The sequence below is a fragment of the Harpia harpyja genome, chromosome 8, assembly GCF_026419915.1.
Source record: "Harpia harpyja isolate bHarHar1 chromosome 8, bHarHar1 primary haplotype, whole genome shotgun sequence".
In the NCBI taxonomy this organism is placed as follows: Eukaryota; Metazoa; Chordata; class Aves; order Accipitriformes; family Accipitridae; genus Harpia; species Harpia harpyja.
The window spans coordinates 41,434,196-41,501,485 of record NC_068947.1 but is presented as its reverse complement, the minus strand read 5'-3'; the positions used below and the strand labels follow the sequence as shown (position 1 = coordinate 41,501,485).

General features: G+C 40.1%; 1 protein-coding gene across 2 annotated transcripts; it reads right to left on the bottom strand.

Moving 5' to 3' along the window:
* Positions 1–16,789: 16,789 nt before the first annotated feature.
* GUCA1C (guanylate cyclase activator 1C) lies at positions 16,790–54,066 on the bottom strand. Of its 2 annotated transcripts, none has more exons than XM_052794033.1 (4): positions 53,763–54,066; positions 25,463–25,612; positions 22,060–22,147; positions 16,790–18,984 (listed from the first exon to the last, which is right to left on the bottom strand). In XM_052794033.1, exons 1-4 carry the CDS (start codon positions 53,964–53,966, stop codon positions 18,854–18,856), a joined length of 573 nt encoding a protein of 190 aa, XP_052649993.1. In that variant the 5' UTR covers positions 53,967–54,066; the 3' UTR covers positions 16,790–18,853. The 2 variants fall into 2 exon arrangements, with proteins under 2 accessions (XP_052649993.1, XP_052649994.1); XM_052794034.1 differs by lacking the exon at positions 53,763–54,066 and adding an exon at positions 47,747–48,030.
* Positions 54,067–67,290: the final 13,224 nt, after the last annotated feature.

Genomic DNA, 67,290 nt, shown 5'->3' with positions numbered 1-67,290 from the left:
AGCATTATCTGTCCACCGGCACTGATACTTTGGATATCATCCCATTCCTCTCTAATGTTCTTCAAGAAACCTTTCCTCTTCTATAAATAAAGATTAAAAAAAAAATACCCAAAATGCTATCAGCACATCAAGTTTCGATGAACCTCCCATTACAAAAACATCTGCCATTTTGCCAATGTAAAGACAGATGCATTTTTCATAATGGCTTCTTGTCTAAAGCTGATTTGTATTTACCTACTTACTGTTTATTAGTTCAGTTGTAAGAAATCTTACGTTTTAAATGGCAGAACTACAGAAAAATACATCTTTTCATCCATTTTTAAGCATTCTTACTATTATGTGGTTGAGAAGTTTCCACAACCGACAAGTTCTGCATTAAGGCCTTACCCTGTTTCTAGCACATCTTACCCTTTTTCTGGTTCTGCATTAATGCTTTACCCTTCTTCAAGGTATGATTTTTCTGCCACCACTGCATGAAACCCTGTGCTCCGCAGTTAAATCACATATGTGTGGTGAGCAAGCCATTTACAAGAGTAGCAAAGCGCTAATTTCGGTTAGCAGGAAGAGAAAGGATGAGTGTGGTAATTCAGAGCTGACAAACTAGATCCCACTCCTACATTTTTCTCTCTCCTCCCACTGGGATGAATGCAGGACAAACTGTCTAAAAAACCAGAATCTCACTGATGATCACCTAACTGCATATTCTTTATTTTCTTGATACCCACTTGGGAGTGTATTTGCAGAAGCTCTCAGCACTTTCTCTTGCTATTCACTTTGATGGAAGCTATGCTTTGAATACATAAAAGCTTATATAACGTTCCTAAGATTAAAAAAAAAAAGTGTAAATACCCCGATTAAATCAGATTCTGTGTGTATCAAACTGAGTTGACAAAATTGGTGGGCACTCAGTAGTTAGAACCAAGTCCCTGTAATCTTTCCTTTCTCATGTCCAAAAGAGGAATAATACTACTACTTTTACTCCCCTCAATACTGGAAAAGTAAATTCTGTGATATTTCCAACGTGGTCAAATATTGGAATAGGTCAGAATATTAGTAGGAGGTTTATTAGTAGGCAAGTCTGTATTTGTTCAGGGCAAGCTTTAGATGAAGTGTAGTAAAAAAGACCTGAAGCCCCACACTTAAAGAAGGGTAAAAGGAAGAACTGGATAACTAACTCTTCAGTTCTTTCAACAGAGTGCTTTTCCCATGGAAAAAAAAAATGCATCATAACGTTGCTGGTGGAAAAAAAAAACCATCATAAAGTCTGGTTTTTCACTCTAGGGTTTAGGGTCATCATGGCCTTCACTGGGGGGGTTTTGTGATCCCCTTGCAGTGCTTTCATAATTAAAGATTGAAATACAGTGCACATTTAGGATGAGATTAATTACTTTCCTCTGACATTCCCTTGTTTAGGAGTCACTCACTTTGCAACCTTAATGTCTTCTAATTTCTTGATATGTAATTTTATACTAGAAATAATAGAAATAGCCCCAGCCTTATTTTATATTTGAGGTAATCACTAACCTAGGAAAATAAGTGTATGTTCCTGTTATTTCAGCCTTGTTGATAGAAGATCAGTCTTTCAGCCACTCTGTTCAGTAGTTACTTTTGGCTGTTTTGAATTCATGCCACACTTCACTAGAGTGGCAGGAGCATTCAGTCGCAAAGGATTTCTTCTACCACCCCTGTGAGAAAATGAGAGTGGCATTCAGCAGTTGTGCATGAAAACTATCCTATGTCAGTAGTAACTGGTATATTTGAGAAGGTATAACTAAAAATTTCAAACTCCATGACCTCAGGAATCACAAAGTCAACAAATGTTAGCTAATGCTTTTGCCCAGAGGATGCATTTACACAGACTGCAAAGCAAGGTAGTGCATCAAACTGTAAACAAGCAAAAGAAAGGAAACCAGGAAAAGCCATAATGTTAAAACCTGGATGTTAAGGTCCCTATAGGAAACAGCAGCTGTCATCTGTCTTGTGTGACCAGGGAATGGCCTGTCTTTTCTTAGTGCTCCTCTGTACTTCTTTTCGTGTCTGCTGCTTGCCGTCCCTTCCTTGATTATTGAGATTGTAAATTAACAGGGACTGCCCATTTGTCTCATGTTTCTGCAGTACCTAGCGTAACAAAGTCCTTGTCTTAGGTTCTACTCCAATAAAGATACTTAATAAATCATTAAAACTATTTCCGAAGTCACGAATAAGCTGAGTACTGGGAGGAGTGGTTTGCAGTCCTCATTTGAGTGGGGGTGGCTGGGTTGTAAAAGTGTAATTGTGCTATGTGCCCTGAGAAAGCGAGGGTCTTGGACAGTATCAGTGGAGAGATGAAAATGTCCTGGTCCACAGTCAGTACACAGCCAGACTTCTGAGGCTTTGCCCTTAGGTTCTCACTCTTGCTCTGCCGCTGCGAAAGGGCATACTGATGTCAGCAGGAAATTTCCTGTGGTACAAAGACAGCCAACATTTTTTTAATCTTATGATTAAGTAAACATAGAATCATTTAGGTTGGAAAGGACCTTTAAGATCATCGAGTCCAACCATTAACCTAACGCTGCCAAGTCCACCACTAAACCATGTCCCAGGCACCACATCTACATGTCTTTTAAAGATCTCTGGGGATGGTGACTCCACCACTTCCCTGGGCAGCCTGTTCCAATGCCTGACAACCCTTTCGGTGAAGAAATTTTTCCTAATATCCAATCTAAACCTCCCCTGGTGTAACCTGAGGCCATTTTCTCTTGTCCTGTCACTTGTTACTTGGGAGAAGAGACCAACACCCACCTCGCTACAACCTCCTTTCAGGTGGTTGTAGAGAGCTATAAGGTCTCCCCCTCAGCCTCCTTTTCTCCAGACTAAACAGCCCCAGTTCCCTCAGCCACCCCCTGTAAGACTTGTTCTCTAGACTCTTCACCAGCTTCGTTGCTGCTCTTTGGACACGCTCCGGCACCTCAATGTCTTTCCTGTAGTGAGGGGCCCAAAACTGAACACAGTCTTTGAGGTGCGGCCTCACCAATGCCGAGTACAGGGGGACGATCACCTCCCTGCTCCTGCTGGCCACACTATTTCTGATGCAGGCCAGGATGCCGTCGGCTGCCTTGGCCACCTGGGCACACTGCTGGCTCATGTTCAACCAACTGTTGACCAACACCCCCCTGGTCCTTTTCCACCAGGCAGCTTTCCAGCCACTCTTCCCCAAGCCTGTAGCGTTGCATGGAGTTGTTAACAATGAACATTATGCCATTTTTTTGCTATAAAAGAGAATATTGTTAATTAATATACTGCAGAAACACAGACATTTCAAGAAAACTTCTTTGGTGCCTTTATATGCTTGAAGCTTGTCCTCTGTTCTGTCCAAGCTCCACATCTTCTGCAATTCTGTTGAGTAGGTCTAAGCAGAAATGTTTGACAGAAGATTTAACTTCAACTTCTCCTTGATTAGTTTGGCTTATAGAAGAATAATTTGTGGGACTAAGTTGTGTGTGCCGTTGCTTACCCTGTGGTACACTGCCATATGTAATTGTTTTATTCATGGTGTTTATTTATATTTGCAGAGAACTGTGTCCTCTCCAGCTCATCAGTTAGCCCAGCCTCAAGCTGTATTTTATCCCTTTAATCTTTTTATCACTTTTTTATAAATCAAAACATCTGCACTAAGTGATCATTTTTACTATTTGGCTCTGAACTCTCTCCAGTCAGTCAATATCTTTGAGTATGTAGGCATCTGGAATAGTAAATCATTTTCTGAAAGCAACCTCTGAAGAACCATATAAAAAGTGATTTACACATCTATTCTCTGTAAATGTTGATCTTCAGACACAGCCAAAACAGCACATTGACTATTGAAATGACAAACTCATCTCTCTTCAGTATATTTCTTCCGGATTGCATGCTGCTCTCATTCTTTGTACAAGGGAGTATGAAAGCATAAAATAACTGCTCTTTTCCAGAAACCCTTGCACAACTCAGCTTGTGTCAAGTCAGTGAATATAATTGGAGATTCAGAGGCTGTGAAAAACCACTGAGAAGTGTGGAGGGGGAAGTAGCTGTAAGCATGCAGAAGAGCTGTCTGCTTGTGGAAAAGGGAGCATCGAGCATCCCGGGAAAACACCACAGTAAATTAGTTAACACAGGCCAGGTGCTGCAGCAGGCGCTGTGTACCATCACCTCTGCGAGGAGCCCTGCCTTCTCTGCTCTCCTAGAGGTAGGACAGAAAACCGTATTTTACTCCTCCTTACTCATGACTCTATCCAGGATAAAGTCACAAATTAGTTCCTTCACATAAGGCAGTCCCTGCATGAGTGTCTCTATTAAAACAGACAGCTTTCTCCAAACCTTACCATAATTAAACACATACAACCACTCCATAACTTTGCTTGTATAAAACTTAAAAGAAAACAAAAACAAACACCCCCCCCACAGTTGGCCATCAGGAAGCCATCAAAAATCTTGCCCGTCAAGCCAAATAATTTGCTGAGCTCCCAAACACAGTACTGGGCTGAGTAACACTATTTAGCTCCCTACTTCTGAACATTGTGTGCAGGCCTGCTGGAAAGGAATTGGAGCAGGCTCTAAGGCTGCCCTTGCTGGGTTGCTCGTTCTCTGAAGGTTGTTTACTGCCCTAAGTTGTTCAAGAGCATATTTAATTTTGTGGCGGAGTGATTTAATCAGTTCCAGTCTAATCAGTCCTCTGCCAGAATGGAACTTTGCTATTTTCATTTCTTTCCTGGTGTACTGGGTCTGGCCGGGCTAGAGCTATCTTCCTTCATAGCAGCCCTGTGGTGCTATATTTTAAGTTTGTGGCTAAACCAGTGTTGGTAAGGCATTAATTATGTGGCTATTGCTGAACAGTGCTTGCAAGAATGAAGCTTTCTCTTTTTCCCAGTATGCTCCCCCCCCACTGCCCAGTGAGTATGAGTAGGTTGGGGCTGTGCCAGAAGTTAGGAGGGGACGCAGCAGGACAGCTGACCTGAATTGACTAAAGGGATATTCCATGCCATATAACGTCATGCTCAGCAATAAAAACTGGGGTAGAAGAAGAAGAAGGTGAGGGTTTTTTTCTTCCATATTGGCCATTGCTCAGATACCTCTGCTTGTGGGAGGTAATGAGCCTTTGCATCAGTTGGCTTTTGTAGGGTTTTTAGAACAGAATAGAATCCTTAAGTTTGGAAAAGACCGTTAGGATCATCAAGTCCAACCGTCAACCCGACACCACCATGCCCACTAAACCATGTCCTGAAGTGCCACATCTACGCATTTTTTGAACACCTCCAGGGATGGTGACTCCACCACTTCCCTGAGCAGCCTGTTCCAATGCCTGACAATCCTTTCAGTAAAGACATTTTTTCTAATATTCAGTCTAAACCTTCCCTGGTGCAACTTGAGGCCATTTCCTCTCATCCTATCACTAGTTACTTGATAGAAGAGACCAGCACCCACCTCACTACAACCCCTTTCAGGTAGTTGTAGAGAGCGATAAGGTCTCCCCTCAGCCTCCTTTTCTCCAGACTAAACAGCCCCAGTTCCCTCAGCCGCTCCTCATAAGACTTGTGCTCCAGGCCCCTCACCAGCTTGGTTGCCCTTCTCTGGACACGCTCCAGCACCTCAATGTCTTTGCTGTAGTGAGGGGCCCAAAACTGAACACAGTACTCGAGGTGCGGCCTCACCAGTGCCGAGTACAGGGGAACAACCACCTCCCTGCTCCTGCTGGCCACACTATTTCTGATACAGGCCAGGATGCCGTTGGCCTTCTTGGCCACCCGGGCACACTGCTGGCTCATATTCAGCCAGCTGCCAACCAGCACGCCCAGGTCTTTCTCTGCCGGGCAGCTTTCCAGCCACTCTTCCCCAAGCCTGTAGCGCTGCATGGGGTTGTTGTGACCCAAGTGCAGGACCCGGCACTTGGCCTTGTTGAACCTCATGCCATTGGCCTCAGCCCATTGATCCAGCCTGTCCAGAATGTGTAAAGCCTTCCTACCCTTGAGCAGATCCACACTTACGCCCAACTTGGTGTCATCTGCAAACTTACTGAGGGTGCACTCGATCCCCTTGTCCAGATCATTGATAAAGATATTAAAGAGAATTGGCCCCAAAACTGAGCCCTGGGGAACACCACTTGTGACCGGCTGCCAATTGGATTTAACTCCGTTCACCACAACTCTCTGGGCTCGTCCATCCAGCCAGTTTTTTACTCAGCGAAGAGTGCACTTGTCTAAGCCATGAGCCGCTAGCTTCTCAAGGAGTATGCTGTGAGAGTGTATTGGCTTTGTGTGGCAAGGTTTTGGTAGCGGGGCGGGTTACAGGGGTGGCTTCTGTAAGAAGCTGCTGGAAGCTTCCCCTGTGTCCGACAGAGCCCATACCAGCCGGCTCTGAGACGGACCCGCCGCCGGCCAAGGCCGAGCCAATCAGCGATAGTGGTAACACCTCTGTGATAATATTTTTAAGAAGGAAAAAAAGTTGGGACAGATGGTATTCGGCAGCCGGAGAGAGGAGTGAGAACATGTAAGAGAAACAACCCTGCGGACACCAAGGTCAGTGAAGAAGGAGGGGGAGGAGATGCTCCAGGCGCCGGAACAGAGATTCCCCTGCAGCGCATGGGGAAGACCATGGTGAGGCAGGCTGTCCCCCTGCAGCCCATGGAGGTCCACGGTGGAGCAGATATCCACCTGCAGCCCGGGGAGGACCCCACACCGGAGCAGGTGGGTTCCCGAAGGAGGCTGTGACCCTGTGGGAAGCCCGCACTGGAGCAGGCTCCTGGCAGGACCTGCGGATCTGTGGAGAGAGGAGCCCACGGAGCAGGTTTTCTGGCAGGACTTGTGACCCCGTGGGGGACCCATGCTGGAGCAGTCTGTGCCTGAAGGACTGCACACCGTGGAAAGGACCCATGCTGGAGCAGTTTGTGAAGAACTGCAGCCCGTGGGAAGGACCCACGTTGGAGAAGTTCATGGAGGACTGTCTCCCGTGGGAGGGCCCCCACGCTGGAGCAGGGGAAGAGTGTGATGAGTCCTCCCCCTGAGGAGGATGAAGCGGCAGAAAATAACGTGTGATGAACTGACCATAAACGCCATTCCCTGTCCCCCTGTGCCACTGGGGGGGGTTGGTAGAGAATCCGGGAGTGAAGTTGTGCCCGGGAAGAAGGGAGGTGTGGAGGGAAGGTGTTCCGAGATTTGGTTTTATTTCTCATTACCCTGCTCTGGTTGATTTGTAATAAATTGAGTTAATTTTCCCCAAGCTGAGTCTGTTTTGCCCATGATGGTAATTGGTGAGTGATCTCTCCTGTCCTTATCTCAACCCACAAGCCCTTTGTTATATTTTCTCTCCCCTGTCCAGCTGAGGAGGGGGAGTGATAGAACAGATTTGGTGGGCAGCTGGCATCCAGCCAGGGTTAACCCACCACAGAGAGACAGTGTCAAAGGCCTTACTAGAGTTTTTTCCCCTCTTTTCTTCACCTGCTCAGCTGTGTTTATCTTGACTCATGAGTTTTCTTGCATTTGCTCTTCCTATTCTCTCCCTGTCCCACTGGGGTGCGTGTGGGTGCTTGGCTGCTGGCAGGGCTCAACCCACAGCACCTGGTTACTTCTGAAGCCTTCTGATCACTGAAATATGTCCCACTAAGCTCAGTTATAAAGGCAGGTCCCAAGTTCAACCACCATGTCTGTGAATAGAGGGACAAACAATTACTAGGATAGACATTACCTTGAAATGGTCAATCCTCTTTTCCATCACATGTGGAAATGGAGAAATGAGAACAAAAGTCACTTTTTATCATTGAGGACTCAGGGCACAAAGCTCAGGAATCAGTCCTAGTAAGATTGTACTACTATTGAAGGAAAGAATGAGAATTTCCTTGAAAAGGAATGAGCAATTCTTGCCCCTTTCACTACTCACCACTTTCCCCAGTTTCTCAGCATCAGCTGAAACTGTCTGCATTGACTTTTGCTCCAAACCCTTCACTCTCACTGGCATTTTGTAGAAGTAGCTCCTGCCTAGATTGGCAAAGAACTGAGTGTCACCAATGTGCTGAACAAGTGCCACGACACAACAGTTGCATCACACCTCTTTTGCGTAGATGTCAAACTGTTACACAAAACATAGTAAGGATTACTAACCTTGCTTGATAGATGGAAAACCTAAGGCACAGAGCTAAGTTATTTGCCCAAGGTTATGCACATGCCGTTGGCAGATTGGTGAATAGGCTGTAGGCACATCCTAAATTCTAGTCTAGCATCCCTCTGCTTGACAGGATTAACATCTAAATAATTGTAGCCAATTCCCCTGAGCGCTTTCACACACAGCAGGATGGAAGGCTCAGGGTCTAACCCCAGTATGCTAGTCCTCCTGAGGAATGCATGACTACCTGTTGTGTCCCTTTAGGTCTTCCTTTGAAAGAAAGGAAGCAACCATTCTGTATGACCCCATCTGTTCCTACCAGCCTGAACAAAGGAACAAATGCGGTTGGATACATTGGATGTGATATCAAAGCATATTTGTCTGTAACAGAGGCCACTAAAAGATGTGCTGTAATCAGCACTGCTACCTAACCTCTGTCCTGCATGAGCAGAGTAAATTGTTTTAAAATGTTTGAACACCGCACTCATTGTGATCAGTCATTCTGTTGATCAGATCAGTGGGAGTGAAAAATAAAACCACATTTACTCAACAACAAATATTGGCAGCGCTTCTGAAACAGGCCAAGGGCTTATTGAAAAGAATATTGATTGAGCCAAGAAAACATCAAGCAGTTATAAAAGTTTAATCATATTCTCATTCAAGCCTGCCTTCAGTGCCAGGAATTAAAATTCTCCCATCTCCTGAGGACAGAAGATGCATTTCCATAATGTTCTGTAACTTCCAACGCTTTGCATCTGTACCGAATGGTGGAATTATTCATTGCAAATGATTTAGCTGAGATACGTAGCCCTTTCTACTGTGAGCGTACAAATTATGCATAAACAAGCTGTGATTTTTTGAATGTTTCTCATTTGCAATTGTTTAACAAAGAGCTGGGCAAACCAGACTTAGCCTGCAAGGTATTTTTTAAGTGGTCAAAGTAAATATTTGGTCTGCATGATTCAACAACATATGTCTGGTCATTCAAACTAGATGAAATTATAACAATTCCTCAGCTAGAAAAGATTAGTTTCATTAAAAGGATGTATCCATGTCCTTATTAGAAAACTGCTCATAAACATTAGCAGTTGCCAGAGAGAACTACTGTATGCAGAGAGTGAAAGGCCATTTTCAGAACGGCATATTTTGGCACAAGTGCTGTGGCAGTGTCTGGTTATAGAAGCTGTATGATGTGGTTTAAGAGCACAGGAGAAGTTAGTGCTTGCCAGGAGAAAACGGGAAAAGGTTTCTCTGGGCTGCAGTTGTGAAGATTCACACCTTTCTAAGCTAGACTTGCTGCTGTGGAGAACAAAAAGAAAATAGAGCTATGTCTGAGCTATTATTTCTTTCCTTTTTCAACCCTCTGCTTCTCTTACATCTGTGGCAAGCTTTATGGAAGTCAAGTGTTGCTGGCTTCCACATAGCTGGGACTGTAGCATTAGCAAGGGCAGTAGGGTTGCGCAGGGCATGGACACCCCCTGTACACACCTGGGAACCCTCAAACACGCTGATGTATTCTCAAGGATTTTTGTATAGCAGGCACCTGGCTAAATCAGAGTTATGTGGCATGTACTCCCATGTGTTGTAAAATTGACTTATATCCTACCCAAAATAAGGTGTGCTGGGTGTCCTTCCCCCATTGCAAAGCTCAGAAGAATTAATGGCTGTAAACAGGGTCAGTGGGCGGCATATCTTTACAGACACGTCTTGCTTGCCTCAGGCCTCTGACTTCTGACCACTGTGGACCGCAAAGCGAGGCGTTAAACCCATCTGGACATGTAGGCTTCAATTTTCTTTGTCTGGCTTCTCACTTCTGAGGTGCAAAGGACAGTTGCATTGGTGCGTGGAGTTTTGAATTTCTGACCTTCCTCTTTCTTGCCCCCCACCCTTCAATTGCTGCCTTTTGTGGGATCTCTTCAAGGAAGTGGGAAGAAATTTCATACGTGAAGAGGGCTTTAAAATTAAGGTAGGGTCTGTGTGAAGTTGGCTTAAGGATTGGATTGCAGAAAAAAAATAAAATCAAAGGGGATGAATAAAGACCTAGTAGCAAGTGCTAGGGTAGAAAATAACGCATTGGTGGCCATAGCTTGGGTGGAGGTGGATACAAATAGGAGCAGGGCCAAGAGGAACAGGGAAAACCTCGAAAACTTCCTTGAACCATCAACAGATGCACACAGTGCTTGGAGGCCCTTTCTCAAGGCAATGAGGAGGAACTACATCCCCCTACTTGAAAAGAAAAAATACAACAGGAAGATTTAGACCAACTCCTCTTCCAATTTATCTGGGAGGGAAACAGTCGAAGTGACAAGTCCGGAGCATAGGGCTCTGCAGAGCTGTTGTGTCCTGAGGCACCTTGCCTACATCCACTTGTCCGTTTTGGCATCTAACACTCATGGAAATTTGTAGTAGACTACCCCTAGCTCCAGCTGTACACCTGCTACGCAAGCCAGGACAGTGCTTCCTAATGGCACCTATGCTTAAAAATGCCCCATTTGAAGATATGTTCCCAGTGTACACTGTTATACCCTGGTCCTTCACATATCATCCAGCACCCCTAGCTACCTGTGCTTGTTGCATGGCTCTGAGCTGTATGTGTGTTCGTCATGCTCCTTTGACAAGCTGAACGCTGTGCTCCTCATCACTTAACCCAGTATTTAGAGTGCCACACATCACCACGCTCAGTTAAACTGAAAAAATAGGTCTGCTTTTTGGCAAAATATACCCAAATAATATAGAAAGAAAAAGAAAGCATTGCTTTGCACTTTTCTTCTGCCTTACTCTTATGATGCAGAAGGTTAACATTTGCTTGGACGTTTCTGTTTAGAGAAGGTCTGGTAAGGCAGACACAGACCTATACTGTGAGGTGGGGGATAAGATTTCAACAAGGAGATGATGGGTGCTGGGCAGGAGCTGCTAGTCAAGGAGTTGTGTCTCTTACTTATATGTTTTAAAGACGATACCATACATAGATTAACAGCATGTGAGAAAACAAAAGCTGATCAGGTATCATTTACAGATATAGATTAGGATTACTTTTAGAGTGGAAATTAGAGCTGGATTTATATAGCTCAGTGTATCTGGTCACTATAATGCTACAGAGGTTACAGTGAAATTGATTCTCAACAAAACCTCCTTTAAGAAAAACTTGTGTTTATTTGGGCTTCTCTATCTCTGCATTCTTTTTGGTATCACAGAAACATGTGGAGATAGATCTGTAGCCAAATACTAATTCATAAACTCCACAAACACTAACTAACACCATCTGTGGCAATTTTTACTGCAAATTACCACAACATGTGAAATGCTTCTCTCAGTCTGATAAGCAGAGCCTTGTCATGGGAATAGTGTCACAAGGCCTCCTTGCACCATGGCTCTCGTTTCCAGATGTTTCTGTTTTACATACATAGGAAAAGATGCTTTATTATATCTTCCAGTAAACAGGAAGGTTCATCTTTTCAGTGCGCCTTGAATGTCAATGCAAAGCAGAAATGAAAGAAATCAAAATAAGCACCAGGAGTAGCACATCTGTGAGTAAACAGTTTTCTCCAGCACAAAGCTATTCCCCAGATGCTGGAAAGCCATTTTTATCTGTCCTCTCCTGTTTTTTCTCAGGGTCTGACTCCCTCTCCCTTGAGCTTCTAGTAGGACTTTGGACAGGTAGAAAAAAGCAGAAGGAATTTGGAAGGGGAAAAACCCCCTCAGCCACAAGCAGACCAAAACAGTGGGAATAGGAAAAAAGACATGGACAAAAACCCCATCATATTCCATTCATATCTGATTTGCTTGCTTGTCACATAAAATATTCCTTCCTGCCAGCAGCAGACTGTCTTTCCACAAACATACTTTGCCATTGCCACTTTCAGGAGAAACTCTGGGGGGCTAGAAAGATTTTGCTTTGAGGATTTCTCTTCCATCTGAAACAATGATTTAGTTTATTTGTTGAACTATTTCCCCCTAAGTTTTGTACCTGCAGGACAGTCATTTCTTATGTCCCCACCCTCACTTTGGGTTGTCTTAAGCTCATTGATCGGCACTTCCCTTTAGTCCTAAGAATAGCTTCTTGCCTGTTGTGCACATCTGGCTTCTCTTCAGAGAGCCGGCAGCATTTGGCACTTTTCTAGACAGGAGGCAGAGAAGGTGACAGCAGAACCCATCCTGTATCTGAGTGGGCACAAATGCGCTTTCTGCGACAATCAAACCCACCAGGAAGTACTAAATTAAGATTTGTAATTGTGTTCTCCAGAGGCATTTACTAGCCCTGGCAGGCAGAACACGTCGGTTTTGGAGCTTCCCTTTTGGGGGAGCAATGCTATGCCTTTATTTTGCTTGATTATTCATATCAGCTTCTTTAGATGGTAGGTCTGATGTGCTGACCTACCACTACAAGACCCTCCTCTTTCCACTGACTATCTAAGGAAAGTCAGCTCCTAACTTGGGTGCTTGGGAATCTCACCAGCTTAAATACTTAGAAAAAAACTGACTGATAATTAAAAAGCTTGGATTTTTTTGTTTGTATTTGTTTTCCCTGTTCATTTTGAAGTTCTAGGCAAGAGCCCAGACTTTCTTGGAAAACTGAAAAAGTATTCTGTTTGGAGGTAGTTCTGGTCATAAAATATAGTTTGTGTTTTGCAAGCTGTTTGGTGTTCACTATTTATGGAATGTTATTAGAAGTCATTGCATTGCTTAGAAGATGACTAAATTATTATGATCTTCACCAGAAGTTGATGGCTAGCTGACACTGCCTTTAGAGGCTGAGCTGGTGAACAGGATATCAAAGGAAAGACTGACCTAATTAAAAAATAAATGAGGGCATGGGAATAAAGATCCTCTTTTGATATAAGCACCTTTAGTATAATAAAGCAACAATGAAAGAACAATAAAAACCTGTTTAATTGCAAATGTTCAACTTTTTCCTCTACCTGTTAGCAGCTCTTTAAAAGTGAGCTGTGTTTTAAATCTGAAGGGATCTGAAATCCTCCAGGATAGCAGCAGTTTGTCAAATATTTGTAATTTAAATAAAAAGAGGAGGAAAAGTGCAAACTCTTCCCATATTGTCCCGAACTATTAAAGCTATGATGTGCCAGAGGTATGCTGCTGGTGTAAAAAAACCACATCATTTTTATTGCTTTGGGGACAGCAATGGAAGGAACATGTGAACGGATGCTAAGAATGAAAAGCTGTGCCTGAAGCCTGATGGGAGTTTAATTTCTTTTGATATACTCAAAACTGTGTCAACCTCTTCCATGAATATTTCATTGGTTTTTAAAAGGAAAATGGTCATGGCATTAATATATTTTTATTTTTTTTTAAAAGTGTTTTCAAAATACTTATTTCATTCCTTCCCTGCACCCTTCTGCAGTAGCCCACAGAAACACTGTGCTGCATAAAAGGTTAGTAAGATTCTGAATAAATCAAGAATTTGATATATTCTTTAGATGTTAGCATGAAGAAATTCTGTTCTGGTTTGCAATCAATGGGATCATTGACTTATATGGGACCACAGATGGTCCGTAAGTACATATTCATTTATCATTCTGAGTGTACTTTTGAGTTTTCCAAGAAAGGTGGAGTTTAAAAGACCTATAATTGCTATGTATATTCAAAAAGCTGAAAGACTAGATGGCTCATGGGATAGGAGAATGGAATACCAACCATTTTCTCTTTAGATCAGTTGCTCAGGCTCAGTTGTGAAAAACAGTGCTTGAGTACCATTGCCATTCAGAGGGTGTTTAGTGACCTGTGAGGGAAGAAATGACTTTGTTTCCTAAATAAATAGTTTTCCACAGCATGCAAAATTCTACATGCCAACACACCTGGTGATACCTTGCTAACTTGGACAGCTAATGAAAATAATCTAGAGAGGAACAACAAAAGGTACATTTGTTTTGCCGGGCTCTCGAACATCCTCTGCAGAGAAACAGAAGACATCTTGAGAGGTTTGACCTTGGTATTTGAGAAATCAGGTGCAGTAGCAGTAGTGCCCCAGCACTATCCTCAGGTAGAAAAAACCGCTGGTACAGATTATCACTATTTCAGATTCCTTGTTTTTAATTTTACTAACCTGATTGCTAGACAGTCTCAGAAGGCAATTTTGGTTTGTACCTTTGTGCAGGAGGTAGGCATGTACAGGATAGTGTGTATGACCTCTTTTGGGGTTTTCAACAGTGCATTGTTGGAAAAGTTTTGCAATTCCATTAGGGCAGGAAGGAAAGCCAAATCTCAGACACAGTCCCAGGTGAAATACTATATACTTTCTGTTTAAGGTTTTGTTGAGCACTTGTAGAAGCAATTGAGTTGTCAAGTATCATCTGAGGCACAGAACAGTCACAACATGAACGTGGTTCTTCATAGCTTTAATCTCTCCTCCTTTTCCTCTTTTCCATACTTTGACATTTGGACTTTCTTCTAGAGCGTGTCCCTTAGGGCCAGAGGTTGTCACACCATGATGTCCCTTTCATGGGGCCTGATACCCTCTACCTCCTTTGCCTCTATAGGTTTCTTCCCCTGCTTCTTTTTCCCTTTTTGAGTGTTCTGTGACTCCCTCCCTTCTACCCTCCCAGTCTCTCCAGTATTCTGCACGGGACATGGGTTAATCTACATTTTTTTGTAAACAGTACAGCTTTAAATGAGACAAGAAGTTCAGTCCTTACTAAAAGCAACTAGACATTCAAACCGGAGCCAGTAGCATTTGATGATTTAGCATCTCAGGAGTTAGTATTTCATTATAGTGTTGTTTGTAAGTGCAGTAACAACTGTGTAGCAAGCTGTCTTAAATTCTCTTACAGTTCTACTACAGAGGAGGTGAAAATAAAAATTAAGCAGTTATACAGGAGATCTTTTAGAATAACTGTCTTTGGCAGTTAGGTTACCTTTGATGGCTGAACCTCCTCTCACATGGCTGCTGTAAGGCAAAAAACAGTGCAGGCCTAAGCATAAGACATCACTTTTCAAGTCAATCCTTCTACCTTCATTGAAACCCAGAGCTTTGTCTTCAGCTCAGGCTGTAGAAGTGAAAGGTTCCCTGCCTGCTACATATACCACCTGAGCAGTGGCTCCTTTCCTGATCTTTAGGTCAGAAGAAGTTGTCAGGTCACTGGAGAATAAAGCAAGGGTTAACAGAAATGCCAATGATACAAATGATTTGGGCAGGGACTGGAGAGAAGAGCCTGTTCCAGCAAGAGATGGGTCATTATGCTTGTTATTTCAGACAGAGCTCTTACAACCAAGTCAGCTAGATTTTGCCATGTTAAAATCACATATTTAGGGTGTTTTCTGCCTCAGCTTTCTAATAAGGGCAGGTCAAAAAGTACAGTGTAAAGCTACATACATTTCCTATTTTTGGAATATTCTACTGTATTTAACAGAAGTTTTAAAAATGGTGCTTAAAAATCCCTCCCTGATATCTTCAGCAATTTCTATAATCATGCAAGACTTCGAGAAATCTTTGCATGTGGAAAATCTTGATCTAGTATCTAGTAAATGGACATACGTCCTTGCACACAGGGAACCCAAGCTTTGAATATTTAATCAAATATTTAGCTGTTATGGTTTGTATGGTACAACTAATCTTACATAAGGTAAAAAATTAAATGCAGCTGTGAGATCTTTTCCACACCACAGCAAGCTATCCTCCCACTTTGTCAGGGATGCATAACTATGGCATAAGGTTTGATCCTGCCTGTTAATGCTTAAGCAATTTCATATCTACAACAAAAGGCAGTGTGCTTGTGGCTTTGAGTTCTCAGAAGAAAAAGTACCTATTTATTTTCCTAGCATATTGAGCTACCAGAAAAGAAAATGAGATAATTTTAGGACGATTAAGAATTGTTCAAAAAAGGGGACTGTCACCACTAATTACCTTTAGTTGTCTGGATGCAATAGAAAGAACATAAAGTCATAAGGATTTCTTAACAGTAAAAGAGCTTATATTAGAAAAGAAACTACCAATTACCCTGTTGATTGGCAAAACTCACCCAACTGCACAGAGTGAATTTGAAACCTGTGCTTCTTTCCAAGGTGAATAAGGTGACAAAATGATTAGCCATTCTCAGTGCACATCTATCTTAATTAAAACCTACCCCCCTGTGATGATGATATAGGCAGCCCAGCTTCTCTAGATGCTCACAGCTGGCATCTGCATCAATCTTGTTGACAAAGACACTTCTTGAGAGCATGCGCTATAATGTTTTTTCTCTCCCATGCAGGGCTTTGAAGCAAAAGCATTCCTGTGGGCTCTGGCAGCCCTCAGGATCAGTGGCTCAACACTGCCCCTTAACCGCTTCAGTATTTGCGAAGGTGTATACATAACATGAGCTAACACTGAGCTTTCTTTTTCCTTTTCTGCTGTCTATTCAACTAGCAATAAACATTTCGATAGTCAGGTCAACTTACAATATTCCTTCATGACTACAAAGCACCTGCACCGTGATGAGTTGCAGCTTCATGTTTCAGAACAAGACTTTGGGGGGGTGGTCACACTTGACAGGTTTCCATGTGCCACCTGATTTCACTGATACACTTGATGAGCAGCTGACAAATTTAAAAGAATGAGACCAATAGAACATTGTGGCCATAATGCATTTATCTTAAGCAGCTGTGTATCAAATTGTGCTTAAGTAATTAAAGGAAATTTGTGTTAATCAACTTATTAAAAAACCCTTTTAATACAACACAACACTCCTCCTGGATTGGTAATTCACTTCATATAATTACAGTTACATGGAAAAATTAGACAAATTTAAATGGAAATACTCTCTTTAAAATCCCTTTATAAAAAAAAGTCTGTGTACATAGATAATAGTCATTTTTCAAAGTCCGTAACTTCATTAGTTTAAAAGCAAAAATCCAAAACACAGCTGTTCCCATACACCCAAATTGCTCAGACTGGACCATTTTATTTTAAATATTTTAAAGCCAATTCTGAAGGACACCACCCTCATAGGATCTAAATGCAAAAGCATTAGATTGCGAAAAGTGTTTTTTTGAAGCCTGGGTGTGAGAAAACTGATACTGACAATGACATATTAATGTGCCAATGATGAATAAATACAAGAACTTAAAATTTGAACCACCGGCAATCTCATACATAATTTTTTTTTTTTTGGAAAGGATATAAAAGATTCAAATGTCAGAACTATAATGTCAGAACTGTTTATAATGTCAAGTGATGCATGTTGCATACTTTTTATATATTCCATTGATCAAACAGAACCTGGGATAAGTGCAGATGATGGAGCACATTTCATGTGCAAATGGACATGGGTTTGAAATGAATTTGGAAGAAAAACATTTTCATATTGAAATCTTAATAATTGTTTCATTCAACCTGCACCAATCCATGCACAAATTATTTTGCATAAAGCTGATGCTTCTAACAATAACTAATATGAGTGTGATGCCTGCAGGGCACTGTCAGCCAAGGAGAACTTATTCTTCTGATATAATGTAGTAATTTGATAAAACTTGTTGCAGACTTGAGAGAGTATCAATCCCAACAGAGCCAGAGAGAACTATAATTTTCCCTTTGCATACAGTTCATGCAGTTCCATTTCAGCTCATAGAATTAATCATGTTAGTTATAAAGTAAGGTTGAGTTGTTTTCAGTCTGGTTTCCTAAGAAAATGAGGCATATGTGATCATGCCATCTGTGAATCCCTGCACTCCTAACAGCTACCGCATTCAGAGACAATTGCAACCCAACTTGAAAGAAGGTAGAAGTCTCAGAGAAACTAAATTGCTAAAAGATTTCACCCAGGTATCTGGGCAGGGCAAAGATACCTAAATTAGTACTCCTTCTCAGGCAAAGGCAGGAAGAATTCAGCTGTTGAACAGTCTGTTTGGCAGAAGCCAGCAGTTCCACCAGCAGGAAGGAACTAGTCACGATACCTCTTACCTTTTGTCTCATGCAGCCATGGCAAAGAGCCCAGTGAAACCGAATTGTTTTGAAAAGGAGGACATACAAGTCAAAGGACACAAATCTCTGGGAAAACAGAGTGCTTACAAAATGATTTGGTTTTAGCTATTCTTTGAACATCTAATTTTACTCTACAAAGATAACAAAATTTCATTCCAGCGCTTCTGTAAAAGGTTAATTTGAAAGAACAGTAGCTGAACCCTGCCAAAACCATCAAAACATCACATTATTTTAATTTACAGTTGTAATAAAATCAAGAGTGGTAGACAGCTTGTTGAGGAGAATGCATATCTCGGGAATATTAAGCTGAGTGAGTTGTTTCCCAGAGAACCTACTCCAATTTTGAGTACTGGTTAGAGCAAACGTTAAGTTAATGCAAACCAGGCTTCATTCTTAATTGATCTGGATAGAACCCAGTCCTACCTAGAAGTTTATATCCACACTTTAGGTAGTAGGTTAAAGAGCCTGTGCTTAAAAGAATAAATTTATTAACTCTGTGTCTTCTAGAAAGGTTGCATTTTGCGATATTTTCGTTGTTTTATTGATTACTCTGAACAGTGTTCATAGAGACCAAAGAAGTTATTTGTACTGCATCAGATAGCTTTTCTGTTATACGTGGGCAAAGGTTTGTGTTCTGTGGCTGCCACAGTCATTATAAAGAATAAAGAGAAGAAAAGGAGAGAGGTGGAGTCAAGAGTGAAAATTGTTACTCCTGGAGCAGGCTGCTCAGTATTGCCTGAGCAGGCTTTGGCGACATCAAGCTCTCTGAATGCATCAATATTATCTTCCTTGAAATGATGACACAGATAGATGCCACATCCGTCACTGGATCCTTCAGATGCTGTGTCTCCTGCCATTCTGTATGACTTTGAGTACGTTGGAAAGGTCAAAACTTTTTGTAATCAATTCCATTAGGTCCTTGTCTTTTTCCACACCATTGATGAATTCTTCTAAAGTCAGCTCCCCTAAAAGGAAGTCAGATATTCCTTAGGAACCGTGGAACCCAGCAATCACTCTCAGCCCAACACAAGGCCATTCATACTGGATTGAATCCCTCAGGAAGATCCCCTGTTCTCTGCTGATAGGCAAATGCAGGCAGAATATTTTCTAATCTTTTCCCACTTTGCATCAGATACTAGAACTCATACTTGCTTTTTTCTGTTAAAAGAGATCAAACACAACTTTCACAGAAGTCTAAGACCACTGTGAGTGGTTAGCATCTATGGTGACAGAAATGTGTAAAAATGGGTACTAATGAAGCTTCTATCAAGGCTGAATTTAGATGTATGGACCAGTTCTCACTGAGCTAACTGGAATTTATCTTACAGCTGGTTTTAACAGGTTAGGGTGTGATTTGCTGAGGATTACCAGGCATACTCCCTGTGTTGACAGCTAGGATTATTTGGAGCCACAATAAGACGTAGTAAAAAAATTGGTTAAGTGGTTTGATTAGATAAGTTCTTCCAAGCAACTGAAATGGTCATTTAGAGTGTGATTTTTTGGTCTTATGTCAAAATCAGGTAATACCTTGGAAGTTGCGAGGCAACTATAAAATCTCTTTTATTGAGGAGCAGGAATATCATTTAGCATTCTTCCTCTTTTCCTGCTCACTTCCTTGTCAGTAAAGGCAAAGGCCAGTCCTAGGCATGTGTGTGCTTGCATGGTGCACAGGAGTGTACGCAATTCTGTGGTTAGAAGTTATTCCAGTGATACTGTTTTTCTCTGAGAGAGGAAACAGAACTTGGTTTAATAGGATGAGCTTGATCCTTTTTTTCTGAGAACGGTTCAAAGTTTCTTGTGAAAATCACAACAATGAATGATTTCTCACTGCAATAAGAAATTACAAGAGGCCAGACAAAGAGGAAGATAGCTGGATGACTTAGGGCCCCAGGGTGCAGGGGAGCAGTGATTCAAATCGCATGCCCTTCTGGTGAATGTTTAGCTGGATGACTTTTGGCTATTTTTGGATTTAAGTGCTCCCTGGAGTTTTTTTGTGTTTTGGTTTTTGTGCATGGCAACCTTGGAAAGTTCATCTGATGTGAAAAAGAAAAATGATCAGCATTTGAAAAATGTGAAAACCACTTTCTACCCATAGGCAGTAAAGGCTGCTTCCTCTTTAGGCATATGGGTCCTCACTGCACTGGTGAGCAGGCTCATATACACACTATTAAAGTGGAAAGACGTCATTTGACTGAAGTCCTGGCTCTTAGACTTCAGTGAGAGGAGTAAGACCCTCTCCAGGGGCTGGCGTGCAGTGCCCTGAGAATGTTTGTGCCTCCTCTTTCAACACCAGTGCCCTTATAGAATCATCCCAGGAGCAGAGACAGAACAAGCCATCTCTGTACGCTTGCCTGCATTGTCCTGCGTTGCCACTCATCCACTCACTTCCTCCGATCTCTCCTCCTATCCCAGGCACTCCTCTTACTTCCCATCTCCTTCCCTCTCTATCGCCTTTGGCTGAGGTCTTTGGGTGGATGGGGTTCCTAGACTTGTCAGATGGACACGCTGCATCATTTTCCTGCTTATGCAGGTCAACCGATCTTGAATTCCCTGCTCTTGATCCCAGGCTATATATTTCAAGGTACCAGTACCAGCATGCAAGCAGACAAAAACCACTGCAGTTACCAGTGAGATGTGGTTACACTGGCATGCCCAGACTCACTGCGACTGTGATGGGTCTCAGGTTTCCTTGAGCTAATGAAAATAAATTGCAAAGCCATCAGATTTGGTTTAAGAATTGCTCCTTACAACCATGGGATTATTTCTTGTATTTAAATGTGAGGAAGGACATTGCAACTTGTCTATTTGCCCTTTTCTTTAATAAGAAGCTACAAGGAGGTAGCATAGTTTAAGCCAAACTTGGTAAAATTTGTCCCATTCCTCAGGTGAAGTTAGTCCTGCTGCTTTGCAGCTATTTGAAAAATAACTCACTGTGGAAAGCAGTTTGAAATGGGAGTATTATGAAGAGAATTCTGAATAATTCATGTTCTGGCATTTCATTGCTAAAATGTAAGACACAGAAGTTATTTTTTTCAGCTGATGGTCTAGCTCAGATAAAATTATTACTTGCAGTAAACATATGGTCGAAGCAGTGGCCAAGGTAAAAATAATCATAGAATTTGGGTTAGATTCTAGAATATGACTGTATATTATTTGGAGTCCTTTGGTAATTTGCCTTCACCCAAAAGGTGGGCCAAGCAGGTGGGGAAAAAGTCCTGCACGAGTTACTCATATGCATCACAAGATCACCGTTTATACTTTGATTATATATCGCAAACAGCTTTTTTAAAAGTAACCTTAATACACCAAATAAGACCAGAAAAATGAACAAAAAAATGCCTCGCATTCCTGGCTGGGATCTGATTTTGCTCTGCAATGCTTTCCTAATATTCCTAATTTGTCAATGATTGCAGTAATTGATGTAAAATATAATTGCCAGTGGAGGGAAGATCTTCATGATTAGAAGTATGGGGGAAGACACTCACATGCGGCAGATTTTCTATTAGAAACAACTTTGAAGCAGTGAATTAAAGTTTTAGTTTCCAAATGCAAGTCCAATTGGCTTAATCTAGCTATCTTGAGAAAAAACAGAAGCATGTGTCTTAGCATGTGTTAATGATCAGCCTTCAAGGGACATCCAATATGCTGTCCAGTCTTTAGAATGTGCTAGAGCCTGTGCAACCGTGCATCTTAATTGGTTTTCTTATCCATTTTAGATTAAGCCAACACAAATATACTAAAAAAATATCTCAATCACACTTTAATTTTGCCGTGCAACCAGAGTACTGGCATTTTGGATGAACAGTGCAAGACCTCCATGTTTTAGCCCCTGCTGCATGTAATTCCTCTGTCAGCTTGAGTCAGTTGACTAACACTTCACTGTAAAGCTGAAGTAATATATGGGTAAAGAAGAACAGATTCAGGCTTTCAGTTTGTCTAAAACAGTCAGTCCTGCAGTAGTGCCTTCAGCTCCCCTCTTGATCCCATACTTGTTTATGGGGGAAAATCCCTGCCAATGCCAAGAAAACCTAGATTCTTACCGTCATTGTTCACATCTATCTTCTGAAATATCATGTTTGTGAACTCTTCAGCAGACATGCTGGTGTAGCCATTAATAGCCTGGATAGCCTAAAGGCAGAAATGCAGAAAGTTCTTTCAGACGTTTTTCCATCAAGTTGTGAAAACAATACGCTGGCAACTGCAGTAATTGTGATGCAGCTCTTTAGTTCACCAACCCTTTCAAAAATTGCTAAATAAATAGCTATTTCAAGTAAATCTTCAGTAATGAGGATTGGAAATTTAATTAACATAACACAGCCTGAAGATTACAGGCTAATTTACATATCTCTGAAGGTCTTCTGAAACCATGTGGCACCTCTGCTCTGCAATACACTTCAGATTCCACACCAGCATTCTTATCTTGCCCTAGAGAGTTCTGTGTCTTTAGAGAGTGCCCTATGGTCTGTGTGATTTAAATAGAGTATTATTTTTCACAGCTGAAAGCACAGGAGGAGAAAGCCCAAGTCATTTTTCTATTAAGACATGCTTAATTTAGTAGTCACAAATAAAGTCAGACCAGCAGTCCTGGAAGCTGGCGTAATTTACTTGTCCTCCATAGAAATTAAGAAAACCAGAAGTTTCCCCTCTACTTTTTCTGTGGCAAAAAGGACCCAATATTTGGAGTAAAGGTATAAGGTATAAATGAATATTTTTGCAAAATTGTATCCCATTCACTGAGACAGTAATTTTTGCATTTGGTGGTCATTCAGGTTAATAAAATAGGAGCCTATATGTTAATAGCCAGTGGTTCAGATGCAACAAGCATGTGTTTAAAGAGTTGCATTCAAACTCAATATCCCAATTAGTAATTGACTGGGAAAATACGTGCATATATGTTTATAAATACACATGCATATATGTTCTATAATGGGCATACTATTAAAGAGTTGCATTCAAACTCAATATCCCAATTAGTAATTGACTGGGGAAATACGTGCATATGTGTTTATAAATACACATGCATATATGTTCTATAATGGGCATACTATTAAAGAGTTGCATTCAAACTCAATATCCCAATTAGTAATTGACTGGGGAAGTACGTGCATATATGTTTATAAATACACATGCATATATGTTCTATAATGGGCATACTATTAAAGAGTTGCATTCAAACTCAATATCCCAATTAGTAATTGACTGGGGAAATACATGCATATGTGTTTATAAATACACATGCATATATGTTCTATAATGGGCATACTATTAAAGAGTTGCATTCAAACTCAATATCCCAATTAGTAATTGACTGGGGAAATACATGCATATGTGTTTATAAATACACATGCATATATGTTCTATAATGGGCATACTATTAAAGAGTTGCATTCAAACTCAATATCCCAATTAGTAATTGACTGGGAAAATACGTGCATATATGTTTATAAATACACATGCATATATGTTCTATAATGGGCATACTATAGAATTTGTTTTTCTACACCTGAATTATCTTGAGATGAACTGTGTTGTGTAAGATAATTCACCATATATGCCAGTTGTTTCTTTCAGTATTCCTGATATTATATTAGAACTCATTATATTTAAATAAAATGTTAAGTTAAACTTATTCAGCACTGATGTGGAATTTTTGACCATTACTGTCTTTATCTGACTTTGCACAAATGAGTTCCAAAAGGGCAGCAAGAATTTTACAAAAATAGGTACGTAAACTTGTTTGTAGTACTAATTCATACTTTAGCTACTTTTGGTGTTTCATATGTCTGACTGATGCAGTCTTCAGAAGAAAGTTGTACCACAGTTAAATTTCTTGTAGTGCTAAGAGTAAAGCAGTGGTTCCTGAAGTACTTGAATCACTGACTACCACAGAGTCACCTTAAATAATAAAATAACTGGGCTGTTAAAAGGCATTGAGAGGGTGCATGGTTGTCTGGAAGGAATTTTAATCGTTGATAATGATCTGCTGGTCCAAAGTTTGCATAGCTGTAGGGACATATGAAGTTTTAATAGGACTTCTGTAATTTAAATTAATGTCTCAGATATGACATCATATCTTTTTGGACAAGCCCTTGTTTACTGATGCTTAGTATAAGTAGGGCCCCTAATGGCTGTGAGCCTTTATTTTTATTTTTGTTTAGAGCCCACCAATTTTAATCTAGCATAGGTCAAATGACTTAAGCAGGTTTAAGTTAAAGTTCCCATACTCCAAAAGAGAAGAAAACACACAGAGGTTTAAACTGGTTTTAAAACCAGGTAAGTTGAAAAAGAAATCTTCTTTACATTAAAAGGATTTTAATTCTCTTTTCGGATAAAACCCAAGACAAAATACAGTTGCCTCATTGCCTCTGGGTGAAAAATGATGCAGAATATCTGCAAAAGAAAGATGTCATTAGTCTTAAACGAGGAGAAATCTGGGAGATGCAGCCTCTCCATCTACCTTTAGAAAACTGCCCTTTAGAAGGTGACGCATCAACTTTATTTGTTTGACCCCGTGGCTCCATCTGGCTCCAGTTCCTTTTAATTTGGGCAGCAGCTCTTGAAAGTCTCTAACAGTGACTAGCCAGGCACCAGCACAGAATCCAGGAAAAGTATGTTCCTTGTTTATTATGACATTAAATCCCTATTTCGATTTTATGCTCCTTGCAGCAAAACCTTGATCTGTAACGAGTCCTGTACATTTAGGGAGCAGTATTAAGTCATTCATATTTGCAAGGAACCCTGTAATACCTTTTAGATGAAAGCAGCTACTGAAGTGCAAAATACTATTTCACTAGAGCAAGTTGAAAAATACATAAATCATTTTAAAGAAAGAATTGCACTGCTCTGGTTTTATGGGTTTGAAATGGACCCATTTTCTGCAAAATTTTATGCAATATTTGTATTCGGATGTCACTGCATGATTTCATGGTAAAATTAAATTACCCCAATTTAATTTTAAAATAGGAGTAATGGCATTTGTAGTAAAAAAATCTAAAAGCCTTTCAAAAAATTAAAATATTGGAATATTTTGATGACATCGGTATTGTTTCTTGCAGCAAGATCAGTTTGAGAAGCCAGTTTTCCACAACAGACTGGCACAAACACTTGTAAACAGCTGTTTTATTCATTATGCTGCTTCAGTTCTACCCTGCCTTATAGTATAGTTTATCACAATAATGTCTCTACTGTTTCTACAGTTTTTCACTTTCAGTAAAGCATTATATCTGTAGAACTATGTTTTAAAGTAAAATACTACTTAGATACATTTACTTCAATAAGCAAGAAACTAATGGCAGGAATGTCACTAGCCAGAACAATTCTGGTTTTACAACTGTAAAACATTAGGTAAAGCACAGACAATCCATTTACAACACACGATGAACCACTGTTTCAGGGGCAATGCACTGTGTCAAATGCTCTTGCTATTGGTCCTAACTTGCTTACCGTGAATATGCTTAATAGTTCTTTTTTGTCAATACATCCGTTTCCATCAGCATCGTATAACTTAAAATACCACTTCAATTTTTGGTCAATTTTCCCTCGTATAACCAAATTTATTGCAGCTATGAACTCCAAGAAGTCTATAAATCCATCCTAAGGGAGAGAGAGAGAGAAAAACATATTTAACAACTTTGGTTTTCTGTTAATTCTGGCAATTTAACAGAAACAGGTCACCAAATTCACTATAATCCACACTGATTTATCAAGCACCTTAACACAGAAATCTCCTGTGGTGTTTAAAAAGGATGAGCTCAACTGGAAGTACTATAGGAAAGGGTGTCAGCACAGACACTTTTGTTCTCCCCTGGAAGCTGGGGGCAGCGGGGGTGGGGGGCAAATCTGTTCTGAGCGATTGTTATTGACACTTTTTTGAGGATAAGAGAAACAGTTTTGTAGTAGACTTCCACATGCGAAAAAGGGGAGTCTGGGATATCTGGTTTGGTACCAATGAGATGTCTAAGCAGAGTTGCTTATATTCATATGGGTACTGCAGAACGGCGGATGATTCCCAGTGCAACAGAGCTGTTCCAGGTGTTACTCATCTGAGAGATCATGTACTAAGTGTTGTACATGGTAACCAATAACCTGGCATGAACCCCAGGTACTGTGGTTTATCCATATAAACATCAGGTCTCTCTTGACTAAATGCATTTTGCATGGGATATAAAGCCTTCAAGTCATAAACTAGTTTCTAAATAGTGAGGACTGGGGGAATATTCATAGGGAAAGAGCATTTCAGATTGATTTAATTCCCTATTTTCTGCTTCCTTCTCTGAAGCTACTGATGGAAACCTGTCAAGGACAGGCCTCCATGGTCAGGTGGTCCAAGCTACTGTGACAGTTCCTCTGTTTCTGCAAAAATGTGGTGAGGATGGAAGAAACAGTTGCTGAACTTGGAGAGTACTTGCTCCAACTGTTTTTCATGTGCATATAAAAAGAATTAACAGCTGGTAAATTTAATCTTGTGATCTTTACATTGGTCAGAATCCAATTGCTTGGAAAACGTTGGAAAGCGTCATCGGTTTCAGATGGCCTGTGATTGAGAAGAGAAGGTTGGATGAGTATCTGGTAGATTTAGCGTGTTACTTATTTTTATTGTCATATATCAACACACGTCTTGCCAGTTGAGGTTTTGCAATCAGCAGGCATTAATCTGTCCTTGAGACTGTACTAGGCTAAAGGAAAAGAAGTCCTGTAAAGGTGCGGTGCGACTCATTGCCATACTTGTACTGCTTGTTTTGATTTCTGTGCGAGGCTGTTCAGCAGGGTAGCACCTAAGAGGTAAATCCAATGTTTCAAACACACTGGATTCAATGTACATGCAGAAATGGTGCGCGCATAACTTGTGCAGACTGACCACTGCTTCACAGACTCTCTGTGCAGGTTCTGCTGTGGTTGCTGGATTTACTCTGATTGCAAACACAGCAAAGGCAAAGGCACTATTCAACCACTGTTTGGGATTAAATAAAATTTGGCAGTAACTGCATGTAGTTTTCAAACAAGATTAGGCCCAGTATTAAAAGCAGATGCTTTACCAAAAAATGACACACCGTGTACTGCAAACTTTACGCTCCTTTTTGGCACACCAGCTTGAATTTCAATTTTGCAAATATTATTTCAAGAAGCGTCTTATCAAGTATTTTACTGGAGGGCAAGGTTTATTTTGCTGATTACATTTCCATCATCTGATTTGATAGATCTATTAAGAATGTGGTTAGATGCATTTCACATTGCTGCCTTGTTATTGCTTTTCATACTCCTTATGAAACTACAGATTAATTTTAGGTTTGGTGGATGTCCATGACCAGATTAATTTTCTTCTTTCTCCCTTACATTTCACTTTGGATTTTGGAAAACAGTATTTTCTTTGCTTTCTTCCTGTGTCTTGGTGTCGCTGTTGTTGCTCTGACAAAGTATCAGAAGTTTGGACAACATAATAATCACCTTAATGTGTCTGGCTACGTAATTCTGATCTGGTGGATCGATTGGCTGTCCGACTGAAGGCCAAGGTCAGAAAACTCCCACCTCTGAAAAACACCTGAGAGAAATTGTAGTTGCCAGGAAAGCCCCAGCCACATTCTGTAGACATGCAAAGACCACCGGTGACATGTTAATCTCAGCAGCCAGTGCACCAGGAATAGAAATACTGAGAAGGCAGACATGTTTATCTACATGATGTGGTACCCAGAAGCATTGCACAAAAACATTGATGAGAAATATACTGGTTTTTCTTTCTACACCAAAAACCATACATTGTAGGTAGAAACGTAAATGTTTACGTGATGCAGAAGGCTACAGTGATCTTGTTACACATATACAGAGCTTTCTCAGGTAAAGAGAAATACTGCACTTTTTGCAGTAGCATCCAAAAGCCTCAGAATAGTACATTAAATAATGAAAAAAATTGTAACAGTAACCTATGAAGATCATCCTGTGGTTCTGTGAGTACAACAAATAATACAATAAATGTGTTATGATGTTATTAAAAGAATACTGCTGTGCTGATTTACCCATCTGCTGCTTTATAACCATTCACAATGCAAGTATATAGATAGGTTCTTACATGTCTCCGGGCTCTGTAAAACTTCACTCTGTGCAGCGCACACAGTAAAGCATCTGTTGCTCATTAGGAAGTCAGTAAATCACAAGCAAAGGGCTACTGTAAAAATAATAAAATAAAATGAAAAAAAAAACACAAAACCCCAACAACATAATAAGCAGAGATGATTACCAGTGGTGGAAGTTATAAATAATTTACTTCTGGTGCTTTACTCTGTTATTCCAAAGGGCAACCTTCTAATATTTTTATTAAATGGAGTTAATGCTGGTGAAGCCTGCTTGTTTGGCTGCTTAGATACTGGACAGATTTGGGTGATGGATGCACTGCTTGTGTGTGAAGGCTTATTTTCCATGTCTGCATGGCGCTTGCCCTGCCTTCCTCGGCTGCAGCACGTTACAGTGGGATACTATGGGCATCTGGAAGGATGGTGAAGTCCAGCTCCCTTCCCTGGCCAAATGGGCAGAGCCAAGTGGGGAAAGCTCACAGGGTATCCCCTCTGGATACGGTGTAAAACAGCGGGGCAGAAATCTCCTAATGCCATTCTGAGGAGTGGGCTGGAGACGCACCAAAAAAAATGGGTTCAAAACTTCCTTTACATGCCTCAAAGTCTTCTGGACTTTCTGCTTAGCATAGTAGACAAAATAAAAAGATATACTTTTTTTTTAGTCTCTTAACAGCTTGACCAGATGAACTATAAGCTTAAGGATGCCTTATGGTTGTGCATGTGTTTGTGCCCTTTGATGCTGTGTTTTTGTAACTTGTTTTGCTTTCACTGATGAGTGATTTTTTTAAGCTGCTTGGAACAGTTTGATTCACAAAACAAAGACAAAAGAAGGCTCCAAAACTGGAAGGCGAATTTGCTGATGATAAAAAATTGGTCCTCATGGCCCTGAGGGCACCACCAGCCCTGACTGCCTCTGCCCAGGGCCCAGGCCCCATTTCAGTTGTTCATTAGTTGCTGGATCTCCTGAGGAGAAAGCAGTTTAATTTTGTCTTTTTATGAGATGTTTTTGCTTCAGAATGTCAGCCTGTGTGCAGTTGCTGGAGGCTGCCCACTTTTGTTCGGTGAGGATGGGGATGTGCGTCCTGTGAGAGCAAAGCCGGGCACTGAGGGACCGTAGCGTTACACAACAGCAATTAATACCCCAGCCGGGCAGCCGTAGGAGGGCATTATCATTCAGATCCCAGAATAGTGTTGCTAATCTTCACAGGTCCTTAAAAAACTCTCACGGCTTCAAACTATTTGAATACAGATTAAAAATAATTGACTTGTCAGCTATGAATACACGGCTGATCTTAAACGGCACGGTAATTCAAGATTGGGCCAGAATGATCGGAACTCGGCATTTTGGCTGCTTAGATCTTGCCTGAGAGTGATTTCTTAGCAGTGTTGATGCAGTGCTACTGGGATAGCCGGCCATCTCCCACCACACACCATGGCTATGCATGTGGAAAGGGACAATTTCTGTCCCTGCAAAACCCCACGATGAGTGAACTCATTGTCTTACTTGGAGCACTGAGCACTCTACCAAGAGTCTATACACAACAACCGATGTCTTGTCTCCAAAATTTGCTCCTGAAAAAGCTCTAAATTCAACCTGACACCAGGAGAATAGCTCAATAGGCTTTATCAGGATTAACAAATGTGCAAATATAGATGGTCTAGCTATTTCAAACGTAGGGCTTAGGACATTAAGCCACCTTCCCTCCCCACTCCCTGTCTTTCAGAGCACTACTTAAACCTCATAAAGCAGGGGGAGGAGACACAGGTCACACAGCAGATTACAACAGCTCAGAATGTGAAATTTATAGCTAATCCTATGTGCTTCTCTCTCTCTCTGGACCCCATTTCAAATATAGCACTGCTTTCTCTGCCCTCAGAAACCAAAAGGAAGATTCATTTCGCTCCATTTCATCTTCCCCCATTTCCTTGCTTGCTTTTTGCTTCTGAAGACTTTTAGCTGTTCCTCAAAGGTTGCATACACATTATTGAAGAAATACAGAGCTACTTGTGACTCTGTTACTTTGACACGTCCCTAAGGTCTGATATTGGAGCCTGGGGCTTGGAGAGAGCTCCAGATCCCCTACAGACTATGGCCAGAATCACCAGTTTCCCAAGTAAACAAAGCTGGCATTTGTCATGGGGTGGGGGGAGACTCTGGGCAAGCAAAGGCCATTAGATAAGGATGAAGAACGAAGCGGGGAATTAGGACCTGCAGATCGTTAAGTGGTTTTGTGATAGCTGCATACCCACTGTTACATAAAGAGATGAGGTTGTATTGACCAGATTGTTACACAAGGTTCTGCTTTGCTCAGATGAAGAAGACCTGTGAGATTTGGGGACTTAGAGAATACCAGGACCTTTGTGTTAGATGACTTGGAAATACAGAGCCAGCTATGTATCCTGGCTCTCAGGCTTGTAGGCTACCCTGGTGAAACCTGGTGAAATCCAAAATGTTAAGGTGACAAACAATTTAATTTCTTTAAAATTAACAACTACCCCCCAACCCCCTGCCATCACTCACGATTTTCTTTCAAGATTACTGGAGAAGCAGAGAGACAGGGAAATGACCAAGGCATCGGGCTGGGTCCTGTGCTCAGCCTGCAGCATCGCACAGCAGTGCCCAGGAGGGCTGTACTGAAGGAAAACATATGCTCAAGGACCTAGTCTTCTGCCATCATCTCCTGGATGGTGGCGTCCAGCTTTCTGCACCTCTAATTTTAAGCCTCTGCCTGTGCTTTTAGGAGCAACTTCCCCAACTTAAAACAAAGCAGTAGGCAAGAGAGAGAAAACTAAAAAACGCAGCCATGACCACATAATGCATTTTTCAGCAAATTTCTTGCTGACAATTCAAGCACATTTTTCTTGTTTGACAAACCCAAGAATGTAGCAAGACAAACCTCCAGGAAAAGCACTTTGAAGACATCCATGTCTTATACTGGCAAAGATGCTCTATTTGGCAGATTATCTCAGGTGCTCCTAGGTAATGTTTTTATGAATTAATGTCTCAATGGATGTATGCAAGAAGGCTCTTAAAGGTTAAACACATATACTATAATTCCCTAAACTGCTCAGTATTATCAGATAAAGGACCTCAGGAAGGAAGAAGTTAATAATCTCTACCTTCTTCACCTAGTAGGCATTTTTTATTTCTGTAAAAAATGGGAGATTATAGATCATGTTTTGTCACAAGAAAGCAGCTACCAATTTATTGTCGTTGCATGAGTTTGCGGCCAATTGCGGCCAAACGGGTCATCCAATTTATGCTGCATTTTTTCTGCAGTTATTATTTCCAAAGTGTGGTTCACCAACATCATTGTCACCAACAAATGTGTGAATCATGATTGCATATTTTCGGATGTTTCAAAGCAACACTTAAATGATAAAAGGGGAAAAGAAGAAAATGTAAACCTGAAGTAGCCTTTAGCTTCTCTATTCATAATTAATATGGAAATAAATAGAATAAAAGACAGTTGCACTTTTAAAAAATACTTAAAATTTCTTTAAATAAAAGAAGCAGATTCCTGAACTGTTTCTTATTAAAATTACTTTCCCCTTTATGTACATCATAATTTAACAAGTAGTATTTAAAAGTAATTATGATTAATTGTAAAGTTAATCTTCATTGCCTATTCATGTAATGTGACAAAATTACAGTGTTAGCTAGTAACAGTAGCAATATGCTCCAAGCGCTTCTTAAGCTCAGTGAAAGCTACAGAGTACATGCTAATTTGTTTACACTTAAATGAAATTTTCAAAGACACCCTACACATATTAGAAAAGTGCAGTTGCTTCAGTTTGATGTGTAATTTCGGTCACTGAGTAACTGCAGCGGAAATGACTCTAAACCCTTTCTTTTGTTTTAAAAACAGTCAAGGAGTGTAGGAACTCAGGTAGCACAACTCAATGGGAGACTGCAGACATGAAGATTATTTTATTATTTTTAAATAAAATTGAGCTTCATCATTCTTTCATATTCCTCCCTTTCTATACTGACTCACATTGAGTTTTGCTACATTTGTTTCTGCAGGACATTCAGTAAAAATGTACGTGATACAAATTTAATCCGTGTTAAAGAAAAAAACAAAGAAAAAACTTAAGCCAAAGAATCACTTGACCAAACCTCTAAGTGCTTAATTTTTATTGTCAGCACTTTTTGCCACTAATTTCTCTGTATGCAATGCAGTGATTCATTTTCTCTAGGTCTCTTGTGCAATGTAGCTGGCATTACAGCTTCATACAGGACCTACAGGCTGGGCTGTCCCAACCTGTGGATCTCAGGTGCTGGGTCCTAGTGTGAAAGGGGACTCCTGACAGCCACCTGCCAAGCATTGGTGGATGTAGTACCTCTGGCCTTGCACCACACACAAACCCTGTCTTTGGTCGGGGCATGCTCTACGGTGTGATGGACCTACTGCCCAAGTGCAGGAAATCTCTATTGCAAATGCAGCGAGCCTGGACGTGGTGTGCATAGATGGCAAGGAAGGGGCTATTCGATGAGGTGGGGACACTCCATGGTGTGTGCTGCCCCATCACATAGCTTAATCCAATCCAGCTAAGCAGCAAGACTGCAAATTCAACTGGAATATTACTTAATAGCCCTTGCCTTCATGAATATTTTGAAATTTTGTTTTTAAAGAGAAAATTTCTTGGACATTCAGATTACCTTTTTTTTGAAATGCAAAAAAAAAAAGCCACTGAATTCTGCAATGCTGTAACAGAAATCTGAGACAGACCTCACTTCAATATCCCATGTAAAGAATCAGCCTTCCACACTTGATGCTGCTGTGCCACTACTGGGGAATTACCTCCGGTCTAAAACTTTGAGATCATAACTCATACCATCAAATCCTATAGTCAAGAATTCAACTGTACTGACATTAAGCAAGTGATGAGTTTAATGGTAATGTTAACGTAGGCTTTTAGCTTGTAATGACACATTATTGTAACATAAGTTAGTACTATCACATCAGTAAGTCCTGTGCCAAACCACTAGAAAGCAAAATTAAGATTGTGAAATTGCACCAATAATTGTGGAAAGTCCTTACAAAGTAATAGATTCTTTTTTGGAATCAATATATAAAATTGTATCTAAAAAAAATTGTGGAGGTAGTTAAGAAGTAGAACAAAGCCATTCTTTAAGACAGTCTATAAATAAAGAGAGTAGTGTTTCATGGAACCAGGTGAAATATTTGTAGAACATAGATTCTGTTCCATGGAGTTTTTTATAAGGGTGCAGTACCTTTCAAAAGCACTGAAGCATGCTCACAAAAATGATATAACTACAGTGCCTTGAAAACAGCAAAGCATAATTTAACCTCCTCTTTATTTACAGTAATCAGGCTAGTTACATTACATTTGAGATAATTTTATGCTACATTACTCCAGATTAAGGAGAAGCAAATGATTTGGCTTTGTTGTTTTTGTTGCTTTTGTTGGATTGTGTCCAAAACTAATGGGAAATGGATTTGTACATGTACATGTCAACTCTGAAAAGCCCAAATATTTCAGGAAGTAAGATCTGTGGATTTTTGTTACTTCAGACAGCAGAATCCTTTCTGCTCAAGAGATATCTTGATTCTTATTTTTTTCTAGCCCTTGGTTTAGAAGCTGATTAATTTTTTGACACACAGACTTTTATTGCTGACTCTATAATGTGATCGCTATGACTGTCATGAAAAGAAAAGTTTTCTACGTATTTGTTGTTGGGGAGACTAATTGAAGGCGATTGTGAGAGTGAAAAAGCATTCAAAACCAGAAAAACCAAGAGGTAGACTTCTTTGGGCAAAGTGGTAGTGCCATCCCAGTGTGCTGAGTCAACACAACAACCATGAAAAAGGAATAGCATAAAACGTAGCATGTCTTGCCAACCACAATACCAGCTTATACGGCTCTTGGCCCCGTAGTGTAGTGTGTAATGCAGATGTTGCTGCTGCAGCCTTACTGCCTGGGTTAAGCTGGCTTGTTAGAGTCAGCTAAGAAAAGTGTACTTGTCCAAAGAGTCATTTCAGCCTGAAGACATCCCTAAAATTACGTGTACAGCTGAACTTAACATTTGCACAACTATTTGAAGACTTACGATACAAAAGAGGACAGTTCAGGAAAGTTTGGGAAAATATTTCTGTAATTATCATCCTTTCTCACCCTGCTTTGGATAACTATTAACTATCACACCCAATTCTATTGTGTCAACTTTGGTAATGCCTGCAAACATGTAAGGATGCAGCAAATAGTCTAGGCAGTTCCTTAGGCAGCCTAACAATTCATATCACAGCAGCTATTCCTGGTCCTGAGGACACATCAGAGCAAGACAATCTGAGGAAGGAAGCCCAACTGAAGATCAAATTTTCCAGCAAATGAGAGTTAGAAAAGATGCCCTGAGCCATTATAATTAATCCCACAAGAGGTGGAAACACTTAATATTTAGGTTCCAAGTAGTATTTAAAGTATTGCTTACTAGCAGCCATTTTATTTCATCTCTTAAGAGCTCCTCATGCCTTCAATAAGAATGTACAAGGCAGCTATCACATGGTGCTAGGTAACTGTTGCATAGTTGGGCCATGTCAATCTTTAAAAAAGTAATGTCTTCAGTAGATTCTCTAGCAACTAATTGCCTCATATCAATGAAAATAATATTCCTCTGTCTCTAACAATTCTTAAGAAGGGGGAGAAAGTGGAGGCAGAAAACAATTGCAAGTCAAATGAAGAATGAGTTACATTGATCATCAAAACATCTTTGAAAAGTATTACATCTTTCTGTGAACATTTGCACACTTTTCTTGGAATATGAGGTGCAACCACTGCTTTCATAGAGAATTTAATGGCCGAATGATTTGCATTTCCTTCTACTACAATACCTGAGAAGATACACTTGGCTAATCTCATTCATGTCCCTATAACCAGAGAGGATAACATCTATTTATAGCCAGAACACAGAATCAGATGATGAAAAGACTACCTGAAAATCGGAACTATAAAGACACAGCAGGACAGTGCAGAAGGAGCTAGGATGAGGAAAAAAGGAATGGTGGTCTGCCTCCCAACACTTGTCAGCATTGTGCAAAGTATGAGGAGTAAAGGGAAACTCTTACTCTTCAGGAAAAAAAAAAAAAAGTTGTAGCTTGAGACTCAGTTTACGTTGCTATGTAGTCATTTTGACACACAACAAAGTTCTATTGAAGTAACACATTTTTGCATTTCTCATTATCTGTTGTACATCAAACAGCCTGTTTAACTTTCTTCTTTAGATTTTAAAATGGATTCCTTTTAAAATCCTTTTTTATAGTTCTAATCTGCATAATGATGTCAGATGAACCCTTGTTTATCACAGAACTACTTTAAATTTTAGATGAAAAAGCTAGAAGGATGATTAAAGATTGACATCAGTTGGTGGCTCCTTATCTAACAATTTCTTAAACCCTTTGCTGTGGAGTGTCCATTTTTCTGCATCTACCAACTTTATCTCTGCATAAGAAATGTAGCAGAAAATACTGTTCTCTGTTGAGGACTGTTCAATGCTTTATAAAATGTTAACAGAAAATCCTTGAACTTGCATAATTTTCCTTTGGTGCTACATACCTATTAATCTTCTTTACTCTTCACAGTGTATCCTACCTTTTAAAATCCCATTTTCTTACAAAGCAAGAGATGCTTATTCCTGTAGCTGGTTTCAATTAATGCCAAAATAAGCAATAAGAGAACTACAATAGCAGCATCCCATTTTCAGTACATTGCTTCATGTGTTAAATGGCTATGCAAATTTTTATGTCCTTCACAGGTCATAAGAAACCAATCAATCAATCAATTCTTACAGTGTTCAAGTTTTATTTTTAGTGGTGGCAAAACCTATCTGCAAGCCAGTGGAAGTGGATGAAAGTGATCTGGGTTTCTGATTTAAAGAAATAAGATTTTTTAGAATAAGTGTTAAATAGTAGCAGTGCTGACTATAGAATGTTTCCTTAGTTCTGTTTAAGAGAAACTGACACTTCCAATATATTATGAATACCCCAGACCTTACTTTTCTAGATATGCTCTCTCCTTTGGTGTAACCTCATTTTGAAGGATATAATTTCTCTGGAATATGATACATATTCTCACAGAAAACCAAATATACATCAGTATACTTGGCAACTGCTGAAGTATTTTAGATAAACATAATTGTTTCCTCTCTAAAATTCATCAGTAGGCTCCATGAACTAGGACTGCATGACAGCTATGTCTGGACTGAGATGCAGAGGGAAAAAAGCAGGAGGAATTCAGCTTACTTGTATATGATTGCAGCTTTTTCATTTTTGTATTACAAATAACTTAATGGTGAAGAGGACTGAGATCATTTTTCCCTAAAATGACCATAAAGGGAATCTTTTAAAAAATGAACTCTGTTGCACTTGTATTTTAATAAAAACATTATTTTTGTAGGTTTTCATTGGAAAGCTGTGACAAAAGATAAACCCACCATTTGTTGTACTCCCAATGCCATTGTATAAATAATGCTTACAAGTATTAATGTATGAGTCATGAATAAAACGTTTGCTTAAATTCTACCTCCTGCACTCCTCATGGTAATCTCAAGGAAAGTTAACTTTGCAATTACAGTTCTGAACATTCAGCATCTTTGTTTTTCACTGGAGCTAAGAATGATGAACAACTTTCAAACTTCACTAGCATAGTTATTTATTTGTTTGCTTGTTTATTTAATTATTAGCAAAGCATACCACAGAGGTCAAGGAAGGGATGAAAAGTCTTGACATAGAACCCTTGTTTTTAAGAAACAAGGAAAAATTAAAGACATCTGCATACTTGGTGTATAAGGTCATGTAATTGTGAAACAGCTGGTGGTCTGCGCAAGAGACACACCAGAAATGGTTAGCATTCATTTAGTATGCTCCCGAGAAGAAAGCTTTTAGGACATAGCCTATGTCACTAATCTCCAATAGCAACAGGCACTGACTGGAAACAGCTTTTATACATTGAAGCCAGAGGCGTCAATACCTGTACAGTACTATGCTCTGCCACATATAAGTACGCAAGATAACGGAGTCCAGGAAGCCATACAGCCACAGTAGCATTGCCTCTTTGGCACGGTTAAGTTAGTGCAATGCTCTGAGCTTACATGGTCTGCCTCCTGCCAAGACCAGAGGTAACCTCAATCTCTACATGACGTTGAATTGTGCTGTGAAGGTGTACCCCTCCTTGTCATACGTCCACTGACCTTAGTAATTTCCATGAGTGAGGAGCTGAGCTGTTCTATTATCTCCAACCTAAAGAAATCCAGGGAATGATAAGGTTTGGCTTGCAACTGAATTCCTGTTGGTATTTGTGTGGATGACTTGAGTGAAACAAGCTTCGACTAGGCTTTCAATCTATCACGATTGTCAAAAAAACCTACCATGCTGCCACAATTCCTTTTTAATTCTTTCCAGTTTACTGGCAAGTTGTTTTTTTTAAATGGAAATCCTAAGTAGGAGAAGGATGTCTGTAACAGACTTCAGCTGGAAGCAGCAAGGCTAACAAAGAGGTGAAAAGTAATTCACAACTTGATTACCTGCCTCCCCGCAGGTCCCACTGGCATCCTATGAGGTTAATATTCCACACCTTATCTGCTAGAGGTTTTAAACTGGGCATACATGAAACACAGAGGAGAAAGTCTATTCACCTTTTAAGAGTGTTTTATCATCTTATTCTATGATAAAATACCTCCCAGCATGGATGACCCTAACTTAACTCAAGGAGCATTAGGCTGCTATAATTGGAATTGTAGATTAATCTCAGGCCTAACACTTTACCACAGCTTTCTGAGCAGATTCCTATTTGTGAAAAAACAGAAGCCTACATGAGAAAAATATATTTTATGCTGAGAGTAGAAGGCCTTATTAAATGACTCAAGTTTTCCAGAATGAGTTTCTTTAGATTTAGATAAACTGCAAACTAGTCCCCAAACTATGTGCTTTTGTATATAAGCTTCAGCAACAGAAGTCATAACAATTTTAAACTGTAAAAGCTCCACTATTAAACCATAGTATTTTCTGGCCACAAAAGGTTAGGTAAAGAAAAAATCAGGTTATATATCTATAAAAGTCAGCTGGGGGAAACGTGGGAGAAGGTTCAACTTTGCTAGCTGTCTAGCTAAACAGCACTTGTATATAAAGGGTACTATTAAGAGAAAGGAAATCGTTTCTACCAAGAAATTTTGTATACTTCACCACTCACTGGGATAATTCTATTAGAAAGCAACAACCAGACAAGAATATAACAGTGAAGGAAATAAGATTTTGATCTACAAACCTGAGAAATTGCTTTAGTACTGAAAGAAACTAAGCAAAAACTCAAATGACCAAATTATTTCTGAATTTGTACATTATGCAACTACTTGCATCCATTAACTTCTGTGGCTTGGAGATGAAAGATTATCAGCTGTTTAATATTGCACAGTGCCTAAATGTTCTTCATAGTGTCATGGAAGGATAATGACCCCTTATTTGTACAATCATAGCTGCCATTTCAGAGCCCACAGTGTGATACTCCCGGTCAGCCATCCATTGGCCACTCTTCACACATCTGTACTTAATTAAAAGCACTTTTCAAGATCAAAACCTACATTTCTGCCAAAGACCCTGGGGAAGGGAAAAAGCCGTAGAAAGGGTATAGGACAAAAAGTGAGTGTATGGAATAAGGAAATCCCCTTATTTTACCTCATTAATAACATACAATATTACTTTATCCTGCCCCGAGAGGCTGGTCTGTTGCCACTTCATTCCCAGTTTAACCACATAAAAAGCATCATAGCCATGTGCTTGAAAAGCGTTTGATTGGTTCTTGTTGTTTCTAAAAGTATACCTTAAAAATAGTGGACATTAATCTTGGTAATAAAGGAAAAAATATAATTAAAGTTATGAAAACAGAATGCTGTTAATGGTACTAGGTAAAGAAACAAAGGCTGTATGGCAACAGAAATGCAATCATTATACTGAATAGAGATTAAAATACAACAAATCTGTAAAGCTCTGTAAAAAGTTGTTGTGGGCTCAGGATATAAATCTTACATCTTAAATGGGTTCTTGCCATTTTTTTTCTGAACAAAAATCTCTGCTGGTCTCAAATATGCCAGATTTATCTTTGTTTGCCTGGCATCCTTACCTAGCAAGGCTGATCCTCTCAATACCTGACATAACTTTACAAATGCTCACAGGCTAGTGATCAGCATAGATTTCTGAGCTTTGCTGCACTCTAGCTTGATTCCCAGCTTCTGTATTTTTAATACCCATTCCTCTACTTTGTTTTTCTGGGTTTTTTTGTGGGTTTTGGGGTCCCCCCCCCCCTTATTTTTCATTTAGCTTGAAGCTAATCTACAGTTTGGGACCTCCTTGCTGTAACCACAGCTCAACTCCACATTACACAGAGAGCTAAAATTTTCAGGAAACCTAGGTATGAAACACCTGAAAAAAGAAGGCTATCTCTAGGGACTGGAAGAGGTGCTAAGCTAAGACCCTGCAAGAGGTGTTCAAGGATTACGATCTCTGTCAATGGCCATGCATGTGATAGTTGGGAAAAGTCCTTAGCTGTGAAGGCTGGTAAATGCATAGATTTGCTTTACTCGAGTGGCCCAGTCCCTATTTGGCAGACAGTGAGGTGCTGGTGCTGGGCACACATGGCCTTCTCTGGTAGAGGGACTGCTGTTCCAACCCACACAGCTTGCTGTAATCAAGCAGGCCACCCCTTGTTGGTCTGGTATCTGTGACCCCAAGCATTACAAAATAGAGACATGGGAGAAGACAGTAGGGGAAATGCTTTCTCTTATATTGACTATACAGCCATACCCTGCTATCCCCCAAGGATGTGTTGCTGAAATGTGTGATGGTCAGCAATGTGATGGGTGATGACGTAGTTTTTCTGTGAGACTGAATTCCTGATCGTTAGCTTGTTTTTCCATCCTTTAGCCTTGGCTGATCTTGGTTCATCTGAGGAAGATGAGGATGAAGACAATGATAAAGTTCAGAAAGATGCAGCAAGAAAGTTCCTGGTAAAAGAGGGAGTTCAGTCACACAGATGAAGCAGCTGAGATCTTCCAGGATGGTGTTCCTGAAAGCCATGCTGAAAAGACAGAGTGTTCTCCAGCTGACAATCCCGGTGCAGCTCGTCCAGCCTCTCTGCCCTCCACACTATACATACTGTCCCTGTATGTTTAAAACACATGTATTAAGTCCTCCCCAAGCATCTGCCCTCTACTTCTTACGGGAAGAGTTGCTTTGCTATCTGGCAACTTGACCGCTTCATATATGAGAGTGATGACAGCCTGCAGAGCAGGGTGACACAACTCTGAAACACCAGATAGAGAAGTAACAATTAGCAGAGGGTTCCCATTTTGTTTTAAGTGTGTTTGGCCACCGCCACAGCAATTAAATGTGAGCAAATGCTCTTTCTGAAACCTGCTTTTATTCCAGTTGCCTCACTTTTATATTAATCCAGAATCTGAAGGTCTCACAAATCTGAGGGTTTCACAATTCTGCAGAGCATGTGCTGACAAGGCAGTGCCGTGGGATGCTCCAGCATTGCAATGAGTGGAGGGCTCAAGGTGGCCAGTTCCAGGACCTTATGAACATGAGACAGTGCTCAAGAGAGACCTAGAAAACAGCCCATATTTGTCTGCCAGTGATTAGATCCTCTGATGTCTTTTGCCCAGTTCTAAATCAGATGGGATTGCAGAATGTGGCTGAAGTAGAAGTAAAGAGAGCCACGCTCAAATTATACTTCATGAAAATCCAGACTCTCCCACTGACTACAAACATGCATATAAGAAAAATAAAAATGAGGACGTCCTCAAAGTGGTTGACTTGGAATTGTGTGCAAACTATTAGCAACACACAAAAGTCTTATCCTGGATTGGCTGTAAGGAATAGTTACAATTTTTGCTGTAAATAAGGATGGAAGAAGTTGAAAGTGCAGACATGCCCGTTATTACATTCTATCTGTTGTAGGTGGATTAAGCCTTTCAAAAACCATACCCCTTTGGACTCCTCCTTGAGGCACTTCGTATCATGAATATGGTGTGTGGTATCTTGTATTTGTGTGCAATTACACCCGATTTCTCCCCTCTCAACACGGATACCCAGATAAAACACACAATTTTGGTCACCAGCCTTGTGACAGAACCTAAGCGAAAGAGGAATCTTTTACAGTAACTTTTTTAACAAGAATCAACTTGGTCTGATAAGTGAATTAAATACAAGTTTCCTTGCTGTTGGTCAGTGCTGTAGTCCTTTTATTTTTTTTATTTTACAGCTTTCAGGAGATGAATTCCTTCTTCCTCTGTAAGATCAGGGAAGGGGTTAGGTATCAATAATATTTCTGTACTGATTAGCTTCTATACAAGGAGATGAGTGGCTCAGGAGCATTACTACAGCACAGACAAATTTGGAGCTATAAATACCGGTGTAACACTATAGGATGTTAGAAATGAAGGAACAAGACATTCCTACTCATCCTTTTCATTTATAATCACACGGTGGAGTTAAAAAGCACAGTCTTGTGAGGTGCCGAGTGCCTCATGAAAAACGGCAACCTCCCTCCAGCCCGACTTAAGCCAGAAAGCAATCAATATCTTATTGGATCAGGTCAATTTTTGAGAAGGACTCCCATACTCTTAACGGGCTATGCTACAGCTCTCTCCACAAGGACATCATTAAGTTTAATATCATGCACTTCAAAATGCAACATGAGTATGAAAGCTTGAACACTCCTCAAGTACCCATGAACTTTTGAAGATTAAACAGGAAGATACAGACAGTGCTATCAGTTTAGCCAAAACTGGTTCAGTAGGCAAAGAACATACAGCAAACTGGGTAGTTGGTGTGTTGCCTTTCCCCGAGGGACCATCTCTGAGCCCTAGAGCTCTGTGTGATCCCAGTGACTGAGGGAGAGCGGGTACGCCTCTCGTGCGGGCAGCAGTGAGTGTGAGTGAAAAGGAAGGGAGGGCAAGGGAGGTGAAAGGAAATAAGCAGACAAACCTCTTGGGTATGCAGTCTGACAAAAATCCTGAATTTTCTTCTTCAGCTGTCGTGCCCTTCTCTCAAAGCAATGACCAGTCATTGTGTCAAACACCAGAGAAAGACGGGGCACCAGGAACACGACTTAAGCAGGTTACAAACTTTACATGATATGATTAGGTTAAGAACTGTGCATCAGTAACACACCCAGTGCTAGTCATCCTTCCCCTTTTTATCTCTTCTACTTGGACAATGACAGCTCTCTCGCATCTCTTCACCCGGCCTTGTGCAAGCACTGTTCACAGGATCCCATTTAGGCACAGGAACTTGGGACTTGCTCACATCTACTGATCCCTCTCCCCTCCCTCCTATTTCTCCCTCTGCAAAACCCACACCCTCTGCTGCTTGCTTCCAAATAGCAAGTCTTGGGGAAGTGTACCCATGGTGACTGAGCCGCTTGAGAGAGAACACCGCACTGACTTAAAAATGGGGCCTTAGAAGTCAGATTTTTGTCAGATTTTGTACATTCTGGTAAAAAACTTACAAGAGAATGTTAAATTAAAGTTGGAATGATTTCAAAGTAAAACCTGTTTTCAGGATCCCTTTAGTTTAATAACAATAACTAAAATACCTGTCAAAGACAGCAAACATGCCTGGGAAAAAAGTGATCTGATTTATAGCTCAGTCTCACAGCATCCCTCACCCCTAGTAAGGGACTGGAAAAGTATATAATAGCTGATATTACACCTGACAAAAAAAAGGAAGGCGAGTTTTATGGGGCACAAAGGCTAAAATTTATAAGGCGCTGCATAGTTTGACAGCACTTAATAAACTCACAGACAAAGCATGTGCTGAGATAGTAGAAATTCTACACAAATCACCTGTTCCAGAAGCCAATGACAATGCAGCATTTCTACTTCAATAAATAAAAATAGAAAAATTCATAACAATGTGGAGCTGAACTGAAGAAATTAATATAGCAAAGCCATTTCAAAGAACACTGAAACAACAAGCATAGAGACTAGTTTGTATATAGGAAGCCCAGTGAAGCAATTCCAAATGAGCTATCTGCAGCAAACTGAACTGATGCTAAAAGATGAAGATAAAATTACAGTATCTATTGAGATCTACATTAGACATGTCAAGAAGTTTTCTGGAGTCTGCACAATATTCTGGGAATTAAGAAAAAGATACAAACAGGCAACAGTGGGACTATGTACTTGCACTGAAAACGACAGTCCTGTAATAAAGAAGATTGCTGGTTCAAGGACAGACTGTTGCTAAACAGCAAGAACATGGGGCACACAAAAAATGCACACTGCAGGTAAAGCCAAACTGTCTTTGCAGGGAAACATGAGAAAAAAACCCAGATTCATTAGTCCTGCTCTGAAAATGGTATAAAATCTCATCAGTTTTGGAAAAGATGATGTAATTTAGATTTCTTTACAAGCGAAATAGAGGTAGTCTTTTGACAGAGTTTGAACATAGAGGTTGGGGTTTTTTTTTGGGGGGGGGGGTGTTTGTTCGTTTGTTTGTTTTGTTTTGTTTGTAAAAAACCCCCAAACTTCACAGCAGGGTGATCAGGAACTACCTTGATATGAAAAATGGCAGAAAAGTAAAATAATAAAGATGACATTCTCTTTCTCTTGGGTGTTGTGAAAGCAGCGGTAACTCAGCTGTAGGCAGCAGATACTAAATCCCTGTGTTGTGAAACAAGGAGGTCACATATCTTTCCACTCTGATAGATTCAGCTGAATGCTACCTGTTTTAAGTGTAAGACAAAAATCCAGCTGCTAGTGCTTGAGTGGCAAATGCCAAGTTTTAAATGCATTTGAATAAAATGCTTATCTACAGATTTTTATCTAAATTTGTGTCATCTTTGCCAATTAACTTTCTGTCTTTTCCTCTCGATTTTTGAATCCACTCTGGCTCACTCCAGCCCCACTCCTTTTTTCCTTCCTCAGTAATTTGCTGTTTGCTCTGAAAAATGCCATTTCTCTCTCCTGCGTGAATCAGCTTGTGCTTCGGGACTTTGCCCCATCTCTCTCTTCTTCCTTCCCCTTTCCTCCCTGCACTCCACTGCTATCAGATGCTGGATCCTACCAGTGCTGAGTGCATACAGAGATCTGCCACTGCTCATTTCGGTTGCAGGGGGGAGCTGCATGGGCAGGACCAGAGAAAGCACCATTGTGGGCATTCCCACGTCCCTTCCTAACCAGCTGACTTAAAAGCGTAGTTTCCTTCCTCCTATCCTGCCATCTCCCTCTATTAACTTCATTGCCAGCTCTCCACAGGCACAGGGCTACTCCTCATCTCCAGCCAGCTTCAGAGTCCATTCACATTTCTTAAGGTAGATGCAAGCTACCTCCCAGCTCAAGCAGAGCTGGGTGAGGTGTTTTCAGAAGGACTACCTAGGCTGCCCAAATGAGAGTCATCTGGACAAAGACACAAAATTGTTGAAAGAGGAGGTTATCCCTCCAGGAAGAGCTGGTATCCTGGTCAGAAAATTTACCCCATGAAGGCTTTAACATTTTTTTTGTTTGTTTTTTTGAAGTCCCAAACTGTAAGGTCCCAAGCATCACCATCTTCTCTCTATGGCCCACCCTACACTTTTTTAACTATTTTAATGAGTGTTTAGCTTCTAAATTCTGCCTTCCTCCTCCTGTGCATGTTACAAGGAGGAGGACCAAGCTAACCTTTCCTTCTCCTGTATCTTCATCAGAATGGTAGCTTGCTTTTAAGGATTGTTTTCCTCTTCTTCAAAAACCAGAAAGCTTTTGCCCTGATGAGGCAAGTTTCTAGTAGGACACAACCTCTAATCTCTCTGCCTGAGAGGAGAGTACTCACCAAATTCTTGCTAACTCAAGCATGGGGATGAGGAAAAGAGAGGTCATCGCTACTTTCTATGGCATTTTAGTCATAGCATGTGGGAATATACACACATTTGCTTAATTATTAGCAAAGTGTGTGGGAATATACACACATTTGCTTAATTATTCTGTCATTGAAAACACTGATCAAGCACAGGCACAACTTTGTTAGCTCACAGTCACATTCCTTGTGCGCCTGCTACTATATTTCTACAAACAATGAAATCCTTGGGTTTGTGTATGAATTTAAAACTGAAACAGAAGGCAGTGACCATTTAAAAATACATCTATAGAAGCCTATTATGTGTGATTCCTTTTTGTACTACTGCTTCATTATTCCTTTCATGGAGATTATGAGTGTAGCACAATGATACAGGTCCTGGTGATGAGATAAGCAATTGTGCTTATCTTAGTTGCACACAGTCTAGCTTAGGCTTTTTTTTTGGTCATTAAACTAACCATTTACAGACATGATTTCGTGGGTGTTGTTAGCCACACGTACTACAGCGCTCCAGTATCCATAAATAACCAGCAGACCGTGCATAATGAAATAACAAGTCTTATACTTCCCACAGAACCATTTGTAGTGCAGTTGTTTTCAGTTTAATGAATATGGGAAGTACTCTGAGATACCGACTTTACATTTTCCATTTGGAGTTAAAGACTTAACACAATGAGGGCCCACTCCTGAAGCTGTTATTTTCATCAAGCTTTCTAGTTGCAAAAGAGATGCATCCTCCTTTGTCAGGAAGATAAGTCAGGAATACTTTCTTTTTGTAGCTATTACAAATTCACTGATTTTCCTGAAATTAGGGTTGGCAAGAGCTTGGGCTGCACCTTGCCTTGTGGGCATCAGGGAACTGCAAGTGGGACTAACAACCTCTGATTAAGGAGAGAGAGGCAGTGTAATGACTGTTAAGCTGTTACTTTTAAGTGGTCTTATTAGAAATGAAGGGAAGGAGTCCTCTCATCCAGGGAAAATCTGAGAGGCCAATGAAATGTCCTGGCTCCAACTGGGAGAAATAAAAAGAAAAGAAATCCATGAATTTTTGCATGCTGATAATCTGGGGAGGAAGGGGGGCAAAAAACCCCCATTACTTTAAATTTATAAAAAGTAATTTAAGTTAATAACTTCTTGTTTCAAGTCCCCCAAATCTTTGTGTTAAGGGTAATATCTCTGAATTAACCCCCACCCCAATGACATTTTGATGCCACAGGCTGTTTTCATGAAGGATTTCAGCTTAGACAAATTGGATTTTTCCAGTTAATAATGTTACATATAGATCCTTAAACAACTCTAAATCCCAGCTTCCTGTTTTTATCTGCCTACGCAGCACAGCTATTTGGAAGAACTTTGGATATTAAAGCATTCTTTTTCTTTTTTTTTTTTCTCCTTTTTTTTCCTTTTTTTTTTTTTCCCTGCACCAGCAATAAAATCCACTGAGTTAAGCATTTTGGAGAAGGGAAAACCAAGCCAATAGAAAGAGACATCAGTAAACATTTAATTAGAAGGAGAGGCTGTCTTCCCTAATTAGGAACCGTTGTTTTGATTGGAGATGTTCTCCTTCTTGGTGTCTGAAGTCTTTCCCAAACTGAGCAGACACTGAGCAACTTGCATCTCCTTGCGGCTCCGGTTAGCAAGGCAAGGGTTTGTTGCAGTTGCTAAAGAGCACAGCAGTATTTCTGTCTAGTAATCCCTTTTTCTGCTTTTCTGGGCCAGTGGAAAGACAGGCCCTGTGGAAAGGCACCCCGAGGGGCTGGATCTTGTGGCTGCCATTGCCAGCCTCTTCTACCTCTTACTGCAGCTGAGCAACCAACCACATTTATTCCCGTATGTTGTTTTTGTCCAAGTATCAGCTCTGTTTCTGATGGAGAATGAATCTCTCGCTAAGATTTTAACTACCTTTTCAACACTTTTTCTCCACAGCTTGCATTTCAGTTCCACAAGGGTTTCAATTAACATATGAAGAAGGAATGAGACACTATTTCCTCCTCCTACTCTTTGAACACTTATTTCCATCTATTTATACTTGTGCCTTAATTTTGTGAATTTTATTTTTTGTTTGTTTGTTTTACATTTCACTTATTTGTGTCCTTTCCTGGAGAGCTGGTATCTACTTATCTTATTGCTGCCTATTCCTGTTTTTTGACTGTACTTTTTCCACTGCATTTCTTGATTCTTTCCATTTATCTTTTAGAAGTAGTAACACGGTCTTCTGATTTCTGATCTATGCAATAACTCAAGTCTACTTTCCTTCCACTGCTCAGCTTTAAAAGTTGCTTTTTTTAAGGGGTGGGTAAGGAAATAAAACAGCTATATTACTCTTCTACAAACTTTCCAAATAAGAATAAAAATGGTGATAATAAAATAAAGAAAAAAAGGATAGATTAATTGTAACTGTCTGACAATGCAGCTCAACAGATCTGAACAGACTTTGCTTTGGAAATGGTGGGGAAAATAATGTTTAAAAAGGAGAGTGAAGACAAAAGTATTCACACAACCTTCCAGTAGTGAAAGGGGAGGAACATGAGGGTTTTAAGACTCTCGTCCTGCCCCACTTACAAGGAATTAAACTTTAGTAGATTTTTGAAGAGCTCTTCTCTTAAACAACCTAGATGACATTGAAAAGAGTCCAACAAATCCAGTTCTCTCAGTTTAAGTAATGCTGCACAGCTGCTGAAAATTAATGAGAAGGAAAAAACCAACTCCCACTTACCTACTGTTTCTTATTTGATATCACTAGGCCAAAGTCCTCTACTGTTCATGCTAACACATACATTTCATGATGAAAATAGTCCAAGAAAATTTCTTACCTGATTCATGTCAAAGATGTGAAACACCTGCTCAACATACATGTTTGCCTGAGGGTTCATATCATGTAAACCCAGTATTTTCTTAAACTCATGGAGAGTAAGTTGCCCGGAGGGGGATTGCTTCATAAATTTCTGGTACCACTGACTGTTTTCTATTGCAGCAAAATCATCAGCTGATTCCCCAGCACCCATAGCACCGTCCGCCCTTCCTCTGCGTCCACGCTGCACTGTTTGCCTTTGCGCAGTGCTCGTATGTTCCCTGGCTCACCTCCAGCTAGAATTCAACCACAAACTAGGAGCTGCAAAACTACGATAAACCTCTTAAAGACCTGTGCAGATCTGGATTAGGTAAAATTAGAAATTCCACGTGATAATCCTTCGTGACCTGTTTGAATGCAAGCAGGCTTGTCAATAGGTGGGTCCTTCTCTGTGGCTACCTTGATGTGTTCCCAGGGCTCAGCCTGCTTCTGCAGGGGCTCTCTTGAAGACAAAACATGACATTTGTGGTTGTGTTGTGCAAGATCCTATGTCAGGTGTGCAGCCTTGGTACTCTTGCTAAACTTACAGTGCTTTGCACTAAAAACGCCCTGGCTAAGATGACTTTGAATGCTTCCCAAACTGTGAAGTGGTGTTGCTGTGCTTTGTTTGGAGGGCTTTGCATTCAGCCCCTTGGAAAACAGGCAGAATCATACATCCTGTAAAATACTAACGATGTGTATGGTGACTCTGGTATGTGCCAGTAAGTGTTCATTCAGCTGAAGGAAGATAATACATAGACAGACCATACAGCATCATAATACTAGCATTGAAAACAAATGTTCTGATAATCTCTCACAGGAAACATCAGGTTATTTAAATACAAAACCTGGTGAAATCCACACACCAGAACCTGAAGAAAGGATATAAATCAGAGCTAGTGAAATTCAGGAAGGGAACTTCTTAACTGAAGGCAGACTCTTCATGACTCTCCAATTAAAAGTACATAACTTTCAATTTGACTTAACGTCCTGTCTAAGCCAAGCATGTGATAAATACTTTTCATACAATCTTAAGGTAAAAAGAACTAGGAACATGTCCTTATGTATATCATTCTGAAACAGTAAGAGTGTGTGGAGGCACTAAAAAGTAATCATATTGCTTCATTTGCATAATCTACTTAACACACACGTTCTGTTCACACAGTCTTAGTGATCGGTTTTCAGATAATACAGTGATAGAAATTTGAATATTTAAAGCATGGCACTTTCAGTTTCATAGAAACTGGAAGCTGATAGAGGCACCTTCAGCAATTTCAGGTTCAGGGAGAAGCTTGCAACACACCAAAGTCTGTTGTTTGCTTGGAATCTCACTTCCTAAACGCCAAATATGTGCTGCAAGAGATTAGATCCCAAATTCTTTTCCTCATCCAGTAATGTCAAAGATCTGGTGGTGATTTTTCCCATCATGGCAGTAGACAAAATCTGATCCTCCAACAGAAGAAAAATAACATATAGATTTCAGGGAAAAAAAAAGAAAAGAAAGAAAACTTACCCTGCAATATTCAACTTCGAAATATAATTGCACTGCAGTGGGCAAGACAGTCTGAACAATAATGACTTTTTGCATCTCTAAATGTTATGCCACTTCAGAACCTTGACTGAACACACATAATTTCTTTCACAAACTGACTAAAAATGTCTGCTTATTCGGTTAAAAAAGAGTTAAATACTTTTCACAGACCAAATCAGGTAGGTTGTTATTCTACTGAAGTATAAGGGAGAGCAGAGTGATTTGGTTCATCCTAACTTGCAAAGAGCTGAGTCATCTTGAAATAAGATCCTTTGGCTCTGCTAAGCATGCAAACGAATATTGAGCTGGATTTATGTATTAAGACCAGAATGCAGAAGACAAATGCTTTTTGATTGTACTACAGATAAGTCATGCTCTTGTTAGAGAAGTCTTGATAAAGTCAGAGTGATCAAGAACGGTATGAGGATACTGTTACTGAGAAAGCCCGTACCAAGCCATAAAAATCCCATATGTATTACTCTTGGCAAGCTGGTATGCCAACATCTCATTCTTCTTCTTACATAAATTGGTTCCCTATGCCAGCCTGAAGCCCCACAGAATGACTTCACAGGAAACATACGTTACAACAGATAAATATACACATCATGTCAAACTAAACAGACATGGTGTGAATCCCAAAGAGGAAGCTTATGAAATCCTGACATGTGGCTTGAGAGGTCCTGGTCCTCGTTTGCCACAGGCTTTTCAGTGAGGCTCTCACAAGGCTTTATTCAAGGCAAGATTAAAATAAGACTGAGCTACAGCTTATCTAGATGCTGTGTGTTGTATCTGAATCATGTAGTTTTACTGTTGCCATTTCATTAAAAATTATACTGTTGCTATTTCATAAAAAATAGACTTTTTTTCTATTATTAAAAAGGAAAAAGCAAAACATTCAGGTAAAACATTCTGGTTAATTTGATTTATTTTTTTTAAGTGTTTAAGTCTTTCCAGACACTAAATTATACAAATAGCTTGGACAAGGAGAAAAACTTGCCAGCATTTTACCTGGGAGTAGATGCCACGTTCTTCATATTATTTCCAGCTGCAAAAGAATGCAGACCATACGATCCCAGCTCTATGACTATTCTAAATGTGCTATTCCAGTCCAGCCTTCTAAATAACTTTTCCTGGGTCTATTGTTGCAACAGCTCAATTAAGAAAATATACAATAAAATCTGTGCCTCAGATTACAGTAGCTAATGGAGGATTGTTACAACATCTTGCAGAACTGGAAATAAATATCAGATCTTTAGTGGGAGCTCATTATTAAATAATGAAGTTATAAGCCTAGCATAAGCAGTTTTATAGTGGATTTTATGAAGCCCTAAAGGCAAAGTCATTGTTTAATTTCATTAAAATGGGAGGAAGACTTCCAAACGGATAAAACATTGAAACATATTTTTCAGTCTAACATGGAACATTAATTAAACAAGCTCTTCTGGGAACAGCAAAACAAAAGCCTAGATTTGTACAGACTCTGTCTTTTGTCCCCTAAATCTCTGCATCCTGGTACCCCAGCTCCACCCTGTATCCTCACCAGGCAAAAGGAAACAAGTACCTGATTATTTTGCCAGCCAGCTGTTGCCTTAAACAATGAATAAAAGCTGAATTCTGCATAAGTGGGGCATTCACTCTGGGTGTGTCCCTGCTACCCAGCTGCAAATTTTTATGACAAGTTTAGGAACTAATTAGCTCAAATGCCTGCTCTTTGAAATTTCATTGAAATATGCCAATTGATTAAAAAGTTATGGGGAAACAGGGGAAGGGGATCAGAGATTGATGGATAAGACTATGTAACAGTCAAACTCTGATGCATGTAAACCTGACAAGTTTAAGGCGTATATCTTAATATTCATCAGATAACTCGAGCAAGCTACTCCCTGGGTGCTAAGCTATTTGTACAGGGAGGGAGGCCTTGCAATTAGTAACTTGTAAAAAACCAACCAACCAAAAGACATTCCCCCACCCCCACCCCCACAAAAAAACAACAAACCCCAAAACCCCCCAAAAGCTCTCCACCATTTTGGTTTAGAGCTCTTTCCCTGTTTAGACAGGTTCCAGGTTCACCTAAGACTTGTCTTCATACAGAGTGACTAGCTACATTTTTAGGGGGCATGGTTAGTGGTTGGACTCGATGATCTTGAAGGTCTTTTCCAACCGAAATGATTCTATGATTCTATGATTTGGAAAATATTTTTTCCTTACAGAAAGGTATTCTAAATAACCTAGATATAGAAAAGTATTCTTCACAACTGTAACATGTTGGATTGTAATGCTTGAAGTATATAAAAACAAATGCCAGCTTCTATATGCACATTCTCAATACTAATAAGTAATACAAACACGTGAAGAAAACTGTTACAGTTTTGATGACAAAAACTATAAATAATAGAGAAAGCTGAATGGGGTAAGGTGGTAAAGAGCAACTGTGCCCTGAAGGTTTGTATTTAATTTATTCTGCACTGTCTGCCTGTACTGGATGCACCATTTATTGAGTACAATAGATATTTTCAAACATATAGACCAATATCAGCAGTAGTGGCAAGTTCTAGGCATTTCTGTTGGCGCAAAACTATTTGAAGGGTACTTCCTCCTTCTCTCTCCCCACCCTCGGTTATCTCATGGCAAACACTGAATTTCCCTATGCCTGTGGTTGGTCCTGCACCGGTATGCTATCATCTTGACAGAAGCCTGATTTTCAGGAAGTGTTTATTTCACCTTCCAGTTTTCTGAAAAGTAACTAAAGCTAGCTGCGGGCTCAACTTTCTGAGACATCCTCAAGTCACTAGTTGCTTTGAAAGTATTTTTCTAAAATAAATTTTGGAAATGTTTCCAAATATTTTTCAAGAACACTGAAACGTCAAGGGCTTTTTGCAGTACACGTTAAAGCTCAACTGAAAAAGCTCTTAGATGAGCTCATATACTGTCCATGCGTGTTACCCAAGAAAGTTAGCGTTGACGATGCTTTACTGGGAACATAATGCCTTGATTTATTAATGGAAAAGAACACAGTAAGTTGACAATCTCTGCCAGTCAGATTCCATGTTTATGGACTAGAAGTTCACTCATCATCTGTAATTAGCACATTTATTGAGTTAAGTGATGCTACTTAATCAAATTCCAGTATATTTAACCATCTGATAATTGGTGGGGGGAAGAAAAGAGCATGCAAAGAGCATGGTTTTATAGGAACAGTACTTGAAGATTATGCAAGAAAGAATTACGTAATACCAAAAAAGCAAGCTGAATTGGAGGTGGGGGCGTGTGTGTGGAAATACACATAGCAAGAAAATGGTGTAACAAAGGTACTGACTCTGGGAATTCTTAGTCTGCTGGACACCATACAAGAAAGGGTGGATGTAAAAACACACAAGGTACCTTATACTCTCAGCATTTTCCGAAACAAATGTAATTCAGTTCATAATAAAGAAGAGAAAAGCCATTTCTGGAAATTGAAACTGTCTGGAGTAGTTCTGGCTACAATTTGGACCAGTTTTAACCTGCCACTAAAGTAATTCGTGTAATGTAGTAACACATTTTTCATTACATCTCTGAATTCATTGAGATCAATGGCATGGGTGGAGAACACTAATGCCTTTTTTAAAAAAAAAAAAAAAAAAGCTTTTATACCCATCTGTTCTGTTAGCTGGAAGCAGACTTTGATTGCATAATATTGACAATTCAGCCTAAACCTTATTTCAGTCAAGGACAAACTCTTTTGTAGGAGTTACAGATGACTCTCCACTTCTTTTGTAGCATTTGATAGAAAGTGTTATTTTGGCTTAAGGGGAAAATAACAAGGCACAGTCTTCTGGATGGGTCTCATGGCTAGAAGGAACCTCTATGAACACCAGGTTGGAAGAACATGAGACAGCAATGCAACTAACAGCCGCTGGATGCCTTTGGGATGACCTAGGATGTTAAGCAGTAAAATTGGGAAGATGGATCAAAGCCAGACAGATGTGTCTTTGGAAAAGGGGGATTGACTGATACCAAACTGAGCCACAGAAGGTGCTCGGAATGAATCCGGCAATATTTTATTTCGTGACAGAAGGAATCATGTTGTGTCTATGTTGCATATTCTTAAAGCATTAATACTCATGGATCCAGCCAAACACTTACTGCTTTAAAAAAGATTTTTCAAGCAGAGCTATATAAATAAAACTTCCAATTATTAACACACACTGAAAATAATGATAAAAATCTGGGTTTCAAAGATGAGAAACTATTCAACATGTATAAGAATGACTGTATGCAATTTTCAAAATGGCAAAATGTACTGGGAACAGAGCATTCAAAATTGTTTGCCTGCCACTCATGTTTATTTGCCTGTAGTTTTCTATTGAATCACCTCTGAATCACTTCCATTACCTCTGACTAGTCAGCATTGCCAGCCCTCTGAGACATGTTGCTGAGTGCATCAAATGATACAGCCATAAGAAAGCCAGGAAGAATGAATTCTTACCTTATTCATGTCAAATGTGTGAAATACTTGTTCAACATAGTTGTTAGCTTCTGGAGTAAGTCCGTGTAGATCCAGGACGTGTTTAAATTCATGCAGACAAAGTTGTCCGGATGGGCACTCCTTCATAAATTTTGTGTACCAATGGTGAATTTCCATAGCGTTAATGTCATCTGCTGATCCAGCAGCACCCATAGCATCAAGCATACCAGGTAACCTTTTTCAGTACTTATTCATCCAAATGTTCACTCTTGCTTCCCAACAACAATCATTCAAACACCAGCTCTGCCTTTGAGAGCTACTTTAAACCTCTTACAGATCACTACCAATATAGACTAAGTAAATATAGCACCCTAGCAAGATTACTGGCTACCAGTTTTAGTGCACCATGGTTTTATCAGCTGATTACAGTCTTTGTGCAGTCAGTTTGCAGAGCCTCAGCAGGGCATGAGGACCGATTATGCTGATTCTCATCTTGCGTTGGCATCTGTGGTGCTAAAGCTATGTAAACTGGATGAATATTGAATAAGCAACACACGGGGACTTTGAGAGCAGTTTCTAAACCTTTGTTTTAATAATTCACAAGGATTTTAACTAAACCTTCAGCCCCATTTTAATATTTGGATACCTTTTGTGCAGCTGCCTTGTAGCAACTGACTTTGTTTTTATTACTTTTGTATATATTGTGGCCCAAATCTTACCATATAGTCCAAAACTGCAACATGATTTGACTTGGATAACCTGAAAAAAACTGAAAGCAGCTATACACTAAGCACAAAAAAACTTGCTATTCTCTTTAGACAGCAGTTCTACAAGCATCTGGGTCTTGCATAAGCCAATATTGTCCTAAAAACTGGTCCCCCACTGCCACTGCTCATTCAATCCCATGCTTTCCTTTCCCTTAGGTCACCGTGATTGTTTGTGGTTGCACTTGGGAACAACTGTAAGAACAGATCCAGGCAAAAGCTTGCAATAAAATTGAACACTAATAAATATAGTTAGCTTTAGACAACGTTATTTAAATTTTGCATTGCCTGGTCTCACAAAACATTGGGTTGTACAAGAGAAGAGATTAAGCGGGGATGGAAAAGGGTGGCCAGCAGTAGAGGGGGTGCAGGACTGCTTCTTCTGCTGATTCAAATTGTGGAAACTTGTAGCGTAATGTCATAATATGCGTATAGCTGTACATAGCAGTTTAGAGTTTTTAAACCTTACAGCATATGCTACGGCACGCAGTAGTTAAAGACTAAACTGGTGGAATGTAAAAATACAATTTTTACACTTAAGCCTACCATAAAGGTGTTGTCTCATCAATGGCACTCCGGTGGTGTCTCATAAGAGGAGAGGTGAGCACTACCCGAGCAGCATTTCTACTTCCCTCTGCAGAGCAGAACGCAGTCCGGCTGCCCCTGGAGTGCTGTGCAGCTGCATGAGCTGAATTTTCCTCTGGGCCAAGGTTCAGGCTGGTTCAGTTGCAAAAGTGGTATCGACAGCCACGAGAGACAGATTTGATCTCAAAACTGCAAAGAAGCTGAATGCTACTGTTGGACACGTCACGAAACCTGGTTTTCAGGTGGCACGAGGGATGAGTGGTGGTGTATCTGTTGGTGTTGCACAGTGAGGGTGGTGTAACCGAACCGGGGCAAGCTACAGCAGAAGGTTTAGGGCAGGCTGTATGTCACAGCACACAGGCTCATGTGGTCATCCAGTATTTTGAGCTCTGTTTAATTCTTTAGGCAAATAAAGAGCTGGGACACACCAATCATGTAAGATCAGAATTGTAAAAATACTTCTCAGAAATAGATATAAGCCTTCACTGCAAAAGGTGACAGGGCTGGAACAAGCTGGGCTGTGACTGGGATAGGCTTTCAGCATATATTTCAGCATATAACTACACTGCATAAACCAGAGTCTGCAGCCAGTCAGGGCAATGCTGCTGAGGAGGGAAGGAAGGGGAAAAAAAGCACACCTGGATGCCTGGAGGACTTCAATAGCGACATTTACTGTAGCTATCATTAAAAGGTGATTTTTCTAATCTCTAGTCTTGCCTTGCACATCTTTTAACAGTCTCCCCAAAGCAACAATAGCTGTCTGCTAGCATGCTGTCAGTTGGAGGATCAAGGCCTTCAATACTGAGAAGCAGCAGGGATTACCTATGTAAAATACTGAATAAAACCAGAATAAATCTGAAACATGTGAAGTGGTATTTGGAAATACTCCACTTCAAAATATCACTAGCAGGCAAAGAATGCTGTATTTGCAATAACCAAGAACAGCAAGCAAAAGAAAGGCAGCTTGAAGTAGCAATCTTCAGTCTTTTATCTTTGTTCATCAAATCTAAATTTTCAATAGCTAGTAACTGGAAATGCCATCACAGAATTTTGCAAGTGTATACCTAGCAAATTTCTTGTTCAACAAAAAAAAGGAAGTGTTTTAAACCTCAAACATTACTCAGACTTCTTTTTCTTTTTTTCTGTTTTTTTTTCCCCCCAGAAATAACAGCAACATTCAAAGGAAAAAAAATCAAAGGTTTCAACTTTCAGAAGCCATAGACAATTAGGTTTTTTTGTAAATAAGGAGTCTACAATCATTTTTTGTACATTTTCATTTTCAAATGTGCTTCTGAAAAATGTGACAGCATAAATGTGAGTATCAGAGACTAAGCCATCTCAGTCCTTGAAAACATGCATATTTCTTTCATATAGCATGGAAGAATCTAACTCTGTTGTCTTTGTCCTTACAGAAGACAACGTTAAAACACCAGAGAAATCCACATTTTATTTAAGTAACTCTTCAAGACAATAATCAAGCTGTTCCAAATCATCTATTTGAGGAATCTGAAAAAAATTTAAATTTTACACTGCAGCATTTGACAAAATAAGCATATGAACAAACTCGATATGCTTATCAGCAAAGGTCATAATTAAGAAAGAAAGGAGAGAACACCTAGAAAACTTGAAGAAGCAGTGCAATAGCCCACAATAAAGTGGAAACATGGAGGCTAGAATTAAGTGCAAGTAGAAGAAACTGCTTTTAAAGGAGTTCTTGTAGGCCACATTCCTGTTAGGATAGCTTTACTGGGGGATTATAGTGATAAAGTACAGGCAGATTAGAAGGGCTATGCTGGCAACACTGTTCTTTTTAGCAATTTAATACTATCCTCGCTTTCACTCTGAGGAGAAGATACTTCTCTAACTAAAGCACAATTTTCTCAGACTTATCATGTCTGCACATCCAGGTTGGGAATTATATTTCTTCACGTGTATGACCCTACATGCAAAGTCCAGAAGTAGAAAGAAAGAGAATGCAGAAGTAGTGAAGAACTTGCATTGTAGGTCTGCAGGCAATATAATATAAAGGGGAGGGAAAGCAGCTAGGAGAGGAAAATAAACACATAACAGAGAGATTGACAGGACTGTGAGAATGTAAGGTACTTCAACAAAGGATGAGAAAAAACTCCCATAAAATTCTGCCATAAAAGAAGTGTGAGGTCTGGAAAGAAGCAGCTGAACTTGTGCATCAGAGTGAAAACCAGAATTTAATTCCAAAGACTTAAATCCAGCATCAACAGTCATACGCAGAAACCTATTGCCCAAGTGGTGCCTGTATCAAATATATACCATGTGCTTACTTTCCTCTGAACATGATTGGAAAAAAACAGCCAGGTGACCTGGAGCCTCTCAGCACTGTACCAGATGGCACCTGCACTTAGACCTTCATGTGTAATGGAGGTGACTCAAGGCTAGTAACACTGGTTATGAAATAAAGGCCCTTGAGGCTCTGATTAACTGTATCTAGGAAATTTCAAGTTCTCTGTGCATGATGTTATGAAATATAGGGGAAGATGTAATGAAGCATTTGAAACATAAAAATCGCAGACAATGAGGACAACAGTATCAGGACGGAGAAATTAACAGCTATTTTGTGGAGAAGCTTCAAGGTGCTAAACTCTGACCCCAGCTTTTTTCCCCTAGCAAAATTCTCATTAAGTCTCTCTCAGAGTTATATATTAGCACCATCAGTTTCTGCGATCCACAGGAATAAGATGCTTGGACTTTAAGGACGTAGGAAGACAGTGCCATTTAGAATTTTTATCTGACCCTTTTGCTAAGGTGATAGACATCAATCTTAACTGTGGCCATAAAAATTGCAGCTCACTGAACTAAAAAGTCTTATTTTCCTTTAACCTCAAGACAGCCTTTCTGGAATTCTTTGAAATACTTCTGCAAAATAATTTGAGAAAGGATCACTCAGATTTCTTTAAAAAAGAAAAAAGAATGTTTGTCTAATTATACTGTGGAACTGATTACCACAAGGTGGGATGGAGGCTAAAAGTAAATATGAGTTCAAAAAGCAATTAGACAATTTCATGGAGAAAAAGCCCATTAAACCCGTTTATTGAACTTGTTATTTGATTGAGTGGCCACATGCTGCTGGAAGCAGACAGGGTGACTAAGGGATACCTGTTTCCTAGGCACATGCTCCTGGTTATTGCCAGGAAAGTGGACCAGAAGTACTTTTGACCTGACTAGTGAAGTATGGCTATTTTTATATACCAGGCATGATCCAAAGAGTGTCTAATTGGCTTATCTCTATCCACCTGGTGGTCAGGCTGAATGAATGAAGAACAATCATTTTGGAAAAAATGATGCTATTTCAAATGTCCCATCTTAGATGGGTGTCTGGGTATAATGCAGACAAACCCAGTTTATTTGTAATTTGCACATTTATCATAAAAGCATTGATGTAAATTATTTTTTCTGTACAGTTTTTATTTACATCTTCCTGTCATTTTTTCACACAGGCTTAGTGCTTCCTTATTAGGACCATTTCTGTTTTAATTTGCCTGTAAGCTTCTCAGTGTGCTTGTATGTGAAAATCTGCAAGTGAATACACAGTAATAAACCTGTAAATTAGTGGCTTATTATTGTGTTATGTCCTATATCTGTTTTCCTAAGTGACAAAACAATACATATGCAGAAATCTGTCTGGTACCAAAGTCATGATGCATATAGGGACAAAACAGTGTTCTACTGATACCAGCTAACAAGAGAACAAAAATCAGAAAGCATTCTGATAGCCTACGCTGAGGGGATGACTAGATGGCAATTAACCTGTAATTCTTCCTTTTCTATTGTTTTTATTATTATTATTAATAATAAATTTGCAGTGGTTCTCATAAACTTTATTAGATGCCTCTTAAAACTAGTTTTAAAGTTGTTTCTAAATTGTTGGTAAGATTACTTAAGTAATATTCTAATGCTACTAAAGCCCTTTATAAAAGTATTAAGGTGACATAATTGTCTTTCTGGGACTCTTATACAACACAGACACTATTTTATCTTAAAAAACAAACAAACAAACAAACAAACAAATGGCAACCATCCCCTTCCCCCCAGCCTAAGTGGAAAAAGAGATAGGATAAATAAAAGTTATTCCTCCTTCAGAAGGATACTAAATATCATAAAATTCACCAAAAGGTATTAATGAAACAATTTAACAATTAGTAGTTGAAAAGTGATTATACAAACTTAAGTTGAAGAACATACATAACCTGCTTAACACCGCTAGCCTTGAAAAGAAACCTTACATTTAATAAGTAAGTCACAATTTGATTTGACAGTAGTAATTGCATCTAATCTGTCAGTCCTTGCTGGGGTAGAGTCTGGGATTATCTACGCGGCAAGATTAGTGAACAGGCACAGGAATTCACAGCACACAAAGAATCACGTTTCCTCTGAGCACCTGGGTGCAGAGGGACTCGGCGGGAAATGGGAACAGATTCAGCTCCAGTACACCAGGGCACGATTCCCAGGCTACAAATAATCCATAGATGGCCGTCTGTATACATCTATGCTTATAGATGGACATGCAACTAACTCTGGAAGCCCAGGACAGGCCACATATTTCTAGTTATTGAACAAAAGAAGAAAAACTTTAAATGTAATTTACCCAGTGAAGGCACTTTAGTAATTCTGCCATCTTTCCCCTCAGGCTACTAAGTTTTCATTGAACAGCTGTGTTTGCAGCTCACAGCTTTGCTGCAGTTTGCTAGCATACTCTGCTTTGTAGATGCGGCAAGTGAGGGACAGAATTTTTGTCTCTTTTTTTTTTTTTAAATTTTTAAATGGAATGAAATAGTCTTTCAAATCTAAAGAGGCTGTTTTGGTTTATATCCTGGATAAAGGCAACCCTGCACTCCTTTTAAAATATATTTCTACTAAGAACTCCTATAAATATTCGTCTGCATGTAGAAAATTACTAGCTAATAACCCATCATGGTTAATGACAGAGGACACACAAAAAATGGCCTGTAAGGTATATCCATGGTTCATGTCTGGTCAACAGCAGCTGATGCAGAATGGACTGATTACAGTAACTTACATTATAACATATCCCAAAAGTTTTATCTGAACCTTTGCCAGCCTGTTGACAGCCACAATGCCACTTTTTTTATATTACTGAGGTCAGACTGAAAAAACTTGTAAGTTTTGTTTTCTCCCTCCTGTTTTTCTGTCAGAAGGGCCCGAAATAGTTGAGAGCAAAATCTGTTAATAGAATAGGACAAAGAAAACAAAAAGGAAACTGATACCTTTTTATCTTACTATCAGCATTTGGTATTACCTCCTGAGAGGCAATACACAAAAATAAAACCAGCATGGAATTTAATTTAAAAGAAAGATGTAGGAAAATCTTTTGAGCTTTTATAGTTTATATTCCTCCAGAGGAATTTCATCACCACTGTGCTATGCAGCACTGACTGTGCTGCAAAGTTGTCTCACACCGCCACAGCAATCTCAAAGATAGTTCCTGACTGCTACAATTCTTGACAAACGTTAAGATATGAAAAAATATCAGTAGGCACAACATTTATTCAAGTGTTTTTTTCACCGAGTATTGACAAAGAGTATTGCTCTCTGTTTCAGTCTGAAAAACTGACGAAAATACACGTTAGAGAATTTACTCCTCACTAAGAAGTTGCACTCTATGAGTAGGAAGGAACAACTTTGGTGCTTTTAGAAGAGGAATGTATGCGCTTAATCAGCACATGCAATTAAAATAAACGCACAGGAAATCTGGTAGAGTTTAGAAAGTAAAGATCACTGTTTCCAGAAAATTTTGCTGATGTATTACAGATTACTTTGGGGCATCATGTAATAGGTTAGCATATCAGCATTCACTGTTAAGAGTAAACCACTTAAACTCTTAGCTGTGAAAAATTGGATTCAGACTTGCAATCAAAATTTGAAAAGAAACAAAGGGGGAACAAAAGTGATTGGGGTTCCAAAGCTGTTTAAAGGTTCAATTTCATGAAAAGAGAAGTGCTCTCTAGCTTAAGAAGTGGAGGTTACATATTCCGTTTGTGAAACCAAGTAGGTTCCTCTCAGCCATTATACTTAGGTGGAAGTAGAGACCTCAACTGATCTTCCAACGTCATGAGCTGGTATTTTAAGAAAATCTCTAATCTGTTCCAACCTTCCATTTCCTTGGAGAATTCAATATCCACTGAACTGGTAGAAAGTCCCAGGAAGAAACGAGATGACACGAAAAAATTCTCATTCCTTAAAAATCACATGATCACCATGCAACAGCGAGCATGAAGATTTTAACAAATTCTTTTCTGTAGCAGATACAAAAGAGGAAAAATATTCTAAGTACTCCACGTTCATTTACTTACTAAACCAGACCTCATCCTTGAAAAGCACATCACAGTGAAATATGTGAACTATTCTTGACAGCAAGTGCTGTTTGCATGAGCCTGGAAAACTGACCTTTAATAGGCTAATATTGCTTCTCTCACAGTTCTTACCACGTTGATGTGATTTGTCTAAGACACAAAATACACCTCCTAGAGCAATTCTTCTAAATCTGAAGATTTACTCAAGGATAACCACCCTGGTTTTGCACTAGTAAGTTTGAGACCAAATTTTCCAGCCTGTTATCAAAGAAATGAATGTATTCACAACCCCCTAAAAATTTCACAAAAAACATTTAAGTGAACTAAATTCTTTCTGTATTAATCTTTTGATTGTCTCGACTGCCACAGTATTTTGCAACAATAACTGAAAGCTAAAGCTGTTCTCAGGTTTTTTGAATTAGGCTTAACCTTTTTGTCTACTTCACATTATTTAAGAAGGCTCTCTGGAGTATTAAACATACTTCCGTTAATAAATTCAGGAATATAAATCAAAAAATGCTCTTTTCCTAGGAAAGTAGCATCCATGAAAAGTAATTACACCTATCTAGTGGCACACCACCTTGACATAGAAATGAATTTTAGATAATATTTTTTACCTGGATGCAGCATGATTCTGACTTCTTTAATTGTTCAGGAGGAATCTCTGGTTGTTCTTATTTAGAAGGAAAAATAATTAGCATTTACATTCAGGAGGTGAGTATTATGTGTGTGTATAAAAGGAGTCAAGAGAAGTTTGTAAAGGAACAGCTGAACAAAAGTAAATAGAGAGAGAACACCAATTAAGTTCAGGAGGGTATGGAAGCCCTAGATGAGCAAGCTTTACCATCAGCTGGTGAATAATGACTTTTTCACAGCTGAGTTATCCTCCTATGCCTTAAAGGTGACATTGGAGTATTTAAAAATAAGAAGTCTGCAGTACTGGAGAAAAAGGCCAGGACAACTGATAAACCTGCCCTCTGATACTAATATGAGTTTCAAATCCTTTGATCTAAAATGAAGCTTACTGCAAGAACCATAACAGGCTGTTTAATTCTGTAGATCAATTGCTGGAAAAGTGTGAAAAACTGAAGTTTGTTGCTGCGACAAACCTCAGAGAATGTGAATGTGCACTTTGGACAACCAACTGCTGGCATCTTCTAGTAACAGAAGCCCCCAGTAAACATGCATAGGTAGTAAACTTTCCTGATGCTGCAAGACAGCACAGGACAAAATATAAAAAGATCTCTGATAAAAATCTATATGTTTCTTGCGTCCTTGATGGGGAAGCAGTTCAAACTTCGCGTGAAAATATCTCATCTTTGCCTTTCACCTTAAAGGTGTCTGGAAGCTGTTCCCTTTCTAAATTGAATTAGCAATATGCAGAAGCTGGAGGAGAGCAGCTTATTAACAGGGGCAGGGTGAGCTGCAGCTTCTCCGAATGGTACTGTAGTCCTATCTTCTGAGTTCATCGTACATTTGCAAACGTACGTAACAATTTGTCCACAGAGACAAAACGTAGCAGCTAAGCATGTGTAACATGGACAGGTAAAAATAATCAAGCTGAGTAGCTGTACTTACCAAGAGTGACTCCTAAAGGGTACCATTTTCTGTTATAAATGATTGTTGTGCATTGACCGTGGCCGGCTGCCAGATGCTCACGCAGCCTCTCCCTCATTCCACCTCCTCAGCAGGATAGGGGGGAGAATAAGATGAAAAAGCTCACGGGCTGTGATAAAGACAGGAAGATCGCTTAACAGTTACTGTCATGAGCAAAACAGACTTGACTTGGAGAAAATTAATTTAATTTATTCCCAATTAAAATAGAATACCATGCTGAGCAAGAAAGACAAATAAAAACAACACCATCCCCACAGCCCCCCTGTTTTCCATGCTCAACTTCACTCTCTCACTCCTGACTCCCCTACCTCCTCCCCCTGAGCAGCGCAGGGGATGGGGAATGGGGGCTGTGATAAAGTCTATATAACAGCTCCTCCCTGCCTCTCCTTCCTCTGCACTCTTTTCCCCTTCTCCAGGGTGGCTCCTTCCCATGGGCTGCAGTCCTTCAGGATAAACCTGCTCCAGCGAGGGCTCTCCATGGGCTGCAGCTCCTTCAGGGCATGTCCACCTGCTTCACTGTGGTCCCATCCACGGGCTGCAGTGTGAATACCTGCTCCAGCGTGGGCTCCTCCAGGGGCTGCAGGAGAATCTCTGCTTGGGTGCCTGGAGAATGTCCTCACCTCCTCCTTCTCTGACTTTGGTCTCTACAGGGCCATTTCTCATGCTCCTCTCTCACTCCTCACTGACTGTGCAACATTTTGCCCTTTCTTACACATGCGTCCTGGTTTCAGCTGGAATAGAATTAATTTTCTTTCTTGTAGCTGGTGTGGTGTTACGTTTTGAGTTAGGTATGAGAAGAATGTTGATAACACACTGATGTTTTCAGTTGTTGCTAACTAGCGTTTAGACTAAGTCAAGGATTTTTCAGCTTCTGATGCCCAGCCAACAAGAAGGCTGGAGGGACACAAGCAGTTTGGAGGGGACACAGCCAGGACAGCTGACCCAAACTGGCCAAAGGGATATTCCATACCATGTGACATCATGCCCAGTATATAAACTGGGGGGAGTTGGCCTGGGGGCTGGATCGCTGCTCAGGCCCTAACTGGGCATCGGTCGGCGAGTGGTGAGCAACTGCATTGTGCATCACTTGTTTTGTATATTCCAATCCTTTTATTAGTATTTTCATTTTATTATTGTTATTATTATCGTTATTAGTTTCTTTCTTTCTGTTCTATTAAACTGTTCTTATCTCAACCCACGAGTTTCACTTTTTTCCTTCTGATTCTCTCCCGCATCGCATGGGTGGGGGGAAGTGAGCGAGTGGCTGCATGGTGCTTAGTTGCTGCCTGGGATTAAACCACGACAACACGCTTTTCCTGAGGCACCACAAGCTCGGCTCTGGGGCTCGACCCGCTCTGCGCAGGCCGGCTGGAACCGGCTGGAACCGGCTGTGTCCGGCTCGGGGCAGCCCCGGCCGCTCCTCACAGGGGCCGCCCTGCAGCCCCCCTGCCAGCGCCTGGGCACCTGCACCGGGTACGTTGCTTCAACCAAAATTTCAGTGCCACTCAGGATGGGGACAAAAGCAGACACAGCCCGCACTGAGAAATAGGCAAGGCCAGTCGCTTCCCTTACAAAACTCATTGGAAAAATTGTGTGGATGCATGCCTTGATACCAATTCTGTAACGTCCTCACATATCTATGTGCCAGTCGGTGTCGCTGCGGTTTCCAGTGAAATAGGAACTCTGCCTGCATCTGTATGTCAGAAGTACTTAAGAGAGCAGGATATTCCCCCTATTTAGAAAGCATTTTTTTTTAATTACAGCAGTGTGGACCTTTTCTAGTGGAAGATACTCTAACTCTGAGTGAATACAATCAGGCAGCTGTAGGTTCCCATGCTGTAAACGTAGATGTAAGATCCCCTATGGGTGTGCAGGCAAGCTGTTCTCTTGATAGCTTACGTCTGGCAAAAAACTACAGCAGAACTCTAAGAAGTTCAATGACAATAAAAGCAAATGCACATCAGTGATGAAGATTTCTAAAGCACTGAGGTCAGGAAAGTCATGTCCTGGTCACTCAGTCAGGGCATCTTTACTAAGGACCATGGCTTGTAGTGAAGCTCCCCCCAGTACAATGGAGGGAAACAAACTGTGTGCAACAAATGAAACTATGCTTTTAAACACCGCAAGGCTTTAACTTCTTGTAGCTCTGTCCGAACTTTTATGGAGAAAGATTAAAATCACGCACACGAAGTGTGCTTACAAGAATTCAGTGTATGCCATTCCATTAGAAGAACTAGCAGAAATTTTACTTAGTGGGCAGTTTCCAATTTAGTACACTTTTAAATAGCAGAAAACTTCTCAATTTTATGAAAATTAATTCTGTTTTTTTTCAACCAGCTGTATAAGATGATACTAAACCATCTGGCAGCCATAGCGTGTAATTTGCTGTGTTTAAAATGAAAGCACTGGACTGCAGGCCAACTATTTGCGCTAACGAATGCATCTTCTCTGTGGCTGTGCTATCTGATGCCATCAATGTGTCTTCCACACAGTACCAGCAGAAGAACAGAAAGCTTCTTTCATTTTAATTTCACATCAATGATGTAAAAAGTCCGTGTTTTACAAAACACTTCCTTGTATTTCAGATAAGAAGCTGCAGCACAGAAAGAGATTTGTCTCAGAGCTGCAGTGGAACCATGCTGGGGTCAGAAATAGCGCATGCAGATCTGACACCTGACTTTATCCCTTGGCATCTCAGGGATGAGGTTCCCTCCCACTCCACTCTCTCCGTCCTTGGGAGGGGTGCAGAAGAGCTGCCTTCTGCTGCAGGGATGCAACAGCTTCCACTGAACAATGTACAGTGTATTTACTCATGTCACTGCCTGCATGGTGGTTGTGAGTTTGGTGAGGAGGATAAGAGTAGCAACAAAGGGAATGAAGGAGGATCTTCTTTCAGACAGAATATTCATGTCTGTACTGCCTAATAACCCTGCTTGAATTATTGAATGCCTTAAGATGGATGCCAATCAATCGTGGATGCCATTTTAATAAATGAAGTGCAACCCAAATCACACACAGAGGCTTAACACACCTGGAAACTGTACTGCAAGCTTGCGTGAGACCTTACTTTACACGTTCAATTACTGTGCCACTGCACTTTGAGAGTAAGGGAAGCTAGCTTCTTACAAGCTTAATTTTACCTGCAAAAAGTTTGACTGTAAAGGCTGACACTGGTGGCATTTCAGATGCCTGTACTTCTGGCCTTAAGGCAGTCGTGCATTCCCCCAGAAAAGTGTTGAAAGGCTGGGTTTCATGCATTTCTACCTATTGGCAGAAAAGTCACCTTAGGGAACCACTGTTACTTCTGGCAATTTGATTGGACATCTGCTCAGTTTCAGGCACATAATGATGGTAACGCTGCTATATGTCACTTATAACACCCATTTGAAGAGACTGTTTAATGCATGAGCTAAAAATCTAACAGTTCAACTGCAGCGTGCTCATGCTCTTTTACAAACTACATCTACTGAATCGAAGAATAACAAAACAAAAGACAGCAGTTTTTCATCTGTCAAAGTTATTAGAAGGTTTTTGAGAGATTTTAACATTTCTTCTAATTTAGGAATTGTTTTCCTCCTCTCAGAAAATGACTTAGAGCAATTATGTTAACAATCTTAATGACGTAGCTGGCCACAGCAACTATATTCACTGAAACAAAAATGTCATCATTTTGCTAACAAATATCTTTAAAGCTTTTTCCTATGTCTACTTTTTCACTTCACAAGTTGATAATCCTTAAATAAGAAGCCTGGTTAAGTTTTATCTATTTTATCTTAGTTCCTGCCTATATTCTTTTTTTTTTTTTTTTTTCAGTTTAAGAAGAACCTACTAAGCTATGCTTTATCCAGTGGTTGTTCAGTGTAAAAGACTCCCGGAAAGTAGAAGCCTACTATGAGACCCGTTGCTCTTTATACTTGACCTAAAGCTTCTTAGTTTTAATGATCGATGTAACAGGAGTATGGAATATGTCCCTAATTCTGTCATTTGCTTAGTATATCACTCCTTTTTGCTTCAGGACATAAATGGTCTGAAAATATCTAAAACTCTTTTTGCTTCTGTCTTCAGAACCTGACATAACACATTGCTTTTTACTACAGAGCAGACGTTCTCAGAAGCCAAATCTGCAAATGAATCAGTTTGTATTTTACTCCCTTTGTGAAACACATAGTGCATGACGAGCCAAATTAAAAGTGCAGTAAAAAGTGAGAGTGAGTTGCAAAGAGAGTTGAGATAGCA

What these genes read in the sequence shown, in the direction of transcription:
- GUCA1C (XM_052794033.1), bottom strand. Translation starts at nt 53,966, where the DNA reads ATGCTTGATGCTATGGGTGCTGCTGGATCAGCAGATGACATTAACGCT. An exon ending in AACTATTAAGCATATTCACG is followed by an intron (nt 22,148 to 25,462) that starts GTAAGCAAGTTA and finishes TTCTGCCTTTAG; the next exon opens with GCTATCCAGGCTATTAATGG. An exon ending in GATAGATGTGAACAATGACG is followed by an intron (nt 18,985 to 22,059) that starts GTAAGAATCTAG and finishes ACTTCCTTTTAG; the next exon opens with GGGAGCTGACTTTAGAAGAA.